Below are 72,089 nucleotides of genomic sequence, written 5' to 3' on the forward strand. Positions count from 1 at the left end.
CTCCTACTATGAGCAACTTCAAGCCGAGAGCTTCATCATCCTGAACCCCCACCAATGAGACCGTCAAGATGAGTTCTTTCAAATGCTTCACATGCGGAGGCCGAGGCCACAAGTCCTATGAGTGCACCAACAAGCGGACCATGATCCTCAACGACGATGGCACCTATGACTCGATGAGTGAAGGAGAAATGGACGTTCTTGAGCAAGTCGCCATGCACCGGCAAGTGAACGATGAAGAGGAACAAGTCTTTTGCCATGAAGATTCAAGTCCCGCTCTTGTTGTCTCCAAAGTCTTGACTCTCCAACATCACCAAGAAGAAGACCAAAGATGCCACATATTCCACACCAAGGCTGGCATCAATGGATGATCCGTCAAGGTCATCATCGATGGAGGGAGTTGTCATAAACTCGCAAGTGAAGAACTTTGCTCCAAGCTCCAATTTCCCATGAAGAAGCACCCACATCCATACAAAGTGCACTGGCTTAGCGACTCCGGCACTATCCTAGTCGAGCACCGAGTACAAGTCTCCTTCAAAATTGGTGCCTACGGAGACACCTTGGAGTGCGACATCGTTCCAATGGCTGTTTGCCACCTTCTCCTTGGACGCCCATGGCAATTTGATAGAGGAGTCATCCACAACGGCCGAACGAACCACTACATCTTCAAGATGAAGGGCAAGGAGTACGTCCTTCGTCCAATGTCACCAAGCCAAGTGATCGCTGACAAGCAAGCCACCCATCATGGAGAGAATAGTGAGAGAGCGAGCCACCAAAAAGAGAGTGAGCGCCACAAGCACAAATCGAGCGCCTCCACGATGAGCGACAAAAAGAACTTAATCCTATTTTCCACCAAAAGTGAGATAAGAGGAGTGTGTGAGAACCCATCTAGTGTCCTACTGAAAGTGCGTTATATCGACTAGAGGGGGGGTGAATAGGCGATTTTTATGAAAGTCTTCAAAACGTGGAAGTTATGAAGACAAACGATAGAAATAAACCTATTACCCTGCAGCGGAAGGTAGACTACACTAGGCAAGCCATAGTCAAGTATTCAATAGAGTGAAAGCACAATGACTAATAGCAGCAATGTAGTAAGGATCAGGTAGGAAGATATTGTGAAGCCACACAGAACACGCAGTCACTCAGTGAAGACAAAAGTTAGTGCGAACATACAATGACTTCACAAGGAGTAACAGTAAGTAAAGGGAAGGGAAGATGAAACCAGTGACTCGTTGAAGACAATGATTTGTTGGACCAGTTCCAGTTGCTGTGACAACTGTACGTCTGGTTAGGGCGGCTAGGTATTTAAACCTTAGGACACACAGTCCCGGACACCCAATCCTGAACACGCAGCTCAGGACACCCAGTCCTCACCGTATTCCCCTTGAGCTAAGGTCACACAGGCCTCGCCCAATCACTCTGGTAAGTCTTCAAGGTAGACTCCCAAACCTTCACAGACTTTGTTCACCGGCAATCCACAATGTCTCTTGGATGCTCAGAACGCGACGCCTAACTGGCTGGAGGATGCACAGTCCTCAAGTGTAATAAGTCTTCAGATCACACAGACAAGAAGACTTAAGTGATGCCTAATTCTCTTTGGCTCTGGTTGGTTAGGGCTTTATCCTTGCAAGGAATTCTCTCTCAAAGGCTTCGAGGTGGGTTGCTCTCAAACGACAAAAGCCGTACTCTGAATCTGAGCAGCCAACCGTTTATGGTTGTAGGGGGTGGGCTATTTATAGACACTTGGCAACCCGACCTGATTTGTCCGAAATGACCCTGGGTCACTAAGGAACTGACACGTGTTCCAACGGTCAGATTTCAAACTCACACGGCAACTTTACTTGGGCTTCAAGAAAAGCTGACTTGCCCGACTCTGGACAAGATTCGCTCTCAAAATCTTCACTCGAAGACATAGGTTTTGTTTAAGCATCACTTCAGTCATTCTGACTGGTTCTCTTGGACCCCACTTAACAGTACGGTGGTTCCTATGACTCAACACAAAAGAAAGAGAACTACGAAAGATCTAAGTCTTCGAGCTCCATAGGCTTCATGTGGTGTCTTCTCTTGTCATAGTCTTCAATGTGAATATCTTCATATACCACCTTTGACTTCAATGTCTTCATACATTTTTAGGGGTCATCTCTGGTAGGAAAACCGAATCAATGAGGGACTTCTACCTGTGTTATCCTGCAATTCTCACAAACACATTAGTCCCTCAACTAGGTTTGTCGTCAATACTCCAAAACCAACTAGGGGTGGCACTAGATGCACTTACACCTACACTATGTCCTTTTGTGCAAGGACAATGCACTACAAGATAACACCTCTCACACTCTTCCTCTAGTTTTGTCTTCTCTTTTGGAAGAATTTCATGATGTTTTCCACGATGAGCTACCTCCGGGACTACCTCCACTACGAGGCATTGAGCACCGCATCAACCTCATCCCCGGAGCACCGCTTCCGAACAAAGCTCCCTACTGCGTCAAATCCGAAGAAACCAAAGAAATACAAAGGCAAGTAAAGCATCTCATAGACCATGGACATGTGCGTGAAAGTTTGAGCCCATTTGTCGTTCCGGTCATTCTTGTGCCAAAACGAGACGGTAGCTTTTGCATGTTCTCCGATTGTAGACCTATCAATGCAATCACCGGTTGTTATAGGTATCCCATTCCATGCCTTGATGATATGCTTGATGAACTTAGTGGTGCCACTATATTTTAAAAAATTGATCTTAAAAGTGGTTCCTATCAAATCCGCATACAAGAGTGTGATGAATGGAAAACTGCTTTCAAAACCAAGTTTGGGTTGTATGAGTGGTTAGTCATTCCTATGGGTCTATCGGAAGCACCGGGTACTTTTATGCGTCTTATGAATCATGTCTTTCGCCCTTATATTGGTGTGTTAGTTGTGGTCTACTTCGATGATATCCTTGTTTTTAGCAAGTCTCTGAAAGAGCATGTCACCCATGTCCGAACCGTTTTACAAACTCCTCAAAAAGAGCATCTCTATGCTAATATGGAGAAATGCCTTTTTGGCGTTGACAAGCTCGTTTTCTTGGGTTTTTTTGTCTCTTCTAAGGGTGTTCATGTTGATGAGTCCAAGATCAATGCTATTAAGAGTTGGCCCCAACCAACCAATTTGCAACAAGTGCGTAGTTTTCTTGACCTTGCGGGTTTCTATCATCGATTTGTGAAAGATTTTAGCACCATTGCTTCGCCTTTGCATGCTTTGAGCAAGAAGAATGCGCCTTTTGTTTGGGGACCATCCCAAGATACCGCTTTCAATGAGCTTAAGAATTTGCTTACTCATGCTCCCGTGCTTGCTTTACCCAACTTTGACAAACCTTTTGAGATTCATTGCGATGCTAGTGGTAATGGCATAGGAGGTGTGTTAACGCAAGAGAAGCGCCCCATAGCTTACTTTAGTGAGAAACTCTCTGGAGCGCAACTCAATTACCCCATCTATGACAAAGAGCTCTATGCTTTAGTCCGCGTTTTGCATGAATGGGAACACTATCTTCGCCCTCATGAATTTATCATTCATACCGATCATGAAACGCTCAAGTACCTTAAGGGCCAAACCAAGTTGAATAAGCGTCATGCTAAATGGAGTGAATTTATTGAGTCTTTTCCTTATGTCATCAAGTACATTAAGGGTAAGGAAAACATTGTGGCGGTGCCTTTTCCCGCATATGCATGCTTGTTACTCAACTTGAATTGAATGTCATTGGTTTTGAGCATATAAAAGACATGTATGAGCATGATCCTACTTTCGCTAATCCTTATGCCAAGTGTTTGACGCACACCTCTTGGGAACGCTATTACATCAAAGATGGATATCTTATGAGAGCTAACAAACTTTGCATCCCGAGTCTTCTTCGTTTGTTGCTTTTGCAGGAATCTCATGGAGGAGGCTTAATGGGACATTTTGGACGCGGCAAGACGTTCGCTACGCTCTCAAAGAACTACTATTGGCCCAAGATGTTTCGTAACGTCAACCGCTTCACCAACAGATGCTCTACATGTCACAAAGCTAAGTCCAAAGCTCAATCCCATGGCCTTTATATGCCTCTACTAATTCCATATCAAGCATGGGAAGACATTAGCATGGACTTTGTACTTGGTTTGCCTAGGACTAGAAATGGGAAGGATTTGGTATTTGTCGTTGTGGACCGTTTCTCAAAAATGGCACATTTCATTCCTTGCAACAAGATAGACGATGCTTCACATGTTGCTACTCTCTCTTGTAGGGAAATATTGCATCTAGACGGAGTGCCAAAGACTATCGTCTCGGACCGCGACGTCAAGTTCCTTAGCTACTTTTGGAATACCCTATGCACCAAGCTCGGAATCAAGCTACTCTTCACCACGGCGTATCATCCACAAACTGACGGCCAAACGGAAGTAACCAACTGCACACTCTCCTCTCTACTTCGAGTACTCATCAAGAAGAACATCAAGGAGTGGGAGGAGTGCCTACCTATCCCTGAGTTCGCCTACAACCGATCAAGACACTCAACAACAGGAAAATCCCCCTTCGAGGTCGTGTACGGATCAACCCTTTGTCCCCATTGGACATTCTCCCTTTACCACTCCAAGAGCGCATCAATTTGGATGCAAGTGCACGTGTGACTCATCTCAAGAAGGTGCATGAAGATACAAGACATACTATCGCGTGCCAAGTACAACAACTTGAGACCAAGCTCAACATCAACAAGCACCCCATGGTCTTCAACATTGGTGATCTCGTGTGGCTACACCTTCGTAAGGACCGCTTTCCACAAGAACGCAAGTCCAAGCTTCGACCATGAGCGGATGGACCCTTCAAGGCGCTTTCACGCTACAATGACAACGCCTACAAGATCGACATTCTACGCGACAAGTACTCCATGAACGACATCTTCAACGTCAAAGATCTCTCTCCATACCATGGTGATGAAGAATTTGATCCGAGGACGGATCTTCCCCAAGGGAGGGGCGATGATGCGAAGAATCCCAAGGTCATCCCCATGGACCTACCATCGCCTCACCAAGTGCCTAGCGGACCCATGACACGAGCACGTGCAAGAGCTCTTGAAACCGAGGTGACATCTCTCCTCTCACACTTCCACTTTGATGCACATGAGACATGGCTACTACCTCATACGGACACTTTGTGCATACTCAGGTATCATGGAGAAGCTAAGGAGCAAGGAGAAGAAGAAGAGGAAGATGGACGTGAAGACGGAGAAGAAGAAGTGATGAAGAAGAAGCTAAAGGCTCCGGACGTCCGACGATCTCCAGGCTCCGGACGTCTGACCCTCTCCGGACGACCGACGCCACCACACCCAAGCCAAATCTACGGATTTCCGGAATTCAACGGACGACCAATGCCCGGACGTCCGACCCCGACCGGACGTCTGACCGAAGATCACCCGAGCTGAATCTACGGACGTCCGACAGGCACCAGACGTCCGGACCCTCGCGAGCCTCCGGACGACTGGTGACTCCTGGACGTCCGACGCCTGTGTGCTATTTCGTGATGGGCTGCAGCCCATGTACCCCTTCGCCCCCCTCTTTTGCACTAAGACTATATATAGACCTCCTATTCCTTCTAGCTAGGTTTAGCAAAGGATTAGCTCATATGTTGTGTGAGAGCTTTCCTCATCCACTTGGTTACCTTCTCCTAGAGATTCGAGCCTCCACCGGAGAAGATCCCCCAAATGGATTCAAGGCCCCTTTCTAGGGAAGAACTCAAGACCTCCTTTGCAGAAGAACTGTGATGCGGAGCATCCCAAGGTCATCCCCATGGACCTACAATCGTCTCACCAAGTGAATAGCGGACCAATGACACGAGCACGTGCAAGAGCTCTCGAAACTAAGGTGAACTCACTCCTCTCCGAACTACCACTTACCATGCATGAGAATTGGCTACTACCTCAAGCGGAAACCCTATGTGTGATCAGGTGCTTAGAGGAAGGGCACGGACCAACTACATTCAATGGACAAGACAGTGAGGACGACAAGTTCACGGGACAAGAAGAAGAACTGCTCGAAGTCCCCAGGCTCCGGACGACCGACGAACCCCGGACGTCTGACGACCTCCAGGCTCTGGACATCCGGCCCTCCCCGGACGACTGACACTTCCATACCCGAGCCAAAACTACGGATTTTCGAAGCGCTACGGACGACCGAAGACCTCCAGGCTCCGGACATCCGACCCCGACCGGACGTCCGACCGAAGTCCACCCGAGCCGAATCTACGGACGTCCGACAGGCACCAGACATCCGGACCCTCGCGAGCCTCCGGACGACCGATGACTCCCGGACGTCCGGCGCCTGTGCACTGCCATGTGTTGGGCACGGCACCTGTACCCCCTTTTTGCCCCCTTTTACACTAAGACTATATATAGACCTCTCCCTCCTCCTTTTTAGGGTTAGCAAAGGATTAGCTCATATTTCGTGTGAGAGTTTTTGATGTAGGGTAGGAACCCTATAGGCCGATCTTTCACGAAAGGAGCGGATCCCGCGATGAACATGAGGAGGGAAAACAAGGGGAAAACGCAGGGGGAACACAAGAGAACACTCAAACCAACAAGTATGATCATACATGCGCTAGATCCATGAACACAAAGGAAGATACAAGATCCAAAGTCAACAACGGACGATACAAGAGGTAACCGGTCTTCTCCGTGAGGAGGTCTTGATGTTCTTCTCCATGAGGAGGTCTTGAATCCAACTTGGATCTTCTCCATAGAGGGGTCGCGGTCTCTCTCGTGGAGTAGATCCGATGTGGATGAGCAATGCTCTATCTCTAAAATGAGCTAAACCAATGCTAACCCTAGAAAGGATGAGGGGAAGGTCTATTTATAGTCTAAGCCATGAAGGGGTAAGTGGGAGAGAGATACAAGGCCAAAGGCCCGGCTGCGCACAGGCAGGGTCAGACGTCCGGTCGGCGTCGGACGTCCGGTCGCTCGCGGGGGTCCGGTCGTCCGGAGGGTGTCGGACGTTCGCCATTTTTCTTCGGGATGGGTGGCACCGGATTTCCCGTGAGCGTCAGACGTCCGGTGCCTAGGACTTGTCGGACGTCCGATCTTCATCGGTCGTCCGGCGGCTGTAGAGGGTCGGACGTCCGGCGGCTTCCGGTCATCCGGTCGCTATAGACTTTGCAGCTCCTTCTTCTTTCGTCTTCTCTTCCATGCTTCCCTCGGGGATGGTGTAGGTGTTCCTTGGCGCTTGCACTCCTCCTCGTCATCCGTGAAGTTTCGACAGTACCTATGCATGCACATGAGAGGGGTGTCAAGTAGTATACCATCCTCGAAGGGGTCAAGTGAACACGTGTAAAGGGGAAGATTCACCTTTAGGTATGAGAAGTAGATGTCGCACGTGTCACTTGCCAAATGGACTCTTAACATGGTGATGCCTGTAGGATGCTCCGCATCATCTCCCCTCCCTTGGGAAAGATCCGACCTTGGATCGAAAACCAAATCACCATGGGAAAGAGATGGTTTCGCCATGTAGAAGCGGATGTTCACTACGTAGTCATCATCTTCAAGCTTGAAGTGGGCACTCTCCAATGTCACACTGTCTAGTGATTCCTTCAAAATGAGCAAGGACAACAAACACTTGGAAAAATAAATGTGGTTAGCGTTAGTGCAAAATGAAGCATTCAAGAGGTGATTCACCAAACAAGTGTCATCATCATGCAAAGCATCTGGTGTGACAAAGGATTGTGACATGGCATGTAAGCATATCAATCTAGCACAAGCAAAGAAATCATGGGGACAAGCATGTGAATGTGAGGTAGTGACGCAAATATGTGTGACATGAGAAGAAGCATCAACCTCAAGTTCATAGCAATCATGCATAAAATGCTCGAAAAATGGTCGATGGTAGGCATAGGAATCATTCACAACACCGAGTAAAATAAAGTGTCTAAACACAGGGATAAGTGCAAGACAATCCAAGCATAATGTGCATAGGGTGTAGTGAAGATAGTATGGCACTCAACACAATAGAAAGAGCAAGTATTCATCATGTGTGAGGCAATCAAGGCAAGCATGTAGCAATCATTGGGACACGACATATGTGAAGAAACGGCATTGTTGCAACCAAACATGTGATAGGAGCAAGTAATCCAAGAATTGGATGCAACACACAAGGCATATATATCATGATGCATGGAACGGTGAAAATGACAAGTTGAAGCAAGATCTCTAACATGTGTGTAATCAAGTGGTCCAAGATGAACAATAAGTCTCATGGTGCAAGCAACACAAGTAGTATGATCCGCAATATCCATGCTCAAGAAAGATGTCACCTTGAAGGCGTGTCCTTGTGCATTCTTCATAATGCCGAAGTGGTAGGAAAGGTGTTGGAGAAGCGAGTCGTGGTAGAATGTATGAGGCTCGCTCTCAAGAGCTCGAATGGTCAACTCATGTGAAGCGAAAGTCGACACAAGGTCCAAGTATCCTACACATGCACAAAAGAAAGCAAAGAATTTATGTGCATGCTAGATAAACACATCATCCATCATGATGGTTCTCTTCTCTTGCACATAACCATTAGAAGCACAAGTGCATGAATAATATGATGCAATAATGGCTATATTCATGGCACTAGGTATATGGTGCAAAGAGGTAAGACAAGCATGCTTCACAAGAAATATGTCAAATCTCCAAATATATGTGAGAATGCTATGGGGGCAAACTCATTATCAAGATTAGGGGCATTGTTGCACTCAATACATGTCAAATCATCTAGCATGAGAGAGGCAACATATGGAGAGATATGACAAGAAGCAATAATAATCACGTGCAAAGCATGTAGATGGTTGTCATCAACCGCATGAAGCGAGCAAGTTTGAGTCATCGGTGATGCAACATAAGCAAGCATAGAGATCAAGTCGTGCAAACTAGTAGTGCGAAGATGCAACATACTAGAGGAAATCATGGCAATCATGTCATGTGAGCAAATAGTAGGCATAGTCAATGCACGTGACATATCAAAAGCACGAGCACAAAGCAAGATCATAGTATCATCATAGGCATAGGGACAAAGCAAACATGGCAATAACAAGCAATATCTCCACCAAGCTTGCAAATACACATACAAGCATGAGAATCAATCATCATGTGTAATGCAAAGAATTGGTCACAAATGCATGGCAAAAGCATAGGAATGAGAATATCATGCAAAGTGAACATGGCAAGATGGGCAAAGGATATATAATGGACAACAACCCATAGCCAAGTGAGGGCCATGTAGAAGAAATGCGCGAAGTCTTTGCATGAAGAGAGTGGTGGGAAAGACACTCTGTGGGATCCCAAGTCATCATTCCTCTCTAGAGCTCGTTTTGTCAACTCATGGGATTGCGAGGTTGACAAGTATTCATGGGTACCTACACAAAAGAGACACAAACCAAAGAAATTGTGCGCGTGGTAAATGTACACATCATCCATCATGATGTGTATTTGCACATGGAAGTTAGCACAAGATAAGCATCGCTCAAACAAATTTGATGCATGGTATAAGAACATGTCATCCATCATGAAAGAATAGTTATTGTGTATAACACGTTGGGGATGCAAATTGAGCATACAAGTACAAGTATCATGCAATGGATGGGAGTTATCACAATCTCCTAAAATGTATGAGGAAACTATGGGGGTCTCCTCATGTGCAATATTTGAAACATCATACGGAGAAAATGGACAACATCCAAAACAATGCATATCCGAAGCTAGGTGGTTATGGCATGGCATATGAGATAAATGATGCAAATGTAGCATGTCAATATCATCACAAGAGAAACAAATGCCAATAACCATAGGCTTGTCATATATGCCATATGTGCAAATTGGGTTTATTTTAATAGCATATGCATAGTCACTATGAAGATATTGCAAATATGACATATGATTGATCTCATGCATAGCATATGACAAGTCGAGCGGATTGGCAAACATGATGTGACCGAGGGAATTATCACAAGAAATCCTATGGAACATGGCATCACAACTAATAGACTCCACATGGAAATCATCATACTCATCATAAATGGGCTAATCATCACATGGGGAAGTCACACTAGCTTGAAGCATGGAAATAGGATGATTAACATCATGCAAGCAATCAATGTCAAGAATGTCCACTAGTGGGACTAGAGCATCACCTTCACCTATGTTACCTTTGTCATTCCACTCATGTGGTGTAGGTGAGGTGGGAAAGACCAAATGGTGGTCATCTTCATCTTGATGGAACCATGTGGGGGGGGTGCATCATATTCCACCATGGCCATCGTCTTGTCCAAAGGGAGGACGTAGTTGTTGCGAATCGGCGCATCATCATATATGGGACCTAGCACCAAATGAGAAGACACAATAAAGGTAGAGGTCAAGTTGTTAGAAATGCAAATGGCCTCACATGCACTATCAACTATCACACTCTCTCTATGTGGTGGTTCACTCACTCCCTCAAGGTTGGTGCACTCAATCTCACGTATGGTGGAGTCACTCATCTCACTCAAGTGGTGGGGGTTGTGGCTCTCCTTACATGGGAATTGGGGTAACACATCATATATGGGGCTAGTGGTGAAGTCACTCTCACTCTCAATATGGTGGCAAAAGTCACTCAAGTCACTATACGTCGCCGTGGTCGAAGGGAAAATCCCATGCTCAACCATCTCATCGCCGTCGTCATGGATGAAAGCCGAAGATGGTACATCATCCATCTCGCCTCCTAAGATGGAAGCATCATCCTTGCTCTCCACCTTGTCGCTTGCCTCCAAAGCTTGGTCCTTGAGGGTCTCCGTAGTCGTACTCGTCGCTGCATCGTCTTGAAAAAGAGCCATGGAGGACTCGGCATCATCAATGCCACAAAGAGGGATGGTGGTGAAGTCGAACTTGGGAGCATCTTCTTGGAGCTCGTCGGGCTTGGACATCATGGTGGTACTAGCCTCATGCTCGTTCTCATGGAGCTTGGTCATCGCGAAGTGAGCTTGGGGTGGAGAAGCTTTGGCCTTCATGAGTTCTTGTGTCGCCTTGATGGCACCAATGTAGTTGTCGTCGAGGGACTTGTAGTTCTCGAGGAATATCGTCTTGGAGATGTCATTGTGCAATCCCATCATGAAGTGGAACTTCATCGAAATGGGGTCGTCCACGCCGACTCGTCGCAAGGCAATCTTCATCTCCTTGAAGTACTCGTTGATGGAGTTGGATCCTTGGTGGTGTTCTTCAATTGGCGTTGAAGTTGTTCCATGTAGGTTGGAGGCACGAAATCTCGCCACAAAGCTCTCTTTGTCTTGCGCCAACACATGTTGTAGGTCTCCGAAGGTGCGTGAAGCCACCATGTGGATGCGTAGTCGTGGAAGTTCCTTGTGGCGCACTTCACTCGATCTTCGGGAGGAACTTGACATAGCTTGAGGTAGTCGTCCATCAAATGCTCCCACTCGAGATACTCCTCGGGTTCTTGAGTCCCATAGAAAGGAATCGCGTGGTCGATGTCGAGGTCATAGTAGCTCGTGGAAGTCGCGGACTTGAGCTTGGGGAGCTTCTCTTGAGATTCTTGTGGGCGAAGATGCCGTATATCCGAAGGCGAAGATGCCTTGAAGTTGCTTGGCGAAGATGCCAAGGGAGATGGTGAAGTCGTTGAGCGGTTGTTGGCGTTGAGCTCTTGACCTTCATGTTCGTGGTGGTGATGGTGTCGATGTCGATGTGACCTTGCCGGAGATGGTAGCTCGGAGGCATGTGCTCTTGAGCGTCTTCTCAAAGATGTGGAAGACCGCTTGTAGGCTTGACGAGGGCTTTGATCTCCTCCATTTGAGCTGGCATCTTGGCGTCGTTGGAGTTGTTCGTGGCATCGAAATCATCGTTGTTGTTGTAGACCGAAGATGAAATGCCTTGCCTATCCATCACTCCAAGAAAAAAATGTGAGTGGTAGAAAGAGAAGAACGAATACCAAATGTACCTTGACTGAAGTTGAAAGTGGATCAATGATCACTCCAATGTGGACAAGGAAATAGCACAATTGGTACCAATTCTCATCGGTTTCTCACACCTACACAAGTAAGGCTTATGGTGGAGCTCGGTGAGGATAGTGGCACAAAAATTTAATGCAAAATGTTAGCAAGAGTCAATAATGTTGAAAGAGATTCACAAATTCGCAAGTGTAACAAGTAGACCAATAGCAATATGGGTGGCACATGGAAACGCACACACGGATAGATAAATGGGGTCGTGCAACCAAGGAATGAGCACAAAATGTGGAATCCACGGAAAACACTCATGTTGCACAACTCAAGAGAGACGCTAGCACGATTGCTCTATAGGCGGATAGGACACTTGTGCACAACCAATAAGATGCAAAATGGATAAACTTTCTATCCCAAGTATTCTATATGTGTATGGTTCCCGATGTTATGATCCAAGATAATCGGATATGACAATCTTATATGCATGTGGTATGATCCTATGGCTATTCCTTACAAGCTTCTTTGCTCTTTCTCTTTTGCTTAAAAGCTTTTTTTTGTAAGGCCACTTTTGCAAAATGCACAAACCAAGATAGCAATTGTATATATGCGGGAACAAACTTGTGGCACAAAGGATGATATGATACCAAGATGACAACAATATGGTATGGTATGTATGCAATGTATGGTGTAGATCACTAATGTGCACAAGTAACATTGCCGCGATACTCAAATGGCTAGTCTCGATAGGCAAGTGATGCAAAATGGGCTAGGGGTTAATAATGCAATGGCAAGGGAATATACAATGGTGGGATACCACGATACCGAGATTCTATGGAGGTTACCGTGTGTGGCGATGATGAGTGGCGGTGATCTTGATGGAGATACCAAGATGATGGAGACTCATCCCTAAGTAGCCGAAACACCTTAGGAAACAGAAAAACCGTGAACTCAAAATCTCAAATGTCAAATGTCAAAATGGTGGTAGCGAGAATGTGGTGGTGGTTTTGTGGGAGCTTAATGGAATTGCGAAATGAAAATGATGGGTTGCGGAGTACGCAATGCGGAAATGGAGGGTAAGGTGGTGGACTATACACGGTGTCGGAGTTGGAAGCTCGGTCCCTAAGTAGTCGAAACACTTTATGAGACACAACTCACAACTCAAACAAAATTGGGTTAAGTTGGGGTGGCGGGAGTGTATAGTGGTCAAGCCTATGCGGAAGTTATGGTGGTGGTGGTGGTTGATGAAGAAGCAACCATCCCTAAGTAGCCTAGAAACCTTAGGAGACTCAAATCACTCATAGAGCAACCACTAATGCGATGGGGATCAATATTGGTTAGGTTGCGGAAGTCGGTGGTGGTGTAGAGGATGATGTGGTGGAAACCCTAGGCAAAGATGCCAAAGTTTCAAAATTTTATGGTGTCAAAAGATGTTGGTGGTATTTTTGTGGGAAGGGGGATGTCAAGAGCTTCAAAATGAGCTAATGAACGCAAAAATCGGAGTTCGGATGAATTAGTTATAGCCGAAACAAAATTTGAGCGAAATCAGTTTTTACGGGTTACGGACTTCCGGACAAGGTCGGATGTCCGGGGGCCGGACGTCCGGGCGGGCTTGGAAATCCGTAAGTTCGGCTTGGGTTAGGGGTTCCGGTCGTCCGGAAAAGATCGGACGTCCGGTCGTTCCAGGGGCTCCGGACGTCCGGAAAGAGTCGGTTGTCCGGGGGTCGGGTCAACGCGAGATGCGAGTTTCGGGACGCGATTTTGGGCGGAATTTGGGGATTTTGGGGGTCAAAATTGATGAGATTTTGTGGGTGAAAGATGGGGAAACTTGGGGAGATGCTAGATCCACTTGAAACCAAGCAAATCTATGGATCAAATCCAACAAAACTTCGTCAAACCAACAAATCACAAAAAAATTTGAGGCTATTTTTGGTGGGGATTTTCGAAATTGGGGAAGAACACAACAAAATTACGCTAGAAAACGAAGAGGGGAGGCTTCGAAATCGTGATCAACGTGGCTCTTGATACCAAGATGATGTAGGGTAGGAATCCTATAGGCCGATCTTTCATGAAAGGAGCAGATCCCGCGATGAACACGAAGAACACGAGGAGGGAAACAAGGGGAAAAATACAAGGGGAACACAAGAGAACACTCAAACCAACAAGTATGATCACACATGCGCTAGATCCATGAACACAAAGGAAGATACAAGATCCAGAGTAAAGAACGGACGATACAAGAGGTAACCGGTCTTCTCCGTGAGGAGGTCTTGAATCCAACGTGGATCTTCTCCCTAGAGGGGCCGCCGTCTCTCTCATGGAGTAGATGCGATGTGGATGAGTAATGCTCTATCTCTAAAATGAGCTAAACCAATGCTAACCCTAGAAAATATGAGGGGAAGGTCTATTTATAGTCTAAGCCACGAAGGGGTAAGTGGGAGAGAGATACAAGGCCAAAGGCCCGGCTGCACACAGGCAGGGTCGGACGTCCGGTCGGCATCGGACGTCCGGTCGCTCGCGGGGTTCCGGTCGTCCTGAGGGCGTCAGACGTTCGTCGTTTTGCTTCGGGATGGGTGGCACCGGATTTTCGGTGAGCGTCAGACGTCCGGTGCCTGGGACTTGTCGGATGTCCGATCTTCGTCGGTCGTCCGGCGGCTTCTGGTCGTCCGGCCGCTGTAGACTTTGCAGCTCCTTCTTCCATCTTCTCTTCCATGCTTCCCTCGTGGATGGTGTAGGTGTTCCTTGGTGCTTGCACTCCTCCTAGTCATCCGTGAAGTTTCGACAATACCTATGCATGCACACGAGAGGGGTGTCAAGTAGTATACCATCCTCGAAGGGGTCAAGTGAACACGTGTAAAGGGGAAGATTCACCTTTAGGTATGAGAAGTAGATGTCGCATGTGTCACTTGCCAAATGGACTCCTCACATGGTGATGCTCGTAGGATGCTCCGCATCAGCTTTCCTCATCCACTTGGTTACCTTCTCCTCGGAGATTCGAGCCTCCACTGGAGAAGATCCCCCAAGCGGATTCAAGACCCCTTTTAGTGAAGAACTCAAGACCTCCTCACGGAGAAGACCGGCTACCCTTGTATTGTCCTTAGTTGTCAGTGGATCGTGTATCTTTCCTTATGTACTCGAGGATCTAGCACATGTGTGACTATCTTGTGTTGGTTTAGTGATTCTCACGTGTTTTTCCTTGTGTTTCCCCTCATTTTCCCCTTGTGTTCTTCGTGTTCGTCGCGGGATCCGCTCCTTTCGTGAAAGATCGGGCGATTAGGGTTCTACCCTACACCATCTTGGTATCTAGAGCCACGTCAATCACGATTTCGGAGCCTCCCCGTTGTGTTGCTAGCCTAGTTTTTGTTGTTTTTGTCCCAAATTCGAAAATTCCCCACAAAAATAGCCCCAATTTTTTTTTTGTGATTTGTTGGTGTGTTGAACTTTTGTTGGTTTGGATCCGTGGATTTGCTTTGTTTTGAGTGGATTTAGCTTTTTCCCCTTGTCTCCACCCTTTCCATCCACAAAATCCTCCGGATTCGACGAATTTCCACATCTCCACCATGAACCCTAGCTGTTCATCCCGTGCCCAAATTTCGCCCAGGCACCGGACGTCCGACAACCGGACGACCGGCCCAGCCCGGACGTCCGACACTCACTGACGAAACTGAACTTTTTTAGTTTTAGTCACCACCACCACCCCACATTTCCGCATACGCACTCCTACCACCCATATACCATCACCACTTCCACATACCACCACCATTGCTTACCCGTTTTGCACTTCGACACGTGTTGCCACTTCGTGCTTTGAGAATTTGAGTTGCGGTTCTGTATCCTTTTGTGTTTCGGCTATCTAGGTACGGTTCAACATCAACATCACCGCCGCTCATCTTCGCCACGGAAGCCTCCTCAACAATGACCACCTCGACTACATCTTGATATTCGCGATTGGATCACCATCATCCGTTCTTGCTTACGAACGTGGAACGAAAGAATGGTAACCTCGTCTTGGTATCGTGATACATCATTCTTTCCATTACATTGATAGCCATCATAGCCTTACTCCTTTGCGTTGCTTACCCATCGAGACTAGCCATTGAGTATTGCCGGCAACGAGACTTGTGCACATTAATGATCATACTGCCCATAGCATACATACCTCATTGTTGCATATCTTGGTATCGTCTCTTATGTCACAAAGTTGTCATCGCATACACAATTGCTATCTTGGTTCGTCAAGCATTGCATGACAAAAGAGCTCAAACAACAAAGTGCCAAACAAGCTTTTGAGCAAAAGGGAAAGATAAGCAAAGATCTTTTAAGCAAGAACCATAGCATCATACAACATTAAGATTGTCATACTCGATTATCTTGGATCATATCATAGAAACACCTTGCATAGAACATACTTGGGATAGAAGTCGTTGCATTTTTGCTAAGTAGGTTGTGCACAAGTTCTTGTATCCGCCTATTGTGCAGTCATGCTAGCGTCTCTCTAGTGTTGTGCAACAATAGCATTTTTGTGGATTCCACATTTTGGCTCATCCTTGGTTGCATGACCCCACTTATCATTTTGCGTGTGTGTTTCCGTGTACCTTATACGCTTGGTCTACTTGTTACATTGCATCTTGCGAATCTTTTCCAACATTATTGAAGCTCACTTACAATTGCATCAAATTTTGTGCCACCATCCTAACCAAGCTCCATCATAAGCTTTTACTTGTGTAGGTGTGAGAAACCAACAAGAGTTGGTACCAATTGTGGTATTTCCTTGTCCTACATTGGAGTGATCATCGATCCACTTTCAACTTCGGTCAAGGTACATTTGGTATTCGTTCTTCTCTTTCTACCACTCAAATTTTTCTTGGAATGATGGATAGGCCAAGTACTTCTATCAACCCACTCTTCATTGAGCACGACAACGACATGAACTCCTACGTCACCAAGAGCCACCTCTTTGGTGCACAACGTGCTTTGCATCAAGAGCAACAAGCAATGAGTGAACGCATCGACAACCTCGCCGCCGACTTGCGACTCTCAGAGCAATGTACAAGGGACTACTTCGACCACAAGCTCGACGATCACAAGCAAGAGAATGACGCAAGGATGGACGAGATTCGCGCTTTGTTGCTCAACTGCTCTTCTTCCCCTTTGTCTTCATAAAGAAGGACTCGCTCAAGTCGACACTCTGACTTCACCCTATTTGGCTCAAGTACACCAACATCGAACACTCTACGCCGTCCTGCGCGCAACGATCGTCAAGCAAGCCTCAATCCTCTACGCGACACCGACTCTCAAGAGTGCCGAAAACGTCAAACTCAAGAGGCTTTTGCACTAGCACAAGAACGGCAGCGACAACGCCAACATGAAGAGGAAGAGCGAGCGCGTCTCCACCAAGTTGCACAAGATGACGAGGCACAACACCAAGAACAACAACTCCGTGAAGCTCAAGCACTTGCGGCGCAACAAGCCCTCCGAGATTCAAGTCGAACCGTAGCCGACCGAGGACGACAAGCTCGTGAACATGAAGAACCACTTCACGAAGAAATTCAAGAACGAATATTTCAAGCTCGCGTGCATGGTCAAGTTCGTCAAGTTCCTCCTCGAGCTCGACAAGCTCCTCCACAAGCTCGCCAAGAACATCAAGTTCATCAAGAGCATGACGACAATGGAAATCCTCCACGACAAGAGCAACATGAGGTTGACAACCCTCCTCACCAAGAGCGACACGAGCTTGACAATCATCAACAACATGGACGTCATCATCCTCGACCCCAACACAATGAAGAGCAACGCTACGGAAAGCTCAAGTTCACCATGCCCAAGTTCAACGGAAGCAACGATCCCGAAGAATACCTATCATGGTCATTGAAAGTTGACAAAATCTTCCGTTTGCACAACTACGACGAAGTGAAGAAGATCGTGATGGAATCACTTGAGTTCCAAGGCTATGTCCTCATTTGGTGGGAACAAGTTATCGAGTGCCGAGAGGCAAGAGGTGAACCACCCATCACTACTTGGGCGCAAATGAAGGATGTCATGAGAGCACGCTTTGTGCCTACGTACTACAACCGCGACCTCTTCAATAAACTCCAACTACTCAAGCAAGGAACCAAGAGCGTTGAAGAGTACTACAAGGAGATGGAGATTGCCCTGATACGAGCCAATGTCACAGAGGACGATGAGCAAACAATGGCACGTTTCTTGAATGGACTCAACCATCCTATCAAGAAGATCACCGACTTCCAACCATAGTCGAACCTCATCGAGCTAGTGCATCAAGCTACAAAGGCAGAACGTCAAGTGCAAGACGATTTCAAGTATGCCAAGTTCTCATCCAAGTCCTATGGCTTCTCCAACACCCAAGCTTCAACGACTCCAGCACCGTCTACAAAGCCTTCCACAAGCAACATCGACAAGTAGAGTTCCAAGAAAGCTTCGTCAACTCCAAGTCATCCTCCTACTACGAGCAACTTCAAGACAAGAGCTTCATCATCCTCAACCCCCACTGATGAGACCGTCAAGACGAGTTCCTTCAAATGCTTCACATGCGGAGGCCGAGGCCACAAGTCCTACGAGTGCACCAACAAGCGGACCATGATCCTCAACGACGACGACACCTATGACTCGATGAGTGAAGGAGAAATGGACGCTCTTGAGCAAGTCGCCATGCACCGGCAAGTGAACGATGAAGAGGAACAAGTCTTTTGCGATGAAGATTCAAGTCCAGCTCTTGTTGTCTCGAAAGTCTTGACTCTCCAACATCACCAACAAGAAGACCAAAGATGCCACATATTCCACACCAAGGCCGGCATCAATGGACGATCCGTCAAGGTCATCATCGATGGAAGGAGTTGTCATAACCTCAGAAGTGAAGAACTTTGATCCAAGCTCCAATTTCCCATGACGAAGCACCCACATCCATACAAAGTGCAATGGCCTAGAGACTCCGGCACTATCCTAGTCGAGCACCGAGTACAAGTCTCCTTCAAAATTGGCGCCTACGAAGGCACCTTGGAGTGCGATGTCGTTCCAATGACCGTTTGCCACCTTCTCCTTAGACGCCCATGGAAATTTGATAGAGGAGTCATCCACAACGGCTGAACGAACCACTACATCTTCAAGATGAAGGGCAAGGAGTGCGTCCTTCGTCCAATGTCACCAAGCCAAGTGATCGTTGACAAGCAAGCCACCAATCGTGGAGAGAATAGTGAAGAGAGCGAGCCACCAAAAAGAGAGTGAGCGCCACAAGCACAAATCGAGCGCCTCCACGATGAGCGACAAAAAGAACTTAATCCTATTTTCCACCAAAAGTGAGATAAGAGGAGTGTGTGAGAACCCATCTAGTGTCCTACACTATGTCCTTTTGTGCAAGGACAATGCACTACAAGCTAACACCTCTCACACTCTTCCTCTAGTGTTGTCTTCTCTTTTGCAAGAATTTCACGATGTTTTCCATGACGAGCTACCTCCGGGACTACCTCCACTACGAGGCATTGAGCACCGCATTAACCTCATCCCCGGAGGACCGCTTCCGAACAAAGCTCCCTACCGCGTCAACCCCGAAGAAACCAAAGAAATACAAAGGCAAGTAAAGCATCTCATAGACCATGGACATGTGCATGAAAGTTTGAGCCCTTGTGCCGTTCCGGTCATTCTTCTGACAAAACGAGACAGTAGCACCCACATCCATACAAAGTGCAATGGCTTAGCGACTCCGACACTATCCAAGTCGAGCATCGAGTACAAGTCTCCTTCAAAATTGGCGCCTACGAAGACATTTTGGAGTGCGATGTCGTTTCAATGACCGTTTGCCACCTTCTCCTTGGACGGCCATGGAAATTTGATAGAGGTGTCATTCACAATGGCCGAACGAACCACTACATCTTCAAGATGAAGGGCAAGGAGTATGTACTTCGTCCCATGTCTGCAAGCGAAGTGATCGCCGACAAGAAAGCCACCCATCATGGAGATCAGAGTGAGAGAGTGAGCCACCAAAAAGAGAGTGAGAACCACAAGCCCATATCGAACGCCTCCACGACGAGCAAAAAGAAGAACTTAGTTATATTTGCTACCAAAAGTGAGATTAGAGGAGTGTGTGAGAACCCATCTAGTGTCCTACACTACGTCCTTCTATGCAAGGACAATGCACCACAAGCTAACAGTTCTCACACTCTTCCTCTAGTGTTGTCTTCTCTTTTGCAAGAATTTCACGACGTTTTCCCCGACGAGCTACCTCCACTACGAGGCATTAAGCACCACATCGACCTCATTCCCGGAGCACCGCTCCTGAATAAAGCTCCCTACCGCGTCAACCCCGCAGAAATCAAAGAAATACAAAGGCAAGTAAGGCATCTCATAGACCATGGACATGTGCTTGAAAGTTTGAGCCCTTGTGCCATCCCGGTCATTCTTGTGCCAAAAAGAGAAGGTAGCTTTCGCATGTGCTCCGATTGTAGACCTATCGATGCTATCACCATTCATTATAGGTATCCCATTCCACGCCTTGATGATATGCTTGATGAACTTAGTGGTGCCACTATATTTTCCAAAATTGATCTTAAGAGTGGTTACTATCAAATATGCATACAAGAGGGTGATGAATGGAAACCGCTTTGAAAACCAAGTTTGGCTTATATGAGTGGTTAGTCATGCCTATGGGTCTGTCGGAAGCACCGGGCACTTTTATGCGTCTTATGAATCATGTCTTTCGCCCTTACATTGTGTGTTTGTTGTGGTTTACTTCGATGGTATCCTTGTTTTTAGCAAGTCTCTCAAAGAGCATGTCACCAATGTCCGAACCGTTTTGCAAACTCTTCGAAAAGAGCATCTCTATGCTAATATGGAGAAATGCCTTTTTCGCATTGACAAGCTTGTTTTCTTGGGTTTTGTTGTTTCTTCTAAGGGTGTTCATGTTGATGAGTCCAAGGTCAATGCTATTAATACTTGGCCACAACCAACAAATTTGCAACAAGTGTGTAGCTTTCTTGGCCTTGCGGGTTTCTATCGTCGCTTTGTGAAAGATTCTAGCACCATTGCTTCGCCTTTGCATGCTTTGAGCAAGAAGATTGCACCTTTTGTTTGGGGACCATCCCAAGATACCGCTTTCACTGAGCTTAAGAATTTACTTACTCATGATCCCGTGCTTGCTTTACCCAACTTTGACAAACCTTTTGAGATTCATTGCGATGCTAGTGGTAATGCCATAGGAGGTGTGTTGACGCAAGAGAAGCACCCCATAGCTTACTTTAGTGCGAAACTTTCCGGAGTGCAGCTCAATTATCCCATCTATTTCAAAGATCTATATGCTTTAGTCCGTGTTTTGCATGAATGGGAACAATATCTTCGCCCTCATGAGTTTATCGTTCATACTGGTCATGAAACACTCAAGTATCTTAAGCGACAAACCATGTTTAACAAGCGTCATGCTAAATGGAGTGAATTTATTGAGTCTTTTCCTTATGTCATCAAGTACATTAAAGGTAAAGAAAACATTGTGGTGGATGCACTTTCCCGCATATGCATGCTTGTTACTCAACTTGAATTGGATGTCATTGGCTTTGAGCATATAAAAGACTTGTATGAGAATGATCCTACTTTTACTACTCCTTATGCCAAGTGTTTGACGCACACTTCTTGGGAACGCTATTACATCAAAGATGGATATCTTATGAGGTCTAACAAGCTTTGCATCCCTGAGTCTTCTCTTCGTTTGTTGCTTTTGCAGGAATCTCATGGAGGAGGCTTAATGGGACATTTTGGATGAGACAAGACGTTTGCCACGGTCTCGAAGAACTACTTTTGGCCCAAGATGTTTCGCGACATCAACCGCTTCACCAACCGATGCTCTACATGTCACAAATCTAAGTCCAAAGCTCAATCCCGTGGCCTTTATATGCCTCTACCAATCCCATATCAAGCATGGGAAGACATTAGCATGGACTTTGTACTTGGTTTGCCTAGGACCCGAAATGGGAAAGATTCGGTATTTGTCGTTGTGGACCGTTTCTCAAAAATGGCGCATTTCATTCCTAGCAACAAGATAGATGATGCTTCACATGTTGCTACTCTCTTTTGTAGGGAAATATTGCGTCTACACGGAGTGCCAAAAACGATCGTCTCGGACCGCGATGTCAAGTTCCTTAGCTACTTTTAGAAGACACTATGTGCCAAGATCGGAATCAAGCTACTTTTCTCCACGGCGTATCATCCACGAACCGAAGGCCAAACGGAAGTCACCAACTGCACACTCTCCGCTCTACTTTGAGTACTCATCAAGAAGAACATCAAGGAGTGGGAGGAGTGCCTACCTATTGCCGAGTTCGCCTACAACTGAGCAAGACACTCAACAACCGGAAAGTCCACCTTCGAGGTCATCTACGGATTCAACCCTTTGTCCCCATTGGACATTCTCCCTCTATCACTACAAGAGCGCATCAATTTGGATGCAAGTGCACGTGTGACTCATCTCAGGAAGATGCATGAAGATACAAGACATACTATCAAGCGCCAAGTACAACGACTTGCGACCAAGCTCAACTTCAATAAGCAACCAATGGTATTCAACACCGGAGATATCGTGTGGCTACACCTTCGCAATGACCGCTTTGCCCAAGAACACAAGTCCAAAATTCGACCACGAGCGGATGGACCCTTTAAGGTGCTTGCACGCTACAATAACAACGCATACAAGAACGACATTCTGCGCGACATGTACAACACGAGCAACATCTTCAACGTCAAAGATCTCTCTCCCTTCCATGGTGATGAAGAACTTGATCCGAGGACGGATCTTCCCCAAGGGAGGGAAGATTATGCGTAGCATCCCAAGGTCATCCCCATGGACCTACCATCGTCTCACCAAGTGACTAGCAGACCAATGACACGAGCATGTGCAAGAGCTCTTGAAACTAAGGTGAACTCACTCCTCTCCGAACTACCACTTACCATGCATGAGAATTTGCTACTACCTCAAGAGGAAACCCTATGTGTGATCAGGTGCTTGGAGGAAGGGCACGGACCAACTACATTCAACGGAGAAGACGGTGAGGACGACAAGTTCACGGGACAAGAACAATAACTGCTCGAAGTCCCCAGGCTCCGGACGACCGACGAACCCCGGACGTGCGACGACCTCCAGGCTTCGGATGTCCGGCCCTCCCCGGACGACCGACACTTCCATACCCGAGCCAAAACTACGATTTCTGAAGCCCTACGGATGACCGACGACCTCCAGCCTCCGGACGTCCGACCCGACCGGACGTCCGACCGAAGTCCACCCGAGCCGAATCTACGGACGTCCAACAGGCACCGGACGTCCGGACCCTCGCAAGCCTCCGGACGACCGGTGACTCCCGGGCGTCCGGCGCATGTGCACTGCCATGTGTTGGGCCGCGGCCCTTGTACCCCCTTTTCGCCCCCTTTTACACTAAGACTACATATAGACCTCTCCCTCCTCCTTTTTAGGGTTAGCAAAGGATTAGCTCATATTTCGTGTGAGAGCTTTCCTCATTCACTTGGTTACCTTCTCCTCGGAGATTCGAGCCTCCACCGGAGAAGATCCCCCAAGCGGATTCAAGACCCCTTTTAGGGAAGAACTCAAGACCTCCTCGCGGAGAAGACCGGCTACCTGTGTATCGTCCTTAGTTTTCCGTGGATCGTGTATCTTTCCTTATGTACTCGAGGATCTAGAACATGTGTGACTATCTTGTGTTGGTTTAGTGATTCTCCCGTGTTTTTCCTTGTGTTTCCCCTCGTTTTCCCCTTGTGTTCTTCGTGTTCATTGCGGGATCCACTCCTTTCGTGAAAGATCGGGTGATTAGGGTTCTACCCTACACCAAACCGTTTACCGTGTACCATCCGTTGTTGACTTTGGATCTTGTATCTCCTATCGTGTTTCGAGGATCTAACACTTGTGTAATCATTCTTTTTGGTTTGAGTGTCCCTCTTGTGTTTTCCCCATGTTTACCCTTGTTTCCCTCCTCGTGTTCTTCGTGTTCATCATGGGATCTTCTCCTTTCATGAAAGATCGGCCGATTAGGGTTCTACCCTACGTCACCCATCAACACACATGGCTTCAGTTGCTTTCTAGAATTCTTGCTCGCTAGTTTCTTCTTCATCCCCTTCATCACTCTCACCATCTCCTTCTTTCTTCTCCCGACCTCTAGCAGGTTTCTCCTTTTGATGTGGGGCCTTACCGCAGCGGCCCCCTCTGCCTCCACGGCCCTTCCCTCTAGCACCCTCTTGGCCTTTATCCCCATCCCGCTTCTCGTACTCAGCTTTCTGCTTTTTGACAAGTTTCTAAACTTGGTGACACTCTTGGTGATAGATGCGAAGGTGTCCCGATGTTTCGACGAGATAGATATAGTTTTCTATGGGAGTCGAATTTGACGATCCGACTACGAACGTGCGAAGATGTCGCGCCATAGCAATCGCTAAACCAACTTCCGAGGGTTATTGACCACGCCAGAGCACGATCAACCTGACCACGAGGGTCTATTTCCTGCGAGCAAATGAAGAACAAGCAAGAAACTGAGATTGCGATCTAGATATTGTGAATAAAATAGGAAAGCTTTATTAATGAAGGTGGGGTTCTGTGACGTCTTGGTATGGTCGTTGGACACAAACGAAGTACGCGAAGTTGCAGCTATGGCGAACTTTTAATCTAAACAAAACCCAAAGTCTAAACGATGCCCTAAGGGCTGTATATATGGAGGAAGAGGGAGGGAATTTCGTGGCCCTTGGAGGAGGGGTCCTAACTCTTGTTTCCCCACACATACGGACTCAAAAAACAGCCTATACTTAAGTATTTCGAAAATACATGGGCCTGACCCAATAATAAGGTGACGCGGCACCTAGAAGAGCCTCTGGACGAAATTTATGAAGTGGCACATTGTATATTTCGTCCAAGGCTTCATGCACTCCTTATGGTGGCTTCAAAGTCCTGAAATCATCACTTGTAACTCCGTTCTTGATCCCCTTGCGCATGCCATCATCTCCATGCTTGAACTTGTTGCCATATTCATCTTTCTTGTCCAAGCTAGGCCCTTCATTTGTAAGCAAAACAAATGTATCCAATTTAGGCAGCATCATATTCTCATGAACATTAGAACCGTTACCAAGAAACGAAAGTACCTGATAATTCAATTGGCGTGCGCGAGCTCTAGTAATTGGTCCAGTATGTATAGCAGCAGGGGTTGTGGGTGTAATAATGGTATTGATGTCCTCATCATCCTCCCCTTATTGAAATGAAGTCGTCCTCGATGGAAGCTCATCTTCCTCACCCAAATAAGGCTTCAAATTTGCAATGTAAAAAGTGGAACTAACCCCAAAATCTGCAGGCAGCTCAAGTTTATATGCATTATCATTTATTTTCTCTAACACCTTAAAAGGACCATCAACACGTGGCATTAGCTTTGATTTGCGCAAATTAGGAAATCTATCCTTACGCAAATGTAACCAAACAAGATCTCCAGGTGCAAACACAACATGTTTTCTACCCTTATCTCCAGCAAGTTTATATTTAGCATTCATATGCTCAATGTTTTCCTTAGTTAACTCATGCATTTTTAAAATCAATTCAGCACGTTCTTTAGCATCAAAATTAACCTTCTCCGAAGATGGAAGAGGCAACAAATCAATAGGTGCACGAGGTAGGAAACCATACACAATTTCAAAAGGTCACATCTTAGTAGTAGAATGCAATGAACGATTATAAGCAAATTAAATATGAGGCAATCATTCTTCCCACATTTTCTTATTCTTCTTCAAAACAGCCCTAAGCATAGTAGACAATGTTCTATTGACTACTTCAGTTTGTCCATCAGTTTGGGGGTGACAAGTAGTACTAAAAAGTAGTTTAGTCCCTAACTTAGCCCATAAACATCTCCAAAAGTGGCTAAGAAATTTAGTATCACGATCTGAAACAATAGTATTTGGCACACCATGCAAGCGAATAATTTCACGAAAGAACAAATCGGCAACATTAACAGCATCATCGCTTTTATGACATGGTATAAAGTGTGCCATTTTCGAGAATCTATCCACGACAACAAATATGCTAGCCCTCCCCTTCTTTGTTCGAGGTAAACCTAAAACAAAGTCCATAGATATATCCTCCCAAGGAACACTAGGTACAGGTAAACGCATATATAAACCATGGGGATTGAGTCGTGACTTAGCTTTTTGACATGTAGTGTAGCGAGCAACAAAACGCTCAACATCCCGTCTCATCTTTGGCCAAAAGAAATGTGTAGCAAGTATATCCTCCATCTTCTTGACGCCAAAGTGTCCCATTAATCCTCCTCCATACGCCTCCTGCAACAACAAAAGACGAACGGAGCTAGCTGGAATGCATCGCTTCTTAGCACGAAACGCAAGTCCATCATTAAGAACGAACTTGTTCCAAGTTCTCCCTTCCTTACAATTCTGCAATACATCTTTAAATTCAGCATCATGCACATATTGATCTTTGATGATCTCCAAACCAAATATTTTAAAGTCAAGTTGTGAAAGCATAGTATAACGACGAGACAATGCATCAGCAATAACATTTTCTTTACCCTTCTTGTGTTTAATGACATAAGGGAAAGTCTCAATGAATTCAACCCATTTAGCATGTCTATGGTTCAGTTTTGCTTGACTTTTAATGTGTTTCAAAGATTCATGATCAGAATGTATAACAAATTCCTTGGGCCATAAATAATGTTGCCATGTTTCTAAGGTCCGAACAAGAGCATGTAATTCTTTACCATAAGTAGAATAGTTCAGACTAGGCCCACTCATTTTTTCAGAAAAGTATGCAACGGCTTTGCCATCTTGTAATAACACACCTCCTAATCCAATTCCACTAGCATCACATTCAAGCTCAAAAGTCTTATTAAAATCAGGAAGTTGGAGTAAAGGAGCATGTGTCAACTTATCTTTCAATACCGTGAAGGCTTCTTCATGTGTGGTACCCCAAACAAAAGGAACATCCTTCTTTGTAAGCTCGTTGAGACGTGCAGCAATGGTGCTGAAATCTCTCACAAAACGCCTATAGAAACCAGCGAGGCCAAGGAAACTCCTCACTTGTGTGACCGTTTTGGGCTGCGACCAACTCTCAATAGCTTCAATCTTCGCTTTATCAACTTCAATTCCCTATGGAGTAACAACATAGCAAAGAAAAGATACTCGGTCGGTGCAAAAGGTGCACTTCCCAAGGTTACCAAACAAACGTGCATCACGTAGAGCAATACAAACAACATGTAAATGTTCCAAATGTTCCTTGCTATAAATCAATATGTCATAAAAGTAAACTACCACAAATCGTCCAATGAAAGCATGTAAAACTTCGTTCATTAATCTCATGAAAGTACTAGGTGCATTAGTTAACCCAAAAGGCATGACTAACCACTCATATAATCCAAACTTAGTTTTAAATGTTGTTTTCCATTCATCTCCAATTTCATACTAATTTGATGGTATCCACTACGCAAATCAACTTTGGAGAATATTGTAGAGCCACTCAATTCATCAAGCATATCATCTAGCCTAGGAATAGGATGACGATAACAAATAGTAATATTATTAATGCCTCTACAATCAACGCACATACGCGACGTACCATACTTTTTCGGCACTAAAATGATAGGAACAGCACAAGGACTAAGGGATTCGCGTATATAACCTTTGTCGAGTAGCTCTTGTACTTGACGCATGATCTCCTTCGTCTCCTCTGGATTAGTACGATATGGTGCACGGTTGGGTAATGATGCACCGGGAATTAAGTCAATTTGATGCTCAATCCCTCGAATAGGTGGTAATCCCGGTGCCACGTCTTGTGGAAGGACATCAGTGAACTCCTGCAAAATGTTAGTGACAAAAGTAGGCAAAGAGGAAGCCACGTCCTCGAATGAAAATAATGCCTCTTTGCACACAAAAGCATAGCAAATAGATTTTCTAACATCTAGATCATTAATATCAGATTTGGTGGCAAGTAAACATGCACTTTTCAATTTAATTTCAAAAACAACACTAGATGGTTTATTATTAGGATTTATTTGTTGCTCAAATTATTTTGCCACAATCTGATTTTCGCTCTTACTTTGCTCCTGTTTTGCTTTATTAGCTCTATTAATATCATTTTCAAAATGGAATCAGGACTCATAGGAAGCAAAGTAATATTTTTGTCCTTATGAACAAGAGTATACTGATTGTTTCTACCATGGTGTACAGAATTTTTATCAAATTTCCATGGTCTAGCAAGTAATAAGGAACATGCTTGCATAGGTACCACATCACAATCAACATAATCAGCATACGTAGAGATACTAAAATGCACACGAATAGTACATGTTACCTTAACCTTGCCGCTGTTGTTGAACCATTGGATGTAGTAAGGATGTGGATGTGGTCTTGTGGTGAGAGATAGCTTCTCCACCATCTCCATGCTATCCAAGTTGCTGCAGCTCCCTCCATCTATGATGATGCGAACAGAACGTTCCTTCACAACTCCCTCTGTATGGAAACAATTATGCCTCTGATTTTGCTCAACTTGTGTAACCTGCACACTAAAAACATGTTGAGCAACTAAACATTCATACCTGTCAGCATCTTCAGCAGCCATGTATTGTGTCTCATGATCAGCATCATCTCCACCGTGTTCTTCATGTGTAATAAGAGCCAAAGTCTCCTCATCGTAGTCACTAGCGGACTCATACCCACCATCCCAAGTAGCAATCATCACACACTGATATTTGCATTCTCTCGCAAAATGTCCTCTTCCCTTACAACAACGACAAATAATATCACTTGTGCGCCCTGTTGATGCCATGGAAGAAGAAGAGCTCTGCGCAGGCCCGGCAGGTGTGCTCTTGGCAGATAGTGGTGGTTGTGCCTACTTTCTTATATCACGGCTGGAGGTGGCACCTGATGGAGGTGCTGGTGCAGTGGAAGTAGAGGATTCATGTGGTGTCCATGATGAAGATCGACCTGCTGAAAAGTTAGTTCGCGCCAATGCCTATCGATCCTGCACTTCACGTTCAGCTTTACAAGCAAGATGGAATAAACGAGTGATATTAGTATACTCCTTATACTCTAGAATGGTCTGAATCTCTCTATTTAATCCACCCATAAAACGTGCAAGCATAGCTTCATTCTCCTCAACAATACCACATCTAATCATGCCAGTTTGTAATTCCTGATAATATTCTTCTACAGAATTTTTTCCTTGTCTTAAGCGCTGCAATTTTTGAAGTAATTCATGTTGATAATATGGTGGAACCCAACGAGTACGCATAGCAGTTTTCAAAGCAGCCCAAGTAGCTGGAATAGGATATAATCTCCAATGTTCAGACCACCAAACACATGCGAAGCTAGTGAAAGCACAAACAACAGCAGGAACACGTCTCTCCTCAGGATATTGTAAACATGTAAAACGTTGTTCAGTTTCTAACTCCCAAGTAAGATATATATCAGGAACATATCTACCCTCAAATGGTGGAATATTCAATTTCTGTTTAGGAAGATGGTCATGATCTCGTACCTCATGTGGTGGTAGAAGCCTACCATTGCGATGATATACCTGAGGACGACCTGGTGGTGGTGGTGCTGGTGGTTGCACGTTGTTCTGATTTGGATCAACCTCATCCTCGTAATGGTCCTCCACCTCTACAGTAGCAGTAGGAGCTACAGAAGCATCAACAGCAGCACCAGAGTTTTGCCCAGGGTCAATGGGAATGCGATGTGCTCGTCCCACTTGATTTGGAAGGCGATGTTGTTGTTCTTGTTGTTGTTGTTGTAGAGGTGCGTTAGGTGCAGCCGGTGGTGGTGGTGGAAGACGCGCGAGCAATTCATTAAACTTGTTATCGAGCTTTGTTTCGAATGTCTTCTCCATGCCATCTATCTTCTCCATGGCCTCTTCAAATCTGTTTAGCACATCTTGCACCTGTCCACTCATCATTTGCTGAAATTTATCATGCAACTCCTTATTCGTCATGTTCTCCCAGTCAGTCTCGTCGACTTGTGATCCTGCTATGGTTAGCAGCAATAGAAACACACAAGAATATGATCCTACAGACTACTAACAAGAGGTGGTGGTGGGTGTCACAAATCCGTCAAGCAAATCTCAAATTCTTACCAGTTCTTACCCAGCAGCAGGCGATGATCGGCAACCGTCGTAGTCAAAACTCTCAAAGTTTGGATAGAGCGATAGCCAGGGAGAGTCAAGCGCACGACGTTGATGTATGTGGAGCTGGGAAGGCTTATAATATGGTAGCAAAAAGGGTCAGCAATAATCAATTCAGAGATGCAAAGTTGAATAAACGCTCAACGATGGTACTGTGCTGGTCTTAGGCTAGACCGTTCTTGAGACGCGAGCCTAGAACACTAACAAAATCACAACGCTACACGTGAACAAGGGAGGAGCACGCTCTGAATTTTTTTTATTTTTTTCACTTTTTCCCTCTTTTTTTTGCTCCACAACAATTTTTTTCGAAAAAGTCTAGAAATGGTCTAAAAACTGCCTAGCCAGAATTTTGAGTTTGGAACTATTTTTCTACTGCAGGTAGCACGAAAGTTCAGGAGTCCTACTCTGTCACGACTCGGAGTATGGCGTGATCTGGAAATCCAAAACAGAGTAACAAAATACTGGACTCGGACTAGGACAGGTGGCGGAGATGTATCTGGTGGAACTCGGACTGGTGGCGGAGATGAATCTGGTGGAACTCGTACTGGTGTGATGGTGGCGGATATGTGGTGGCATATATGGACTCGGATTGGGGGTGAATATGTGGTGGTGGTATATGGCAGCAACGATGAAGTTGGCGCGGTGGTGGTATATGGCAGCAACGATGATGATGGTGATGATGATGGTGATGATGATGATGCGGTGGTGATATGGCAGCGGCGATGTGACAACCTGTGAACAGAACTCGAAACTCTAAAGGACTAGACGCTAAGACCAGCAACTTGACACGATGATGCAACCGCAAATTCAACAAAGCAAATACAGAAAAGATTATGCAAAGGCTCAGATTGGTTCGGATAGGATGAACTAATCCTAATTTTTTTGGCTTTTTCATGGACTATAGGTATGAAGAACAGACTCGATCTAAACTATGAAAAGCTGTAAAATCTCACCGAGCAACCTAGAAATCTGATACCACTTGATAGAGGCGAAGGTGTCCCGATGTTTCAATGAAATAGATATCGTTTTCTGTGGGAGTCGACTTTGATGATCCGACTATGAACATGCGAAGACGTCGCGCCTTTGCAATCACTAAACCAACTTCCGAGGATTATTGACCACGCCGGAGCATGATCAACCTGACCACGAGGGTCTATTTCATGCGAGCAAACGAAGAACAAGCAAGAAACTGAGATTGCAATCTAGATATTGCGAATAAAAGAGGAAAGCTTTATTAATGAAGGTGGGGTTCTGTGATGTCTTGGTCTGGTCGTTGGACACAAACGAAGTACGTGAAGTTGCAGCTATGGCGAACTTTTAATCTAAACAAAACCCAAAGTCTAAACGACGCCCTAAGGGCTGTATATATGGAGGAAGAGGGAGGGAATTTCGTGGCCCTTGGAGGAGGGGTCCGAAACCACCCCTAACTCTTGTTTCCCCACACATACGGACTCAAAAAACAGCCTATACTTAAGTATTTCGAAAATACATGGGCCTGACCCAATAATAAGGTGACGCGGCACCTAGAAGAGCCTCTGGACGAAATTTATGAAGTGGCACATTGTATATTTCGTCCAAGGCTTCATGCACTCCTTATGGTGGCTTCAAAGTCCTGAAATCATCACTTGTAACTCCGTTCTTGATCCCCTTGCGCATGCCATCATCTCCATGCTTGAACTTGTTGCCAAGTTCATCTTTCTTGTCCAAGCTAGGCCCTTCATTTGTAAGCAAAACAAATGTATCCAATTTAGGCAGCATCATATTCTCATGAACATTAGAATCGTTACCAAGAAACGAAAGTACCTGATAATTCAATTGGCGTGCGCGAGCTCTAGTAATTGGTCTAGTATGTATAGCAGCAGGGGTTGTGGGTGTAACAATGGTATTCATATCCTCATCACTTGGAGGTCATGACCTTGAGTGCGGTGGATCTTGCAGTATGGCCCGTCAAACTACCCGACCTTTCTCTACCACCGCAGCCTCTCGACAATCAACGCATGCGGCAGCTTCCTTGCCGGGGGCTTCGATTTTGGCCTTCTTGCCGGTGCCGAGATCGCCAGAGCTCTTAACGGCCAATACAGACTTATCTTTGCGCTTCCTGTTGCGCCTCCGGCTTCCCCCCTTCGGGTTAGTGGTCCCGTTGTCATCCTCTGAATCAACATCGACGCCATCCTCCTCCCTGGGGAGTCGCCTTCCTTTCCCAGCCCGAGCACATTTATCTGCCAAGGTGTAAAACTCATTGACGGTCTTGGGAAGTCGGACGTTCATTTTGGAATATATCCTTCTGTTGCACACGTTCGAATGGAACGCGGCAATCACGGTTGCCGGATGTATCTCTGGGATGTTACAGTGCACTCGACTGAACCTCTGCATGTACTTCCAGAAGCTCTCCCCTTCCTTCTATGGACAGACTTGCAAATCACTGGGCCGCCCGGGGTCTTGATGACTACCCGTGAAGGTTCCAACAAATTCATTGCACAAGTCAGCCCATGAAGAAATGGAGTTCTCTGGCTAGTGCATCAGCCACGACCTCACATTTGGCTCGAGTGCCAAAGGGAAGTAGTTGGCGAACACCTTCTCATCCATGCGCCTGGCGGCGTGAACAGCAATCATGTAAATTCTCAGGAACTCTATCGGGTTTAGTTTTCCATCGCATTTTTCTAGTAGCTCTAGCGTGAATACGCGGGTAGATGGCCAGCGGACCTGCTGCAGCTCACGAGTGAAGGCAGGGCACCCAACCTCGAAAGGTAGGTACCCGCCAGCACCGGGCACGAGCTCGTCATCGTATGGGCCATTGCGCTTGTCAGATTGACGGCGTGCTTCCCGACGCCTCTATATAGTGACGCATGCATCTTCCTTTCGCCGGTCTTCCAGAACTCGCCACTGATCACGACGGGTTTGCGGGCCAGACGAGGTCATCGACGTCTCTTCAAGCTCATCGACGCGCTAGTCTTGCTATGGCGGCCCTGGGTCTGGTGTTGTGGAGGGGATTGCACCATTAGTGTGGCCCCCTCAACACGGCCATCAGTCGGGGCTGCTGTTGCTGTTCGTGGGTACCATGATGGTTCTTCCTGCTGTGATTTTCCAGCTTCAGTGAAGCCGATCAAACTATGGATGGTGGTCCTCCACTCATCCATTTGATCAGCTGCCGGTGGGAATCTCAGTATGAGTTGGGCCCATGCCATGGCTTTTGTAGCCGTGCTCGGCATAGCTGACGAGGCAGACCGCAACATCGCTCGACTCCTAGTAGTTCCAGCAGGAGCATTGCCGCGTTCTTGCCATCGCGAAACGGTCACCAAGGCAGTTTGGTGATGAGGAGGGCGCGGTTGGGAGCCGACGGCCTTGTCCGGCGCCTTACCTTGCCTATCTTGCTCTGGACAAGGCGTGCGTCCGGTAGGTGCGCCCGTGGTGGGCGGAACTGAAGAGTCGTGGCTTCCACTAGAGGGCATGTCACTGCGATGACTACGCCCACTCGCGCGGCGGGGAGGTGGAGACTGGTTGTCCTCTCCCCCCCCCGCAGCTTCCGGGTCAAGCTCGCCTGGATATTGTTGATGAGGCCCGCCTCCAACGTTTCCTATCCCAGCTTCGATCGTAGGGGACACAACGATGGCGCCGCCTGCGCCGGTCGTGTTGCCCACAGTACCCGCCTCACCAAACATCGTTGTGGTGCCTACGGCGTCCGCGCCTGCATGCGAGGGGGCCTTCAAAGTGGAAGGATGTGTTGTCATGTTGGATTTCTTCTTGGGCTCCATAAATGAAGAAAATGATGATGAAGATCGATGCGATGTTCACAACTTCGGGTTCGCGCAAGTGATTCCCCCTACCTGGGATGCCAAAGATGTCTTGGGTGGACATGATCACCTATGGGGCCATGAGCCCCTTTGTGGTTCGGCAAGGGGGAGATCACGTTGCATAAAGAGCGGAAGCCATGGGATAGCGCGACAAGGATGACACTGGTGGTTTTTACCCAGGTTCGGGCCGCTCTGAGGCATAAAACCCTACTCCTGCTTCTCATGTGTTGGATGATGGAATCACAACAACACTCAATGCTCGAGCCCGGCAGGGTTGCCTCAGGACAGCAATTACGCGCGTACAAGTGTGACGTGGTCCAAATCCCTTTCTAGGTTGCCTTGGTCCTCCTTTTATAGCTAAAGGGGTAACCACTGTGGCAAAATAGTCATTATCTAGTGATTAGATAGCTAACAGTGCTAGCATACCTAACTCTGGCAGTTAGGATAAAGTGCATTAAATGCACCGCTAGGTGTCATGCTGTGGGCGAAGCACGGCAAGCCTGCCGTGCTGCTTAATCATCTTTTGCTTATGATGCGGAGCATCCCACGTTCATCCCCATGTACACTCCGACTACTCTCCATGCCCCAAGAGGACATATGATGAGACCTCGAACATACACCATTGGACACAAGGTGAACTCGCTCCTGTCCGAACTTTCACTTTCTACATGTCAGACATGGCTACTACCTCCAACGTGTGTGCTATGCATGATCAGGTAATTAGAGGAAAGCCACAGAGCCACCACATCCAACGGACGAGCTAGCGAGGACGCCAAGTATAAGGACCAAGAGAAGAAGCTGCCAGAAATCTACAACCACCGGACGACCGGTCTGGACCGGACATCCGACGCCTGGAGACTTCACTAGCCAGCCCAAGTCCCAGCCAGCGAGACCTACAGTGGTCGGACGACCAATCCTGACCGGACGTCCGACATCCTCCAGCACCCGGATGACCGGCCCCGTCCGGAAATCCGACGATGGCTTTCCCGAGACAAAACGTCGGACGTCTGACAAGTACCGAACGTCCGGTACCCGTCAGACGTCCGACGCCTATCTGTGCATAGTGTATCAGGCCGAGCCCATGTACCCCTTCGCCCTCACTTACTCCTTCGTGGCCCTATACTATATATACTCCTCCACCTCCACCATTTGAGGGTTAGCATTGGTTTAGCTCATATTTACAAATAGAGCATTGCTCATCCACATCAGATCTACTCCACGAGAGAGACCGCGGCCCCTCTTCGGAGAAGATCCCTTTGGATTCAAGACCTCCTTGCGGAGAAGAAGATCAAGACCTCCTCACGAAGAAGACCGGCTACCTTTGTATCGTCTGTTGTTGACTTTGGATCTTGTATCTTCCTTTGTGTTCATGGATCTAGCACATGTGTGATCATTCTTGTTGGTTTGAGTGTTCTCTTGTGTTCACCTCGTGATTTTCTCCTTGTTCCCCTCCTCGTGTTCTTCATGTTCATCGCAGGATCCGCTCCTTTCGTGAAAGATCGGCCGATTAGGATTCTAACCCTACATCATCTTGGTATCATGAGCCATGTTGTTCATGATTTTGGAGCCTCCCCTCTTTGTTTTCTAGCCTAATTTTGTTGTGTTCTTCCCCAATTTTGAAAATTGCCACCAAAAATAGCCCCAATTGTTTTTTGTGATTTGTTGGTTTGAAGAAGTTTTGTTGGATTTGATCCATGGATTTGCTTGGTTTCAAATGGATCTAGCATCTCCCCAAGTTTCCCCATCTTTCACCCACGAAATCTCATCAATTTTGACCCCAAAATCATCATTTTCCGCCCAAAATCGTGCCCCGGATCTCTAACCTCGCGTTGACCCCGACCCACCGGAGGACCGGCCTTTTACGGACGTCCGGAGCCCCTCGACCGACCGGACGTCCGACCTTTTCCGGACGACCAAAATCCCTAACCCGAGCCAAATTAACGGATTTCCGAGCCCGCCCAGACGTCCGGCCACCGGTCGTCCGACCATCTTTGGACGTCCGATACCTGTAGTTTCCCATTTCAGCTGATTTTTGTTTTGTCCATAAATAATTCATCTTGAGTCCGATTTTCGCTTCTTTAGCTCGTTGAAAAGCTCTTGAGACCCCCCTTCCAAAAAATACCACCAAAACCATTTGACTCCATCAAATTTTTGGAACTTTGGCATCTTTGCCTAGGGCTTCCACCACATCCTCTTCTACACCACCACAGACTTCCGCAACCATACCAATTTTGATCCCCATCGCATTAGTGGTTGCTTGAGGAGTGATTTGAGTCTCCTAAGGTGTCTACGCTACTTAGGGATGGTTGCTTCTTCATCAACCACCACCACCACTACCGCATTGGCTTACCGACCATACACTTCCACCACACCAATTTAACCCAATTTTGTTTGTGTTGTGAGTTGTGTCTCCTAAGGTGTTTCGGCTACTTAGGGACCGTGCTTCCAACTCCGACACCGTGTATAGTACACAACCTTACCCTCCATTTCCGCATTGCGTACTCCACAGCCCATCATTGCATTTCCGCAATCCCTTTGAGCTTCCGCAACCACCACCGCATTCCCGCTACTTAGGGACGAGTCTCCATCATCTTGGTATCTCCATCAAGATCACCGCCACTCATTATCGACACGGACGGCAACCTCCATATCATCTTGGTATCGTGGTATCCCTCCATTGTATATTCCCTTTCCATTGCATTGGTAACCCCTGGCCCATTTTGCATCACTTGCCTATCGAGACTAGCCATTTGAGTATTGCCGGCAACGTTACTTGTGCACATTAGTGGTCTACACCATACATTTCATATATACCATATCATATTGGTATCCTCATATCATCTCTTGTGCATCAAGATTGTTCCCGTATATACCCAATTGCTATCTTGGTTTGGGCATTTCACATTGTGGCCAAACAAAAGAAAACAAAAGAATAATAAGCTTTTAAGCAAATAAAAAGAGTGAACAAAGAGCTTGTAAGCAAGTGCCATAGCATCATACCACATTGCATATAAGATTGTCATATCCGATCATCTTGGATCATACCACCGGAACATCATATACATAGCATACTTGGGATAGAAAGTTATCCATTTTGCATCTTATAGGTTGTGCACAAGTGTCGTATCCGCCTATTGAGAAATCGTGCTAGTGTCTCTCTTGAGTTGTGCAACACGAGCGTTTTCTGTGGATTCCACATTTTGTGATCATCCTTGGTTGCACGACCCCATTTATCTATCCGTGTGTGTGTTTCCGTGTGCCACATATTGCTATTGGTCTACTTGTTTCACTTGCGAATTTGTGAATCTCTTTCAACATTATTGGTTCTTGCTAACATTTTGCATCACATTTTTGTGCTACTATCCTCACCGAGCTCCACCATAAGACTTATTTGTGTAGGTGTGAGAAACCAACAAGAATTGGTACCAATTATGCTATTTCCTTGTCCACATTGGAGTGATCATTGATCCACTTTCAACTTCGGTCAAGGTACATTTGGTATTCGTTCTTCTCTTTCTACCACTCACATTTTTCTCTTGGAGTGATGGATAGGCAAGGAATTTCATCTTCGGTCTTCCACAACAATGACGGCGTGAACAACTACGTCACCAAAGCGTCAATCTTCGATCTACAACGACAAATGCAAGGCGCACAATCAAGATTGCGAGAGCGCATCGAGAACCTCTCCATCGACATTCGTCACTCCGAAGCAAGGAAAAGTGACTACATTGACAACAAGCTTTCCGCACAAAAGGAGGAGCAAGATGCAAGGATGAAGGAGATTCAGACCTTTTTGATCAACCGTTCTTCCCCTTCATCATCCTCAAGGCGGCGTCGTTCAAGTCACAAGTCTTCGGAGCGCAAAAATGATGCAAGTGCAAGTCGTCCATGTCCACATCTCCATGGCGACCACCATCACATTCGTGATTCACCTTGTCATGAAGGCCAAGTCACCTCCAAGCAACATGTGCACGATGACAACGAACAACATCTACTACGATCTCAAGTGCGACAACGCCAACATCATCATGAAGATGCCCACCAAGCACAAATGCACAAGTCCCAACAAGCCCTACTTCACACCAAGTCCATGCTTCATGAGAAAAAGATAAGACCGCGAGACGACCACAACCAAGACGGCGCTACGGCTACTACCACCACTTTGGCATCTTCACCAAGTGCTATCAAGGCATCTTCGCCTTTGGACATACGGCATCTTCGCCTACTTCCCATGAGTTGGCCTACATTGACATATTCATCAAGTACAAGGCGACCACCTACGAGCGAGGGCAACACTTCCAGCTTCGAAAGCCCCTCAAGAAAGATGGCCGAGCATAGGAAATTCCCTTCGGTCATGGAGACAAGCTATGAGGTGCCACATAATATAGACCTCCTACAACAACAGTTGTAGGAGGGCGAAAAGAAGGTCGAGCAAGGGCCATCCCCTTTGACCATGGCGACGAGCGTGGGAGGGCGAAAAGAAGGTCGAGCAAGGGCCATCCCCTTCGACCATGGCGACGAGCGTGGACCTCTTCAACAACATGAAGACGACACCCACATTGGACTCATACTCCGAGTCAAGCTACGAGACCGCACATGAGACCTTATCTTTGGTCTTAGAGGAGAGTGATGATGTGCCATCTTCGGCCTTCATCCATGGCTACGACCACGACATGATTGAGCATGGAGACATTTGCACCTACATCTCTCCGACACCCACATATGCCGAGATGCCCCAATTGCCATGTGAGGAGAGCCACCACCACATGAGTGATATGAGTGACTCCACCATATGTGACATTGATTGCATTTCCTATGAGAGGATGAGTGTGACCACCACTAGCCCCACACTTGAGGGCATCCAAGAGGGAGTGAGTGAGCCACCACACTTAGTGAGTGAGGTAGTTGACACGGCATGTGAGGCCACTTTGATTTCTAACGACTTAAACTCTACTCCTAGTGTGTTTTCTTCTTTGGTGCTAGGTCTCCTACATGACGACACACCTATCCTCGACGAGTCCATATCTCTAATGGAGACGACGATGGCCATGATGGATGATGATGCACCCCCACATGGTTCCATCAAGATGAAGATGACCATGACTTGGTCTTCGGTACCTCACCTAGAACACACGAGCGATGCTCCAAAGGTAAAATAGGTGATGGTGCTTCTCTTGTCCCACTAGTGGACTACCTCAACAATGATTGCTTCAATGATGTTGATCCACCTATTCCCATGCTTCATGCTAGTGCGAATTCTTCATGTCATGACTTACCCATTTAAGATGAATATGATGATAAGCATGCTGATTTGCCTAGTTGTGATGCCATGATACATAGGATATCATGTGAAAATTCTATTGGTCACGTCATGTTTGACAATCTATTAACCTTGTCATATGCTATGAGTGAGATATCCCATATTGCATCATTCCAATCTCAACATAGTGACTATGCATGACCCATTCACATAAATCCCATTTGCACTTATGGCATACATTATGAGATGATGGTCATTGGCTTTTGTTTCTCTTGCGATGATATTGTTATGCTTCCTTTGCAAAATTTACACAATTCATCTCATAAGCCATGCCATGAAAATTATTGTGTATCACATGATTTCATCCCTTGTGTGCACCATATGCATACCATTCCTCACAATGCTCTACATATTTCTTGTGATGCATTACATAATTTGAGTCTCCATTATGCTATACATAATAACAAACCTCTAATGATGGATGACATGTTTCTATATCACACATCTCATTTGTTTGAGCATTGGATATTTTGTGCTCACCAACACAAGCACGTGCGCATCATGATGGATGGTGTGTACATCTACCTCGCACACACAAATTTTCCTTTGTATTTGTTTTCTGTAGGTACTCATGCACAATTGTCAACCTCACAATCCCATGAGTTGACGAAACAAGCTCTTGAGAGCAAAGATGACTTGGGATCCTGTGAACTATCCTTCCCAACGCTCTCTTCGCGCAACGACTGTGCGCATCTCTCTCACTTGGCTCTTGATGACCCACAAGTATAGGGGATATATCGTAGTCCTTTCGATAAGTAAGAGTGTCGAACCCAACGAGGAGCAGAAGGAAATGATAAGCGGTTTTCAGCAAGGTATTCTCTTCAAGCACTGAAATAATAGGTAACAGATAGTTTTGTGATAGGATAATTGGTAACGAGCAACAAGTAATGAAAGTAAATAAAGTGCAGCAAGGTGGCCCAATCCTTTTTCTAGCAAAGGACATGCCTGGACAAACTCTTATATGATGTAAAGCACTCCCAAGGACACATGGGAATATCGTCAAGCTAGTTTTCATCACGTTCATATGATTCGCGTTCGGTACTTTGATAATTTGGTATGTGGGTGGACCGGTGCTTAGATACTGCCCTTACTTGTACAAGCATCCCACTTATGAGTAACCTCTATTACAAGCATCCGCAACTACAACAAAAGTATTAAGGTAAACCTAACCATAGCATGAAACATATGGATCCAAATCAGCCCCTTACGAAGCAATGCATAAACTAGGGTTTAAGATTCTGTCACTCTAGCAATCCATCATCTACTTATTACTTCTCAATGCCTTCCTCTAGGCCCAAATAATGGTGAAGTGTCATGTACTCGACGTTCACATAACACCACTAGAGGAGGGACAACATACATCTCATCAAAATATCGAATGGATACCAAATTCACATGACTACTAATAGCAAGACTTCTCCCATGTCCTCAGGAACAAACGTAATGTAACATCCCAAATTTTCAATTTGGAATATTATACATTAGAGCATCATTGCATATCATGTTTTATTGCATTTTGGTTGGTCCTAGAAATTCCACGCAACTAAAGGACCTAGGGAGAGAGTTGGGGATTTCGTTATTTTCATATTTGGGTTTTTCTCGAATTATGAAAAGAGGATCGATTGATTTTAATTATTTTTCTCCGAAATATTTCCTTTATTAAAAATAAAAGAGAGAGGATAAAATGACTTCCTCAAAATAAAGAAATATCAGAGATTTAGTATTAAAATCAAATAAGATTTTTTATTCGGAGTTTTGTCGCTATTTTATTTGAATTAGGAAAAAAGTGCGTTTTTCAAAATTACATTTTAGGCCCAAATAAATGTTCACCTTGTCCGGCTTATTTTTAGAGGACGGGGAAAATTTATTTTGGTACTCTTGGAGTCTGTTTAGTATTTCTTTTCTTACTTTTTCTGCACGTCGAAATTATTTAAAAAAAAGTCAACTGACTTAGGGCCGTATTCGGCTAGGACCCTCTCTGGCCGGCCTTTAAAGCCCGAGCACCGAGCCCCAGCCGCCGCCAGCCCACCCGAAACCCTAGCGGCCGCCACCGCGAACCGCCGCCGCCGCTATGCCTCGCGCGCAGCGCCGCCGTCGCCGCACCGCCCCGCCGCTCCGAACCGCCGCACGCTGCCGCCGCGCCGCCGCCGCGCCGCCGCACCGCCCTGCCGCCTCGCCGCTGACGCGTCGCCGAAGCAGAGCCCACCGCCGCCGGACCCCGCCGGACCCGAGGTAGCCGCCTCGGTTTTTTGTAAGAAAAACCGTTTGGTTTATTTTGGAAACCCTAGTTTCATTTTTTCCTTTTAGATCGGTTCGGTTTATTTTTTCGGTTTAGTTATTTAGCGAACGCCCGTTTTTATGTTCGTTTTTACGAACGGTTTTCACCGTTTAGCCGCAGACAGCGAACATTCGTTCGTTAGCCTGTTCGTCAGTTTTTCTTTTTCTCGGATTTTCCGTGATTATTTTCGATCGTGATTTCTGATCCAATTTTCGTTCTAGTATAACTTTTCGCTCGTTTATCGGAATTAGGCGATTCAAGCGCCTAGAGTTTCGTCTCGAAACCCTCTTTCCGTTTAAACAACTTAAAAAAGTTTTTGCTACTGTAAAATTTAACCTTAGTCCAGATTAGTAAACGAAGTTTGTTTCTCTCGCCGTTTGAGTTTTGTTGCTTCGTTTGATTTGATTCTTTTTTCAAACCGGAGTTCTTAAGTTGAACTTTTTGGTTGGATCTCTTATTTGAGTTTTACCCGTGCTTTTGCTTGATTGCTTATTGTATGCTTGTTTGTTTGAGATAGAGTACCCGGAGTGCGAAGTGTGTTACATCGAGTCTCTAGGTTACACGGATCATTAGCAAGGCAAGTAACACTTTGATCATACCTCTTACTACCCAGTTTTCATTGCATTAGATCAACCCTCAAACATTGCATGGTTAGGATCTGAATTAAATTGTGGGGTTTGGGAAGTAGTTGAGGTAGTACCTATTCACCTGTTTATTATCAAACCCTGGGAGTTACTTCTACGTTATGCTATGCTCGTAGACGTGGATTAGGTTTGAGAGTTTTCATGACAGATGTGAGTATTGTTAATTAATGGTTCAAATTAAGGTGGAAACTTTAATACACATCTAGGTGGATTGAGGCACCCGGGGAACCTAGTGATTGCCTATATTTTTGGAAATCCCGGGGTACCGTTTGATTTTCCTATGGACCTCCACCCAGGATCAAAGGGATCATAAGATTATTCATACTGGAAACTTCTGTGTGTAGCCACATCCTATTATGGGCTCTAGCATAGTTGATTAAGTTGTGCGAACTCTTACAGTGGTAGACTAGCAGATGTAGGGGATGTAGGTGTACCGGTCTACCCATTGTAAGGTGCTAACACTTCTGAAAGACTGTGTCTCGGTCATCCGTTTCTCAAACACCATGTAGTGCGAGAAATCCAACGGAGGAGATCGAGTCTTGTGGGGAAAAGTGCACAAACCTCTACAGAGTGTACAAACTAATCATGGTTAGCCGTGTCCCGGATAATGGACATCTTGAGTATCTAGTTCTTGGATTATTGTGTGGATCTCATCACTCTTAATATAATTTGATTGGGTTTAATGATGATTACTTTTAATTGGGATTGAGTTGGGTGAACCTTCCCAATGTTTAACAACTACCATGATAGTTAAATAAAATTTATTCTGTTGCAGTAAGGAAAAATTGGCTTTACGCAAAAACATATCAACCATATAGCCTCCACCAGCCATATATGCATATAGTGATAGCTTTATTTTGTACATTACTCTCTTGTGTTACCTTGCCAGCATATCCTATGTGCTGGCCCGTTTTCGGTCTGCAACGTATCATGTTGCAGACTTTTCAGACGACGAGTAAGGAGCCTTAGGTCGTGGTCTTTCACCTAGTGATGCCGTTGGAGTTGATGGACTCACTTTATCTTCCAAGCCTTCTATTGTTATCGTATTAGATGGCCTTAAGCCATATTTATTGTGATAAGTTCTCTTTTGAGACATTCGATGTAATAAGTGTGTGATTGCCACTCTGTTATAAATTCTTCAAGTACTGTGTGTGTCAGCATTACCGATCCAGGGATGACACTTATACACAGAGGTCAGACCGTTTGAGGTCTGGTCGCTACAAAGATGGTATCAGAGCACACGCTGACTGTAGGAGACGACCACTAAGCCAAAGCCCTAGATCACTATTCTCTTCTCATTTCTAACTCCTCTCGTTTTTCTACTCTTTAGGATGGCGGATGCAGGGACCAAGTTTGCGCAACCGGATGAAGACGCCCCTTTTGGAAGACACTTGAAGGAAGTCACTAGGTACCTGAACATTGGAATACCGAGCTTCACCGGGACCTACAATGCCACTTTACCAAAAGAGGAGCGCTGGATGTGTCAAGTTCAAGTTCCAGGAAGGACATTCTCGCCAGTCACTTAGCCCATAGTTTTTCTTTCTATGCACCAACCTGGAGTTTAGGAAAGAGTATGGCAGCTCACATTACCATGGGACGCATTGGAGAAGTTTACCACAAGGATCTCAAGGATACTTTCTACCAGATTTGTGGGAGCCAAGATGAGCAATGGGAGATGATCAGCACCAGGAAGGATAGATCCATTACAGCTTTCATCCAGGAGTTAAACCAGCATATTCGTCGCCAGGAAAACTAGATGTGCGCAGGCATGATAGATCTGAAGAAGGCAATGACCAGGATCACGGAGCTTCAAGAAGAACTCAAGGCTACTCGCGAAGATTATGAGGAGGAAATCGTCGTAGTAGTGGAGAGGAATGACGATCTGGAAAGGAAGATAGGAGTATTCCTGGGAGACCCCGCACCAGGAGGAGAAGACGAAGAACCGAAGGAGATTCGTCCAGAGGACTACATCATCATCGACGACACCGATTCGGACCCCGACGATAGCGATGATGACTATGTTGATGAAGCTGGAGCAGATGTCATGGAGTCTTCGACCGATCAATATTTCTAGTTGACCACCCAAAACAGTAGTAGTAGTCTACCATGTAAATAGTATAGTCCAAGCACTTTGTAACGATAGTTCTAGACTGATTGTATGCCCTTGCTTGATTGATTGAGTGATATGATTGTGTTTGTCTCATGTGCATATGGGTAGTGTTTTCTCACTAGACCTCATTCTATTCTATTCTATTCTCTCTAAACCCTCAGATGCCTCCGAGACGTGACCCCAGATTTACCTTTCTGCCGGAGCTCACTCAGTTGATCCAGCAGCAGAATACCCTGATGCAGTTGTTAGCTCAGAACCAAGGCAACAACAACAACAACCCACTACCACCACCACCAGTCGACAACTTAGCCCATTTTCTAAGGTTGCAGCCGCCGGTGTTTTCCAGTAGCACCGAGCCGATAGTTGCAGATGATTGGCTCCGCAGGATTGGAAGGGAGTTAACCACTGCAGGATGCACCGATGCTGAGAAGGTGCGTTTTGCCGCACACCAATTGGATGGACCAGCAGCCTCATGGTGGGAGAATTACACTGTCACTTATCCTATAGCCACTGTCACATGGGATCAGTTCCAACAAGCTTTCCATACTGCCCATGTATCAGCAGGAGCTATGGCCATGAAGAAGCGTGAGTTTCGCAACTTACGCCAAGGAGGGCGCACTGTTGGCCAGTATGTGGATGAGTTTAGTAAGTTAGCACATTATGCCCCAGATGACGTTGCTACAGATGCAGCTAAGAAGGAGAAGTTTCTGGAGGGACTGAATGATGAGCTGAGCATGCAGTTGATGGTAGCAAATTTCAATAACTACCAGGAGTTGGTGGATAGAGCTCTCATGCTTGAAGGGAAGCAGTAGCAGATTGACAGCCGCAAGAGGAAGTATGGAAAAGGAAGTATAATTCTGGAGCCCAGCAGAGACCCCGTTTCACCCCGAACTCGGGAGGACTTGTTCATAACCATGGAGGCCACACTCATAATGGAGGAAGTTCGCACGACCATAGTGGCCCCAAGAACGGCAATGGTAATGGAGGAAGTAGCGGACATAACCGTTCCAACCCGGCAACACCCGCCAAGAAGGATCTAAGCCACGTTACTTGCTACAAGTGTCAGAAAACCAGACATTATGCCAATGAATGTCCTGAAGCTAAGAATGGAAATGGCAATGGAAGCTCTGGGAAGAAGCCCAACCCTTTCAACAGGGGACAAGTGAACCACGTTAACATCGAGGAGATTGAAGCCCAGCCATATGCAGTAATTGGTAAGTTTTTGGTTAAGTCATTTACTAAAGTAGTTCTTTTTGATACTGGTGCATCTCATTCATACATATCGAGGGGATTTGTGGATAAGTATAACCTGCCCACTAGAGTACTTAAGACACCCATGCTAGTAACCTCACCCGGAGCAGAGTATATGGCAAGCCATGGATGTTTTCAAATGCCATTGGCCATAGGTAGGCATGTTTTCCCCTTCGATCAGATAATTTTGGAATCGCAAGGATTGGATGTGATTCTGGGTATGGATTGGCTTTCGATGTATGGAGGAAACATCGATTGCGCCAGTAAGACGATTCTACTCATCACCCCAGAAGGAAGAAGGATCAAGTATGTATCCCGGCATGTTCCGAATAGGACTCAAGTAAATTTCTTATCGGGAGTAGTACAGGAGCAAGTACCAGTGGTGAAGGAATTTCCGGATGTATTTCCAGAAGAGTTGCTAGGCAAGCCACCGGATAGAGACATAGAGTTTTTGATAGAGCTTTTGCCGAGCACAGGGCCAATATCTAAGTGACCATACAGAATGCCCGCACGGGATTTAGAAGAAATTAAGAAGCGGATTAACGAGTTACTGGATAAGGGATATATTCGCCCAAGCTCGTCACCTTGGGGATCACCAGTACTTCTAGTAGAAAAGAAGGATGGATCGTTAAGGATGGTTGTTGATTATCGTGGATTGAATGAAGTAAAGATCAAGAACAAGTACCCACTGCCGATGATCAATGATTTGTTTGATCAGCTGCAAGGAGCTAAGGTGTTTTCCAAGATCGATCTGCGATCAGGTTATCACCAGTTGAAGATTCGAGAGCAGGACATACCTAAGACAACTTTTACCACAAGGTATGGGCTATATGAGTATACCGTTATGTCATTTGGCCTGACTAACGCACCTTCTTACTTTATGAACATGATGAACAAAGTGTTTATGGAGTTTTTCGATAAGTTCATCGTAGTGTTCATTGATGATATTCTGGTCTACTCGAATAATGAAGAGGAACATAAGGAACATTTGCGTTTGGTACTTGGGAAGCTCAGGGAACATCAGTTATACGCCAGGTTCAGCAAGTGTGAATTTTGGCTGAAGGAAGTTGGATTTCTTGGACATGTTATATCCGGAGAAGGAATAGCAGTAGACCCCAACAAGTTGTCACCATGAAAAATTGGGAATCACCCACGACAGTTGGAGAGATCCGGAGTTTTCTTGGACTCGCAGGATACTACCGAAGGTTCATTGAGAATTTCTCAAAGATTGCTAAGCCCATGACGGAGTTCTTAATGAAGGACACCAAGTTCAATTGGACTGAGGAATGTGAGGCCAGTTTTTCAGGAGTTTAAGAGACGCTTGGTTACATTGCTAGTGTTGATCCTGCCAGATCAACGCAAAGATTATGAAGTGTATTGTGATGCTTCTTGTCGAGGACTTGGAGCCATGCTTATGCATGAAGGAAGAGTTATTTCATATGCCTCACAACAGCTTAAACCCCATGAGTTAAATTATGCTACACATGATTTGGAGTTAGCAGCCGTAGTGCATGCGTTGAAGACATGGAGACATTTTCTCATCGGAAATCATTGTGAGGTATACACGGATCACAAAAGTTTGAAGCATATCTTCACACAGAAGGAGTTGAATCTCAGGCAGAGGAGATGGTTAGAACTCATCAAAGATTATGATATGAAATTGCATTATCATCTAGGAAAGGCTAACGTAGTAGCCGATGCGTTGAGCCGCAAGAGTCATGTCAATACCCTCATGACCGAAGGATTACCCAAGGAGTTAACAGAAGACCTTCGTCAGCTACGTTTGGAGATAGTGTCGAGAGGTTACGTAGCATCTTTGGAGATTCAGTCCACTTTGATGGATAAGATTAGAGAAGCGCAAAAGACGGACAAGGAGATCACCGAAATAAAGGAAAGGATGAGAAAAGGAAAAGCCAAGGGATTTCGTGAGGATGAGCATGATACTTTATGGTTTGAGGACCGCGTATATGTGCCAAATGATCAGGAGATCAAGAAGTTGATTCTGCAAGAGGCCCATGATTCGCCATATTCGATTCACCCAGGAAATACCAAAATGTATCTGTATTTGAAGGACAGTTTTTGGTGGACCGGTATGAAGAAGGATATTGTGGAGTATGTAGCAGTTTGCGATGTATGTCAAAGAGTGAAGGCAGAACATCAGAAGCCAGCAGGATTACTACAGCCATTGCCTATACCCAAATGGAAGTGGGATAAACTAGGCATGGATTTTATCATGGGATTGCCCAGGACTTGTTCAGGCTATGACTCGATATGGGTTGTAGTCGATCGATTAACGAACGTAGCTCATTTCATCCTAGTAAAGACCACTTACACGAGTGCTAAGTTGGCGAAGATATATATGACTAGGATCATATGTTTGCATGGAGTTCCGAGGACCATTGTATCAGATAGAGGAACCCAGTTTACTTCAAAGTTTTGGAATCAGTTGCATGAAACTTTGGGAACTAGCTAGAGTTCAGTACAACTTTTCACCCACAAATAGATGGACAGACTGAAAGAGTAAATCAGATTCTGGAGGACATGTTGAGAGCTTGTGCGCTAGACTATGGATCTAGTTGGGACGATAATTTTCCTTCTGCAGAGTTCTCTTATAACAACAGTTATCAAGCCAGTTTGAAGATGGCCCCTTTCGAAACACTGTACGGAAGGAGGTGCAGAACACCATTGTTGTGGGACAATGTTGGAGACCGACAGTTGTTTGGACCAGATTTGATAAAAGAGTCGGAAGAGAAGGTTAAGCTGATTCGCAATAGACTCAAGGTAGACCAATTCAGGCAGAAGAGTTATGCGGATTCGAAACGCAAGGAGACAATCTACGAAGTCGGAGACAGAGCGTATCTTCGAGTATCACCACTTGGAGGAGTGAAGCATTTTGGAGTTAAGGGAAAGTTAGCACCACGTTTTGTGGGACCATACCGAGTTTTGGAACATACGGGAGAAGTTGTTTACAAGTTTGAATTACCTGAAGGATTATCCGGAGTTCACAATGTGTTCCACGTTTCTCAGTTGAAGAAGTGCCATGCAGAGATGGCTGAAATTCCTCTGAGAGATACAGTACCACTTGAAGCAATACAGTTAGATAGTGATTTGACATATGAGAAGAAACCAGTCAAGATACTCGAGTTTGCCAGCCGAGTTACATGCAACAAGGTTATCAAATTTTGTAAGGTTCAGTGGAGTCACCATACCGAGGATGAAGCCACTTGGGAACGATAAGAAGAATTACGAAAGGATCACCCTCACCTATTTTCTAGCCAACCCGAATCTCGAGGGCGAGATTCATCTTAAGGGGGGTAGGTTTGTAACATCCCAAATTTTCAATTTGGAATGTTATACATTAGAGCATCATTGCATATCATGTTTTATTGCATTTTGGTTGATCCTAGAAATTCCACGCAATTCAAGGACCTACGGAGAGAGTTGGGGATTTCGTTATTTTCATATTTGGGATTTTCTCGAATTATGAAAAGAGGATTGTTTGATTTTAATTTTTTTTCTCTGAAATATTTCCTTTATTAAAAATAAAAGAGAGAGGATAAAATGACTTCCTCAAAATAAAGAAATATCAGAGATTTAATATGAAAATCAAATAAGATTTTTTATTCGGAGTTTTGTCGCTATTTTATTTGAATTTGGAAAAACGTGCGTTTTTCCAAATTGCATTTTAAGACCAAATAAATGTTCACCTTCTCCGGCTTATTTTTAGAGGACGGGGAAAATTTATTTCAGAATTTTTGGAATCCGTTTAGTATTGCGTTTCTTTCTTTTTCTACACGTCGAAATTATTAAAAAAAAGTCAACCGACTTAGGGCCGTATTCGGCCAGGACTCTCTCGGGCCGGCCTTTAAAGCTCGAGCCCGGAGCCCCAGCCACTGCGAGCCCACCCGAAACCCTAGCCGCCGCCTCGCCTCGCGCGTAGCGCCGCCCCGCCGCCCGCGCCGCCGCATCGCCCCGCCACCCCGCTTCGCCGCACGCCGCCGCCTCGCCGCTGCCGCGCCGCCGCACCGGAGCCTGCCGCCTCGCCGCTGCCGCGCCGCCGCACCGAAGCCTGCCACCGCCGCTAGACCCCGCCGGACCCGAGGTAGCCGCCTCGGTTTTTTGCAAGAAAAACCGTTTGGTTTTTTTTGAAACCCTTGTTTCGTTTTTTTCTTTTTAGATCGGTTCGGTTTATTTTTTTCGGTTTAGTTATTTAGCGAACACCCATTTTTACGTTCGTTTTTATGAACGGTTTTCACCGCTTAGCCGCAGACAGCGAACGTTCGTTCGTTAGCCTGTTCGTCAGTTTTTCTTTTTCTCGGATATTCCGCGATTATTTTCGATCGTGATTTCTGATCCGATTTTCGTTCTAATATAACTTTTCGCTCGTTTATCGGAATCAGGCGATTCAAGCGCCTAGACTTTCAGCTCGAAACCCTCTTTGTGTTCAACGAACTTAAACAAGTTTTTGCTACTGTAAAATTTGACCTTAGTCCAGATTAGTAAACGAAGCTTGTTTCTCTCGCCGTTTGAGTTTTGTTGCTTCGTTTGATTTGATTCTTTTTGCAAACCGGAGTTCTTAAGTTGAACTTTATGGTTAGATCTCTTATTTGAGTTTTACCCGTGCTTTGGCTTGATTGCTTATTGTATGCTTGTTTGTTTGCGATAGAGTACCCGGAGTGCGCATCGTGCTACATCGAGTCTTTAGGTTTCGCGGATCATCAACAAGGCAAGTAACACTTTGATCATACCTCTTACTACCCAGTTTTCATCGCATTAGATCAACCCTCAAACATTGCATGCTTAGGATCTGAATTAAATTGTGGGGTTTGGGAAGTAGTTGAGGTAGTACCTATTCACCTGTTTATTATCAAACCCTGGGAGTTACTTCTACGTTATGCTTATATTGCTATGCTATGCTCGTAGATGTGGATTGGGTTTGAGAGTTTTCATGACAGATGTGAGTATTGTTAATTAATGGTTCAAATTAAGGTCGCAACTTTAATACACATCTGGGTGGATTGAGGCACCCGGGTAACCCAGTGATTGCCTGTATTTCTGGAAATCCCGGGGTACCGTGTGATTTTCCTATGGACCACCACCCAGGCTCAAAGGGATCATAAGATTATTCATACTGGAAACTTTTGTGTGCAGCCACATGCTATTATGGGCTCTAGCATAGTTGATTAAGTTGTGTGAACTCTTACAGTGGTAGACTAGTAGATGTAGGGGATGTAGGTGTACCGGTCTACCCATCATAAGGTGCTAACACTTCTGAAAGACTGTGTCTCGGCCATCCGTTTCTCAAACACCATGTAGTGCGAGAAATCCAACAGAGGTGATCGAGTCTTGTGGGGAAAAGTGCAAAAACCTCTGTAGAGTGTACAAACTAATCATGGTTAGCCGTGTCCCCGATTATGGACATCTTGAGTATCTAGTTCTTGGATTATCGTGTGGATCTCATCACTCTTAATATAATTTGATAAGGTTTAATGATGATTACTTTTAATTGGGATTGAGTTGGGTGAACCTTCTCAATGTTTAACAACTACCATGATAGTTAAATAAAATTTATTCCTTTGCAGCAGGGAAAAATTGGCTTTACGCAAAAACATATCAACCATATAGCCTCCACCAGCCATATATGCATATAGTGATAGCTTTATTCTGTACATTACTCTCTTGTGTTACCTTGCCAGCATATTCTATGTGCTGACCCGTTTTCGGGCTGCAATGTATCATGTTGCAGACTTTTCAAACGACGAGTAAGGAGCCTTAGGTCGTGGTCTTTCACTCAGTGATGCCGTTGGAGTTGATGGACTCACTTTATCTTCCAAGCCTTCCGCTGTTATCGTATTAGATGGCCTTAAGCCATATTTATAGTAATAAGTTCTCTTTTGAGACATTCGATGTAATAAGTGTGTGATTGCCACTCTGTTATAAATCCTTCAAGTACTATGTGTGTCAGCATTACCGATCTAGGGATGACACTTATACACAGAGGTCAGACCGTTTGAGGTCTGGTCGCTACTCGTAACTACTCACAAAGCATATTCATGTTCATAATCAGAGGGGTATTAATATGCATATAGGATCTGAACATATGATCTTCCACCAAATAAACCAACTAGCATCAACTACAAGGAGTAATTAACACTACTAGCAACCCACAGGTACCAATCCCGGGCTTAGAGACAAGAATTGGATACAAGAGATGAACTAGGGTTTTGAGAGGAGCTGGTGAAGATGTTGATGGAGATTGCTCTCTCCCGATGAGAGGAGTGTTGGTGATGACGATGGCGATGATTTCCCCCTCCTGGAGGGAAGTTTCCCCGGGAGAACAGCTCCGCCAGAGCCCTAGATTGGTTCCGCCAAGTATCCGCCTCGTGGCGACGGAGTCTTGTCCGGAAAGATGACTTCTGATTTTTTACTCATCGAAAGACTCCATATAGAAGAAGATGGCCATCGGAGGACCACCAGGGGGACCACGAGGTAGGGGGGCGCGCCCAGGGGGGTAGGGCGCGCCCCACCCTTGTGGGCAAGAGTGTGGCCCCCTGGTGAACTTCTTGCGCTCAGTATTTTTTATATATTCTGAAAAAGTCTTCCGAGAAGTTTCAGGACTTTTGGAGCTGTGCAGAATAGGTCTCTAATATTTGCTCCTTTTCCAGCCCAGAATCCGAGCTGCCGGCATTCTCCCTCTTTATGTGAACCTTGTAGAATAAGAGAGGATAGGCATAAGTATTGTGTCATAATGTGTAATAACATCCCATAATATAGTAAATATCGATATAAAAGCATGATGCAAAATGGACGTATCAACTCCCCCAAGATTAGACCTCGCTTGTCCTCAAGCGAAAGCCGAAATCGAAAAATATGCCCACATGTTTAGAGATAGCGGTGTCGATAAAAAAATAAAACACGAACATGAGGGCATCATGATTATTCTTAGAACAACAAGTTATATAATTCTTGTCATATGATTTCTTATGCTAGAGTAACAATTCAATCACAATTTCATGTATGAATCATAAACTTCATTGAAAACTAACAAACTATAATCTTAGTCATTGGAGCAATTGCAATTTATCATAACATGGGAAAGGGTCAATATAAGAGCTTTTCAGCATGTCCACATACTCAACTATCATATAGTCTTTCACAATTGCTAACACTCATGCAATACTTGTGGGTATGGAGTTTTAATCGGACACAAAGAAAGATAGGGGCTTATAGTTTTGCCTCCCAACGTTTTACCTCAAGGGTAATGTCAACAATAATAGTTCATGAAAACTCACATCCAATTAGCCATATATACCAGGATCTTTCCAACATGTTGTTCTTGCCAAAAGATAAAATGTAAAAAAAGAAAGGTGAAGATCACCATGACTCTTATGTAAGGTAGAAGATGAAGTAAAAGATAGGCCCTTCGCAGAGGGAAGCAGAGGTTGTCATGCGCTTTTATGGTTGGATGCACAAAATCTTAATGCGAAAGAATGTCACTTTATATTGCCACTTGTGATATGGACCTTTATTATGCAGTCTCTTGCTTTTATTTCTTCCATATCACACGATCATATAAAGCTTATTTCCTCCACACCAATCAATCATACATATTTAGAGAGCAATTTTTATTGCTTGCACCGATGACAACTTACTTGAAGGATCTTACTCAATCCATAGGTAGGTATGGTGGACTCTCATGGGAAAACTGGTTTAAGGGTATTTGGAAGCACAAGTAGTATCTTTACTTGGTGCAAGGAATTTGGCTAGCATGAGGGGGAAAGGCAAGCTCAATCATGTTGGATGATCTATGACAATATAATTTATCTCAGATGTAAGAAAACATAACCGATAACAATGTCTTCCTTGTCTGACGTCAACACTTCAGCATGTCATATTTTGATGAGTGCTCACAATCATAAAAGATGTCCAAGATAGTATATTTATATGTGAAGACCTTTCTTTCTTTATTACTTCCTATTAATTGCAACGATAACCAAGACTATGTTTGTTAACTCTCAACAACTTTTATTCATCATGCTTTTTCTATGTGAGCTCATTACTCTCCATAAGATCCATATGATCTCTTTTATTCTTTTTATTCTTTCTCTTTTCTTCATGCTCTGAAAGGTTAGCACTAATAATAACAGGTTATATCTTTTTTCTCATCAAGATAAGCATATTTAAGAGTATTAGGTAACGGTTTAAGCTCAAACACGGGATCACCCTTGGGTGGAGGAGGATCCCCTAGGATTTCAACAGGCAAATTGTGTTTCAGGATGGGCTACTGTTTAAAGAATACTTCATCTATTTCCCTTCTTTCATTCATAAACATATCATTTTCATGGTCTAGAAAATATTGTTCTAAAGGATCACTAGGAGGTACGGCAATAGAAGCAAGACCAATAATTTCATCTTTACTAGGTAATTCCTCTTCGATGTTGTCTACGAAATTTAGAGAAATTAAATTCATGAGACATATCACCTAAACCAATAGTAACAACATCCTTTTTGCAATCTATCTTATCATTAACAGTGTTCAAGAAGGGTCTACCAATTATAATGGGACAAAAGCTATCTTGTGGGGAACCAAGAACAAGAAAATCAGCAGGATATTTAGTTTTCCCACACAAGACTTCAACATCTCTAACAATTCCAATTGGTGAAATAGTATCTCTATTGGCAAGTTTAATTGTGACATCAATATCTTCTATCACAGCAGGTGCAATATCATGCATAATTTCTTTGTATAATTCATGAGGTATAGCACTAGCACTGGCACCCATATCACATAAGCCATGATAACAATGATCTCCTATTTTAACAGAAATAACAGGCATGCCTACCAAAGATCTAGGTTTATCTTTAGCACAAGGTTTAGCAATTCTAGCAGTCTCATCACGGAAATGAATAACATACCCATCAATATTATCAGACAAGAGATATTTAGAAATAGCAATATTAGGTTCAACTTTAATTTGCTCAGCAGGTGTATAAGTTCTAATATTGCTTTTACGAACCATAGTTGAAGCTTTAGCATGATCTTTTATCCTAACAGGAAAAGGCGGTTTCTCAACATAAGCAGTCAGAACAATAGGATCATTATAAGTGATAGTCTTTTCTTCAACTTTAATAGGTGTAGCTACTTTTACTTCTATGGGAGGATGATATTTAAACCACTTCTCCCTAGGGAGATCAACATGAGTAGCAAAAGATTCACAGAAAGAAGCTACTATCTCAGAGTCAAGTCCATATTTAGTGCTAAATTTATGGAAAACATCGGTATCCATACAAGATTTAACACAATCAAACTTAGGTTTCATACCTGACTCCTTACCTTTGTCGAGGTCCCAATCTTCAGAGTTGCGTTTAATTCTTTCCAATAAATCCCATTTGAATTCAATAGTCTTCGTCATAAAAAAGCCAGCACAAGAAGTATCGAGCATGGTGCGATTATTATCAGAAAGCCGAGCATATAAATTTTGAATAATCACTTCTCTTGAGAGCTCATGATTGGGGCATGAATATAACATTGATTTAAGCCTCCCCCAAGCTTGAGCGATGCTTTCTCCTTCGCGAGGCCAAAAATTATATATATAATTGCAATCATGATGAACTAGATGCATAGGATAAAACTTCTGATGAAATTACAATTTCAATCATTTGTAGTTCCATGACCCCGTATCATCACATAGCCTATACCATGTCAATGCATCTTCCTTCAAAGATAAAGGGAAGACCTTCTTCTTAATAACATCTCCGGGTACACCTGCAAGCTTAAATAATCCACAAACTCCATCCACATACATTAAGTTCTCATCAGGATGCGTGTTTCCGTCTCCTGCAAAAGGATTAGCTAGCAGTTTTTCTATCATACCCAAAGGAATTTCAAAGCAGACATTTTCATTTTCAGTAGGTTCAGTAGGTTGAGGAGCAACTCTTTCCTGTACTGGTCAGGGTGAAGATACCACGAACAAGCCCCTCAGAGGATTACTTTCCATAGTAACAAGTGACAGTAAATTTCAGCACACTATATAAATTTTTCCTTACCAAATTCCACCTACCAAAGGCGCTTCACTCCCCGGCAACGGAGCCAGAAAAGAGTCTTGATGACCCACAAGTATAGGGGATCTATCGTAGTCCTTTCGATAAGTAAGAGTGTCGAACCCAACAAGGAGTAGAAGGAAATGATAAGCGGTTTTCAGCAAGGTATTCTCTGCAAGCACTGAAATAATAGGTAACCGATAGTTTTGTGATCGGATAATTGGTAACGAGCAACAAGTAACGAAAGTAAATAAAGTGCAGCAAGGTGGCCCAATCCTTTTTGTAGCAAAGGACAAGCCTGGACAAACTCTTATATGATGTAAAGCGCTCCCAAGGACACATGGGAATATCATCAAGCTAGTTTTCATCACGTTCATATGATTCGCGTTCGGTACTTTGATAATTTGGTATGTGGGTGGACCGGAGCTTGGGTACTGTCCTTACTTGGACAAGCATCCCACTTATGATTAACCTCTATTGCAAGCATCCGCAACTACAACAAAAGTATTAAGGTAAACCTAACCATAGGATGAAACATATGGATCCAAATCAGCCCCTTACGAAGCAACACATAAACAAGGGTTTAAGCTTCTTTCACTCTAGCAACCCATCATCTACTTATTACTTCCCAATGCCTTCCTCTAGGCCCAAATAATGGTGAAGTGTCATGTAGTCGACGTTCACATAACACCACTAGAGGAGGGACAACATACATCTCATCAAAATATCGAACGAATACCAAATTCACAAGACTACTAATAGCAAGACTTCTCCCATGTCCTCTGGAACAAACGTAACTACTCACAAAGCATATTCATGTTCATAATCAGAGGGGTATTAATATGCATATAGGATCTGAACATATGATCTTCCACCAAATAAACCAACTAGCATCAACTACAAGGAGTAATTAACACTACTAGCAACCCACAGGTACCAAGCCCGGGCTTAGAGACAAGAATTGGATACAAGAGATGAACTAGGGTTTTGAGAGGAGCTGGTGCTGGTGAAGATGTTAATGGAGATTGCTCTCTCCCGATGAGAGGAGCGTTGGTGATGAAGATGGCGATGATTTCCCCCTTCCGGAGGGAAGTTTCCCCTGTATAACAGCTCCACCAGAGCCCTAGATTGGTTCCGCCAAGGTTCCGCCTCGTGGCGGCGGAGTCTCGTTTGGAAAGATGGCTTCTGGTTTTTTCCTCATCGAAAGACTCCATATAGCAGAAGATGGCCATCGGAGGGCCACCAGGGGGCCCATGAGGTAGGGGGCACGCCCAGGGGGTAGGGCGCGCCCCCACCCTCGTGGGCAGGGTGTGGCCCCCCTGGTGAACTTCTTGCGCTTAGTATTTTATATATATTCTGAAAACATCTTCCATGAAGTTTGAGGACTTTTGGAGCTGTGCAGAATAGCTCTCTAATATTTGCTCCTTTTCCAGCCCAGAATCCCATCTGCCAGCATTCTCCCTCTTTATGTAAACCTTGTAGAATAAGAAAGAATAGGCATAAGTATTGTGTCATAATGTGTAATAACAGCCCATAATACAATAAATATCGATATAAAAGCATGATGCAAAATGGACGTATCAGCTCTCACACGGCTATGGGCTATATACCGCTTGTCGCTTCATGCTCATTTTACCATGTTCACTTTGCATGCTATGCTTGCTTCTATGCCTTTGCCATGCAATTGTGACCCTTGCTTGCATCTACCCATGATTCACCATTATACTACTTCTATGTGTATTTGCATGCTTGGTGGAGATCCGTGTTGCTATTGCCATGTTTATCATGTGCCTCATGCTATTGATGCTATTTTGCTCATATCCTCCTTTCATGCTTGTGCTATGTCATGTGAATTATTCATGCACACTATTTGCACCCATGACATGCTTGCTATGTTTCCCTCTATTATGTTGCATCTTTGCACTACTAGCTCACACCACTTGATTGCTATGATTGCTTGCTTTGGCGCATCACCCATGTTCCATTATTACTTGCTTTCTTGGGTTGATGACGCATATGTTCTTGCCTCTCACACGATATATTTTGTTCATTGTCGCTTGCCTCCAACTGTTGCATCTATGCTTATTGATCGTGGAGACTTGGACACCTTACTTCTGATGCATGCTTACTTGATTACGCCTATTCTATCTGGTTGTTCTCGCATCATATGCCTCCATACTATGAAATTCTCCCTTGTCCTTTCTTATGATGAGCATGATGCATACACTTGTTGGGTATCTTACCACACGAGTGATAGGTTTTGCACTACCGCTAACCTCATTTGTTCTTCCGAGTGTTTGACATGTTCTTTCATTTTGAAGGATTCACCAGGTGGTACCATCACGAGAATACTTGGTCATGTGAAGGCGTACATGATGCGCGACACCAACATTTTGACATTCTCATAAAGGTGAACTCCTTCCCTTTGAGCCATCCTCGAATATGCATATTGGATGGGTCACTCTTTCATTGTTGTCTCCTTCTTGTTGTCTACATGATACATCTCGCGAACGGAGGAGCGACATGGGAGATTGGCTCTATGGACCTTCACATTGAGGAGCGCTCGGACTTATTGGATGCACCTTCGAATCACCACTCATGCCACGACATCGAGCATTGGTACACCAACACCTCCATATTTGTTGATTGTGCTCACACATGTCATGCTCGATGGACATCTCACACACATGAAAAATTTGTATCTTATGCATGGATTGACTCATATTATGATTGCCTTGTTGCATCTTGTATTCCCATGTCATCCATGATATATGAGCTTGTGCATTTCCTTAGCAAATTTGTTGTGATCTTTCTTGATGGCATATTCATACATCATGATCTTATTGCCTACCATCAATTGCATGACCACATCACATTGAGCACCCATTACCATATTCCTGCTATTGATAAACCATCTCACTATGACATCATTTTGCACCATGGTTACATTGATCATATTCTTGCTTTTGCTCCCATGAATGTTGTGCATACATTTCCATATCTTTTGGATAAGCTTCATGAACCTTGTCATGATCAATATTGTCGCACGGACACATGTTTACTTGATGGACGCTTTGTGTGCGCTAACCATTGTATTTCCAAGTGTACTTCATGTTTGCTCATTTTGCATGTACCACATACCGGAGACACCTTGGAGTACTTGGATTGCGCCATGCCTTCAACTCCGTCCAACTACAAGTCCGTCCACGACAAGGTGATGAGGATCAAGATCCGAGGTCGGATCTTCCCCAAGGGGGGGAGATGATGCGGAGCATCCCACGTTCATCCCCATGTACACTCCGACTACTCTCCATGCCCCAAGAGGACATATGATGAGACCTCGAACATACGCCATTGGACACAAGGTGAACTCGCTTGATGCGGAGCATCCCAAGGTCATCCCCATGGACCTACCATCGTCTCACCTAATGCCTATCGGGCCCATGACTCGATCACGCGCAAGAGCCCTTGAAACCGAGGTGACATCTCTCCTCTCACAATTCCACTTCGATGCACATGAAGCATGGCTACTACCTCATATGGATACCTTGTGCATACTCAGGTACAATGGAGAATCTAAGGCACAAGGACAAGAAGAAGAGGAAGATGGATGAGAAGACGGAGAAGAAGAAGAGCTGCAGGAAAATTCCCAGCCACCGGACGACCGGCCGGGACCGGACGTCCGGCGCCTGAAGCGTCAGCCGTCGGGCCTAGACCGGACGACCAGTGCCCCTGCACCCGAAGCGAACAAGCGGACGTTTGGTCCGGACCGGACGACCGGCGCACCAGCACCCGAGCCAGCATCAGCGGAAGTCCGGAGCCTCCGGATGTCCGGCACCCCCATCACAGAGCAGAACCAGGGGACGACCGGAGGACACCGGACGTCCGACAGCTCCTGAGACACCGGACGTCAGGTCCCCAGCGGACGTCCGGAACCTAGCTGCGTCCAGATTCGGGCCCGAGGCCCATGTACCCCTTCACTTCTCCCCCCCTTTTGCACTTAGACTATAAATAGACCCCCCATTCATCCTAGCTAGGTCAGCATTGGTTTAGCTCATTTGAGAGATAGAGCATTGCTCATCCATATCGGATCTACTCCTCGAGAGAGACCGCGGCCCCTCTTCGGAGAAGATCTACCTTGGATTCAAGACCTCCTTGTGGAGAAGATCCCCTTGTGGATTCAAGACCTCCTCACGGAGAAGAACCGGTTACCGTGTATCCTCCCTAGTTGTCTGTGGATTCATGTATCGCCCTATGTACTCGAGGATCTAGCCCATGTGTGACTTATTCGTGTCGGTTTAGTGATTTCCTCTTGTGTTTTCCCTCCCATTCATCCTCGTGTTCTTCGTGTTTTCCTTTGGGATCCGCTCCTTTCGTGAATGTCGGGTGGTAGGTGCGACATATGCCAACGGGTGGCTTATCATTGTGGGAGCCAATAAGACGTCGCCAGTGCCTGGAAGCGGGATGAGGCGAAGACATGCACGCCGGTGAATCTTACCCAGCTTCGGGGCTCTCCGTGGAGATAACACCCCTACTGCTGCTCTGCGGGGTCTCCGCACGATCACTAGATGAACAACTAGCTACACGATGCTCCGTGAGCTGTTTGGCGAGAGGAGGAAGAAGGGCACTGCTTGCTCTCTTCTCCTCCCTATGTGGTGTCTAAAACTAGCAGGGATCCACCCTTTGCATGGGTGTCCCAGGGGGTTTATATAGGCCTACCCCCCGGGGATACAATGGTTATCCGGCTGGCCGTGGGGCCCAGCCGTCTGTGTCTACACTCGCCGGCTTCTGCGCCGGCTGCTGGGGCCCATCGGCTGCTGGGTCCCGCCGGCTGCTGGCTCCTTGGTCGACAGGCAGGCCCCACTGTCCAGGGTCTTCTCAGTGGCTGGTTACTGTTGCTGAATCCTGGTGACAAGGGCTTCGCCGAGGTGGGCGTGGCTACAGTGCCGCCGTCCGGCGGGTGATCACTGTAGCCTCACCGCGTCTTGTCTCCTTAATGGGGCGTCTCCTTCGAGGGAGGTGGCAAGCCGGCTATGGGGAGCCGGCTCTGTCTTGGGCCAACTGGGGGAGGCCTGGCCGCCTTCGGGTGTCTCTCTGCCCGAAGGGGCCCACCGCACGTGGGCCGCGCTGGCAGCCCGTCGTGGATGACATCAGGGTCAACGTGGCAACAGTGCCGCGCCGGACGGGTCATGGCCACCCGTACGGCGCACTGTGCTAGGCGTGCTCCGGGATTCAGGGGTGGCAAGCTTTACTGTAGCCACGCCCCGTCACATCGCCGTTATGTGGATGCAGACTTCGAGGGTACGATCTTGACCGCTTTGTGGGAGCCAGCTTCTTGGAGTCGGCCTTCTCGTGGCCGGCTTCTCGGAGCCGGCCCTCCCGCGGCTTTCTTCATGAGGGCTAAAGTCGGGTTTCCTTCCGATAGCCGGCCTGGGAGACAACCGGCAAGGGGAAGGCAGCCCCATGTCTTGGATTCTTGAGGGCCGGATCGGCTCATAATTTTTTCAGAAGGGCCAGGGGGAGCCGGCTAGGCTACCCATGGTTATTTACTCCGACAGTAGTCCCTGAAGCTGATCGAGCTTCGAGGCTGACAAAAGGACGAAAAGCTCGGTCAGCTTCCTATCCTGAGGGGCCGGCTATGCTTGTGTGCGTCGTCTTCGGGAAGCCCCATTTCTCGTTGGCAGGAACGCGGGTCGGCCTGCGAGCTGACCGCACGCCATCCCGCGGGCCACGTGGCAAAGGAGATCCTGCCAGTGCACGCGCGCGACGGGACGCCGCCGCAGGCCCGGGCCCGCCACTCCTAGACCTCGGCCCGAGCGCGGATCTTCTGCGGCCCACGCGGGCCGCTTGCCTTCCCGCGGCGGTTTTATTACGCCATCAGGGCGCAATAATCGCGGGACGTGGGGGAGTGGGCGCAGTTGATCCCCACGTTCCCCCACGCCACGCCCCCTCGGCTCCGCCGCGCGGGTCTATAAGTAAGGGGAGGAGGGGGAGCAGCAGAGGCTCGCACGCTCTCCCTCGCTCCGCCCCTTCTCGCCTTCCTTCCTCTTCTTTCCGCCGCCGCAGCAACCATTTGCCGCGCCGTTCCGCCGTCGGACCTCTCAGGTCCTTTGGTCCCGCCGTAGCGGGGTCGTGCGCGCCTCCACCGTCGCATCGTCTCGCTCCTCGCCACGTCGCTCCCATGGCGCTGTCAAGCTCGTGGGACGGCTCGAACGTCCACGAGGACCACGTCGAGTTCCTCCGTCGGACGCGGCGCCTGCCGGGCGAGAACTTCGTGCGGGTTCGTCAAGCGCCGGCGAGGGAGATTTCACCGGCACCGGAGGAGGGCGAGCGGGTGATCTTCCGCTCGCACTGCCTGCGCGGCTTCAGCCTCCCAGCGAGCGGATTCCTTCGAGCCTTCCTTGAATTCTACCACCTCCACCCGCATCACCTCACGCCCAACGCAGTGATGCTGCTGTCGGCTTTTGTGACCCTGTGCGAGGGCTTTCTTGGGGTTCTCCCCACGCTCGAGCTCTGGGGGGAATTCTTCCAGCGCAAGCTCGGCACCGTCATCGCGGGCGTGCCCGCTCCCTGCGGAGCCTTCATTGCCATGAGGCGGGCGAGCGAGAACAATCCGTTCCCGCCCATCCCGCTGATCCAGTCGGTGGAGCTCTGGTAGAAGTCCTACTTTTACGTGAGGAACGTCGCCCCGCAAGGTGACTACGTCAACCTGCTGGCTTACGTAGCCGGCCCACCGGCTGGGAGGCAACCTTCATGGAGCTACCGGGCCAGGTCGCTATCCCAGGCCGGGAACGCAGCCGTCTCCCGGCTTCGGGTGATGGTCCAGTCGGAGGGCCTGACTGGAGCCGACTTGGTGGCCTCCTTCATGGAGCGCCGGGTACTTCCGCTCCAAGGCCGACCTCACATGATTTGCCAGATGAGCGGCCGCTTCAACCCATGCTAGCTGAGCACCAGGGAGATGCCTCATGCATAGGTGTCTTACATGGTGAACTACATCTCCAACTGCAAGCTCGCCGAGGATTGGCGATACGGCAAGGAGCTGTATTCCCGCGCCAACCCTCCGCCTGCCGTAAGTTTTTTCTTCTTTTCTTCCTTTTTGTAGCCGGCCTCATGATAGCCGACCCGTGATCAGTTGGTTTGCCTTTAGCAGAACCCTCTTCTTCTGCCGACAGCCGGGGCCGCAGGGGTAGAGCGCCAACTCCTCCTCGACCGCACGGTGGACGACGCCGACGATCCGGACCTGGGAGCGGCCGCCATGGAAGACGCCATCATGGGGGAAGGCGACGAGGCCGGAGGCGCGGGGCTCGGGGCCGGCTTCGAGGACTGGCCGGACGACGACGAGGTCGAAGCCGCCCCGCACCGCCAGCCAGCGCTTGATCATCAAGGCACGGACCCGTCTGCCGCGCCGGCTGCCCGTGGTGGCGCGCAGAAGCACCGGGCCGCGTCGACCTTCTTTGGCAGTCGGCCGAAGAAATCCGAGGCTTCTACGGCGGCGACCAAGCGGTATGAGGCGGCCGTGAAGGCGGCCCGCTTTCGCAAGGCGGTGAAACAGCCGCAGGCGATCTCGGCGGAAGTCGTCGAATGTCTTGCATATATTTTTTTGTTGTCTTTTTCGACCGAAGCTCTTCTAAACCTTTCTTTATTCGCCGGACAGGGCACTGCTTTCCCTTGAGCGGGGTCCTGGCGGCTCCATAGTCGGGCAGACTAGAGGGTCTTTAGGCTCCCGTCGCATGGATCCCCGCGCCGACCTTAGGGAGGCCACGGAGCGGAACGCTCGGGAGGCGCGGGAGGAGCGGGAGGCGGCAGAACGAACGACCGCCCAGGCGACGAAGGAGTAGGCCGACGCGACGGCCAAGGCCCGGGCGGAGGCGGCAGCCGCGGAGACGGAGGCGGAGGCCTCGCACAACCAGCCTCCGCTGCTCGTCGTTCCCCTGCGCGCCGTGGCCCCCGACATTCCCGTGCCCCCGTCAGAGGAGGTCGACCAAGGCCCGCCGGTGATGGAGAGGAGGGAGGACCACGTGATCTTCGTGGAGGGTGCACCACAGACGGCGCCGACTGGAGCGGGCCAAAGCGGCCAATCAGCTGCGGCGCCAGAGCAGCCGTCCGGGGGCGAGCCGGAGGCAGGGGCCGGCCTCGAGGTGCAGCCGGCATTGCGCCGGTGCACAGGGGGTGGCGCCTCCGCGCCGGAACCGCACCGAGCTGCGGGCGCTAGCCAGTCGGTGGAGGCCCTGGAGGCGGCTAGCACCAGCACGTCCGAGTGGACTCCCAGCGGGGGGACGGGCGAGCTGAACGCGGCGGCCCAGGAGGTCCGGAACCGGCTTCAAGCTCAGGCCGCCTCGCTGCAGCGATACACCCAAGAGTTCCTCGCGACGCGGGCCGTCATCCGGGTGAGTCTTCTGGCCTTGGTTATTTTGCTCTTTTGATTTCTTCCGTGGGGGCGCGTCAGGGCACCCACTGGGTGTAGTCCTCGAGTTCCGAGTCGGCTGCTGCGCAGGCGGCTGGGAACTTACTAGGTCCTGACAACTTAACTTATCCTCGCCTCCTGTATAATCTTCCAGGAGTATCATAACCTTCGCGCAGCCGCCTTCAACTCCCAGGCTCAGGAGCTGGGCCGGAGAACCGAGGACCTGACCAGCAGCCGGAGTGCGTGCTTTGTCTCGTTCATCTCCTGTGGGGGCGCGTCAGCGCACCCACTGGGTGTAGTCCCCGAGATTCGGGCCGACTGCTGAGCAGCCGGGTCGGATCTTCCTTGACGACTTCTTCCTTATTAATTTTTCCTTTGTCTTCATGCTCGCAGGAGCCAATGCCGACTTGAGGGGGCAGCTCAGCGGGGCCCAGGCCGCCCTTCGCGCCAAGGAAGCCGAGTACAACGCCTTGGTCCTAGAGCGTGACCGCCTGGCCAAGAAGTTGGCCGACCAGGAGGAGAGCCACAAGGCGGCCCTGAAGAAGGCGCAGGATAGCGAGGACGCCCTGAAGGCCGAGTTCGAGACCGAAGCGGCGGGCTGGGCTGAAGCGAAGCAGGCACTGAGCGAGGGCTTCAGTTGTATCGAGGATCTGATCGATGGTAAGCCGCCTTCTTCACTCCTTGTCTGCCCCTTGATCCCTGATTTGTGTTCTGACTTGTGCTGCTTCTTGTTCTCTGTGCAGACTACTTTCCCGGCTACTCCTTCTTGGCCACCCAAACCATCGAGGCCCATCGCGAGGCGCGTCGGCAGGTGGGGGCTGAAATCGCGCCGGACGTGAGCCGGACGCCTGAGGAGCAACTCTTGGCGGTCCAAGCCCGGCTGTAGCCGGCTCACCGTATGCTCCGCCGCCTCCAGCGCGCTGGGGCGCAGGTGTTGGCTGCCCTCTGGCCAAGCGAGACGATTCCACACACCCTGAGTCGGACTACCGACTGGCTGGAGGTTGCGGTTGGCTGCTTCGAGGCCTGGAAGGCATCGGCATCCCGGCTTGGAGCTGGGCGGGCGCTGGAGTTCGTCCGAGCCTGGTATCCGGGGCTGAACCTGGACTAGCTGCGCACCTGGCGGCTGGAGGCCGACGAAGAGATGGAGGAGGTGCGGCCGGCTATCGCTCAGCGCGCTTCGACGATTGCCGAGTGTACTGACATCAGCTTCTTCGCTCCTGAAATTAATGACGACGGGGTTGCCCAGCCGGAGGAGTGGTTCGGGCTGGACCCGGCAGCGGGTGAAGACTCGGCAGAGGAGATCGCCTCCAGCGATGAAGGCGAAGACGACGAAGGAGAGGAAGGCGAAGACGTTGAGCCGACCGGTGAAGCCGCCAGCCAGCCTCAGCCTGATCGTGCCTCCAGCAACGAGGTGCGTGCTAGCGCGCTCGCTGCGGGAGGCGGTGATCATGCCGAGGTTCACCAGCCGGCCACTCCTCCAGCCGGCACTGCCGTCTCCACCGACCCGCCGACTCGCCAGTCGCTCCCTTGGCTTAATCTGCCGTCCTTGTTTTTTCCTGCTTGTTGCCTTTTGAACAATTTTATTAAACTTGCGCAGTTCCACCCACTGGGGGTGTATTCGAACTATGTTGAATGTTGGCCTTTTGAAGGTCTTTTATGTAAATATTATTGTGTGCGTGTTTGGTTTCCATTCGTGTATGCTTTTTATCCTTAGGCTGTTTCCTTTGCTGCCTTCCCCTTTTGGGAAGGCAAGTACTCGAGCTTTCTTAGATTGAAGCGAGGTGAATGGAAGCCGGCCGGCCGGCTACTCTGGTAGTCGGTCGGTGGTGGGAGAAAAACCGGCTTTTGTTATATTAGTCCGTTAGTCCCTAGCCGTTTTTCGTGTGAGCGTCCTATCCTGCCTTTAACTCTTGCCAGCCGGACAGCCGGTTCTTCGATCTGCGACTTTTGGCAAGAGAAGGCTTGGGAGCCGGCACACTACTTGTCTGACTGCGGGTAGGACTTCTAATATAACTCCAGGCGGCCAGTCCCCGGGCCGACTAGTCGAACCCGGTGCCGGACGGAAAAAGTGAATGTAATGACAAGGTCATAAGCATGATACTCTTCATCCATAGATAAAAGATGGCAGTCCCCGAGCTCTCCTCGGGGGGCCTATTGTCTCGTACTTAGTACAAAAGTTAGCGTGATACATACTGCATTTCAACTGTAAAATCTTTGGAGGAGGTTGGCGTTCCATGGTCGTTCCGACTCCTTGTCGGAGTCGTCTCTCTTTCATGCCTTCGGCTTCTGCGCGTCGATCAGGTAGTAGGAGTCGTTGCCTAAAGCTCTGCTGATGACGAAGGGGCCCTCCCAAGGGGCCGAGAGCTTGTGCTGGCCGGCTGTTCGCTGGATCAGCCGGAGCACAAGATCGCCCTCTTGGAAGGATCTTGGCTTGACCTTCCGGCTGTGGTAGCGGCGCAGGCCCTGCTGATAGATGGCAGACCGGCTGAGGGCTGTTAGCCGGCCTTCTTCCAGCAGGTCGACGCCGTCTTCCCGTGATTCCTTGGCCTCCGCTTCCGTGTACATGGTTACCCGAGGCGAGTCGAACTCGATGTCAGTTGGGATGACCGCCTCGGCACCATACACGAGGAAGAAAGGAGTGAAGCCGGTTGACTTGTTTGGGGTAGTGCGCAGACTCCAGAGGACGGCCGGCAGCTCATCGAGCCAACAGCCGGCTGAACACTCCAGTGGTACGACCAGTCGGGGCTTGATGCCGGAAAGGATGAGGCTGTTGGCTCGCTCGACCTGGCCGTTTGACTGCGGGTGGGCAACGGACGCTAAGTCCAACCGGATGCCTTGCGTCGCGCAGAAACGTGCCAAGGCTCCCTTGGCGAAATTCGTGCCATTGTCGGTGATGATGCTGTGTGGCATGCCGTACCGAGTTGTTATATCTGCGATAAATGTCACGGCAGTCGGCCCATTCAGCTTCTTGATCGGCTTTGCCTCAATCCATTTGGTGAATTTGTCCACGGCAACAAGCGGATGTGTCATGCCGCCGCGCGCCGTCTTGAATGGGCCCACCATGTCCAGTCCCCAAACGGCGAAGGGCCAAGTGAGGGGAATGGTCTTGAGTGCTGAAGCCGGCATGTGTTGCTTGGAGCTAAAGAGTTGGCATCCTTTGCAATGTTTAACTAACCCCTTGGCGTCATCCAAAGCAGTCGGCCAAAAGAAACCATGGCGGAAGGCTTTGGCGACGAGTGATCTTGAGGCTGCATGGTGGCCGCATTCTCCTTGGTGGATGTCTCTGAGGATTGCAATGCCCTTCTCTTGCTCGACGCATCGCTGGAGGACTCCAGTGACACTGTGCTTGACGAGCTCTCTGTTGACGATTGTGTATGCTCCGGCTCGGTGTTGGACTTGTCTTGCCTCTGTTTCGTCAGCCGGCAAATCTTGGTTTATTAGGAAGTTGAGGATGGACTGAGCCCATGATGGAGCTGCGACTTCTTCTATTGCCAATACGGCTACTGCGACCAGGGCGGGCGGGCTAGGTGGTGAAATGTTGGAGTCGGCCGCCGCCTGTTGTGTTGGTTCAGTCTCCGGGCCGACTACCGCAGTCCCCGAGCCGGGTGTGGCAGTCCCCGGGTCGGGCGTAACTATGGAAGTCCTCGAGCCGCCTGCTGATGTCCCCTGGCCGACTATCGAAGTCCCCGGGTCACCTTCTTGGTTCTTCGAGCCGGGCCCGGCTGTATCGGGGTCAGGCGGTACAAAGATGGAATCGGACTCTGGAGACGGCTTGATAGACGGCTTGAGGAGGCGTTGTAGAGAGACACCGGTTGGTATTGCTTGCCGAGTGGAGCCTATTCGAGGCAGGGCATTAGCTGGCTCGTTGTCGGCTCATGGTACGTGGAGGAACTCGCATCCTTCAAAATACCCACTGATCTGCTGAACGAGGAAGCGGTAGCTTGCCATATTTGCGTCCTTGGCATCCCAGTCGCCGGATGATTGCTGGACCACCAAGTCCGAGTCGCCATAACATAGGATCCGGCGAATGCCGAGCTCTTTGGCAAGCTGGAGCCCGTGTATGAGCGCCTCGTACTCGGCCACGTTGTTGGAGGCGGCAAAGTGAAGTTGCAGCGTGTATCTGAGCTTGTCACCTTTGGGAGAGGTGAGGATGACGTCGGCTCCCAAGCCGGTGCGCATCTTGGACCCATCGAAGTGCATGCGCCAATGAGTGGAGTCGGGAGCTGGCGGCAGGTACTGGGTCTCGGCCCAGTCGACGAGGAAGTCGGCCAATGCTTGGGACTTGATGGCGGTGCGAGGCTGGTAGAAGATCGTGTAAGGGGCCAGCTCGATGGCCCATTTCGCCACCCGGCCAGATGCATCCCGGCTGCCTATGATCTCGGCCAGCGGGGCGGTGCATACGACCGTGTTGGGATGCTCTTGGAAGTAGGGCTTCAGCTTCTTGGCAGCGAAGTACACGCCATAGCACATCTTCTGGTAGTGCGGGTAGTTCTGCTTCGAGGTAGACAACACCTCGCTCAAATAGTACACCGGCCTCTGGACTGGCTGGGCTCGGTCCTCTTCTGGGCGTTGGACTACGATGACGGTGCTAACCACCCGGCTGGTTGCGGCAATGTAGAGGAGCATGGGCTCTTTCTCAGTCGGTGCCGCCAGGACAGGCGACGTGGCCAGCATCTTCTTCAGCTCGTGAAAATCTTGGTCGGCTTGGTCATTCCACTCGAAGTGAGTGGTCTTCTTCATGAGGCGGTAGAGGGGGAGAGCTTTCTCTCCGAGCCGGCTGATGAAGCGGTTCAGGGAGGCCAAGCATCCGGTGAACATCTGGACGTCTCGAAGTTTGGTGGGAATCGCCATTCTCTCAATGGCCTTGATCTTTACTGGGTTGCATTCGATGCCGCGTTCGGAGACCAGGAAGCCTAGGAGCTGGCCGGCTGGCACTCCGAACACGCATTTCTCGGGGTTGAGCTTGATTTGGAACCGGCGTAGGTTCTCAAATGTTTCCTTGAGGTCTTCCAGCAAGGTGCCGCGCTTCTCCATCTTCACCACAATGTCGTCTACGTAGACGTGGGCGTTTCTGCCGAGCTGCTTGAGGAGGCACTTCTGCATGCATCGCTGAAAAGTGGCACCGGCATTTCTCAAGCCGAATGTCATAGTCATGTAGCAAAAGGCTCCGAATGGCGTGATGAAGGCGGTCTTCAGGCGGTATGCCGGATCTAACTTTATCTAGTGGTACCCTGAGTAAGCATCCAAGAAACTCAATAGCTCGCATCCGGCCGTGGAGTGTATCACTTGATCAATCCTTGGCAGGGCAAAGGGATCTTTGGGGCAGGCCTTGTTGAGGCTCGTGTAGTCTATGCACATGCGCCACTTGTTATTCTTCTTTAACACGAGGACCGGGTTAGCGAGCCATTCTGGAAAAAAAACTTCCATAATGAAGCCGGCCGCCAGAAGCCGGGCTATCTCTTCTCCTACAATCCTTCTCTTCTCCTCCGACAGTCGGCGGAGGGGTTGTTTGACTGGTTTTGCGTCTTCTCGGACGTGTAGTTTGTGCTCGGCGAATTCCTTCGGAACACCCGACATGTCCTTGGGGGACCATGCAAAGATGTCTCGATTCTCATGGAGGAAATCGGCGAGCTCGCCTTCCTATTTGCTGTTTAGGTTCGCCCCGATGACGGCAAACCTCTCTGGGTGCTCGGGGTCAAGAGGTATCTTCTTCGTCTCCTTGGCCGGCTGGAAAGATCCTTGAGCATCATACTCCTTGGGATCGGGGGACAAGGCCGACTGTTTGCCGGCCATGGCCATGACTCGGTCCAACATCTTCTTTTCTTCGGCAATCACAAGGGACTTGGCCAGCCTGCTGCTGGCTGCTGCGCACTCGGAAGATTTCTTGTAATCGCCGGCTATGGTGATGACGCCCTTGGTGCTCGGCATCTTCGTCTTGAGGTAAGCATAGTGGGGAACTGCCATGAACCTGGCCAAGGCAGGTCGGCCAAGCAATGCATGGTAGGGGCTCTCCAGGTCCACCACTTCAAACCAGATCGCTTCTCGGCGGAAATGCTCCTTGTCCCCAAAGAGTACATCAATCTTGATCTTGCTAATGGGGGCGCATGACAGGCCGGGTACAATGCCATGGAACACAGTCCGAGTAGGCATGAGTTGCCTTGCCTTGACGTACAGCTTCTCCAGGGTGTCACGGTACAGGATGTTGATGCTGCTCCCGCCGTCTATTAGCACGCGGGAGAAACGGGCGGCGCGTCTGTCCGTTGCAAGGGTGGCATCCAGAACCAACGCATAAGAGCCGGGAGATGGCATCATCTCTGGGTGGTCGGCCCGGCTCCAGATGATAGGTTTTTCTGACCAGTGCATGTGCTCGGCGGGGTTGGCAGCGACCATGCTGACTTCCTGGTGCTCTCGGCGTTTGCTGTGCCGGTCTTCGGGCTGGCTTGTAAAGATGACATAGGCGGCATGCTCGTCGGGGAACCCATCGTGCACGGCTCCGACTGCGGGCCGAGCGGTCGGCGGCTGCGGAGCCGGAGGCGGCGGACCGGCAGGTGGAGGCGGCGCAAGCCCTTCGCCTTTGGAGATTCGGGTGAGCCAGTGGCACTTCCAGGTCGTGTGGTTGGACGGCTTCGCGCCGCTGTGGAACTTGCACGGGGCGTCAAGAGTTTGCTCGTAGGAGAAGGCCGGCTGCCAAACCGGCCTGCCGCCCTTGGGTTTCTTGGGCGCGGGCCGCCCTTCGGGCCGCTCGTCTTCGACTGTGGTCACCTGCCGACTGGCGGAAGGCGGCACGGGGCCCTTGCGCTTGTGGTCGTTCTGGTGTGGGCGTCGGCCGGAGTCCCCAGCCGGCGTCTTGGGCGCTAGGTTGAGTACCTTCCCGGACGCGTCTACCCAGAGTTCGGTCTTCATTGAGGAGTCGGCGGTGGCGTACTTGTCCGCTATGACCAGAAGCTCGTCGAGGGTAGTCGGCTCATCGCAGAGGAGCTTGTGCTTGAGGAGGGTGCCTTCTCGGCACCTGGCAGTGAAGTATTCTATGGCTTGCACCTCGTGCACCCCTTCACAAGAGTTGCAGAGCTCGGCCCAACGCGTGAGGTAGTCACGAGTAGACTCGGCGGGGCCTTGTACGCACAAGGAGAGCTGTCTGGGCTTGGGAGCCTGCTTGTAGGTGCTGGTGAAGTTGCGGACGAAGGCTTCTGTGAAATCGAGCCAGCTGTTGATGCTGTATGGCTTGAGGCTATTTAGCCAGGTCCGCGCCGTGCCTTGCAGCATGAGGGGCATGTACTTCACGACAACGCGCCTGTTGCCGTTTGCTATGCTAACCGCCGTGGAGTAGTCGATTAACCAATCTTCTGGCTTCACAGAGCCGTTGTACTTGGGCGTGTCTCTTGGGAGCGAGAACCCTTTGGGGAAAGGCTCGTCGCGGATGCGGGGGCCGAAGCAAGGCGGGCCGACATCGTCTTCTTCTTCCAGCGCCAGGGATCGCGCCAGGCGGTCGATCCGACTCCTTCGCGGCGACCTAGCCGGCTGCTGAGAGTCGGATGCGCAACAGGCGGTGGGGTGGGATATCTCTCTCCACGGGGCCGAGGCGGAGGCGGGTTACCCCGCCACTCCACGGCCCGGGGGTGGCCTTCTGCATCTAGCTCGATGGAGATTCGGGTTCGGCTTCGGCTGGCAGCCGGCTCTTTCTCGCGCCGCGCGCGGGTTTTACCCGTAGTCAGCGTCCGGGACTTCGCGCCATGATCTCGGCGCGGTTGAGGGCTTTCCGCGCGGGCGTCGGCTTCGTGCCGTTGCGCGGCTGCATCGATTAGCTACTGGATGCGTCGGGTCATGTGGGAGAGTTCTTCAGCCCCCAGTCCGTCTAGCTCGTCTACGGCCGCCTGGGCGGCGTGCAGGTTCTCGAGTGGAGTGGCGTAGACTGGGCAATCGACTCCTAACATGTCGGCGACGACAGCGCCGCGCTGTCTGACAGCGCCGGCCCGGCTGGGCCCGCCTGGGGGCGGCGTGCCAAAGGCGGCGTGGTCGGCTTCGCGTCGGTGGGCCTCAGCGAGGCGTCTCATGGAAACCAAGTTCCGGCCCTCCGCGAGGAGGGCGAGGCGGCGAGCCTCCAGTGCTTCAGCGTCGGCATCGGTCGGGAGGGGGATGGACAA

The sequence above is a fragment of the Triticum urartu genome, chromosome 5A, assembly GCF_056163025.1.
Source record: "Triticum urartu cultivar PI428250 chromosome 5A, HENAU_Tu73, whole genome shotgun sequence".
Taxonomy (NCBI): Eukaryota; Viridiplantae; Streptophyta; class Magnoliopsida; order Poales; family Poaceae; genus Triticum; species Triticum urartu.